Here is a 72089-nt window from a genome sequence, read left to right on the forward strand (position 1 = left end):
CAAAAAATATTCAAGGAACAGCTTTTCAGGGGCAGAGCAGTGCCCTGGTGGTTCCTCCCACAGTGACAAGCTGACACAAGCACCAGTAAGGAGATACAGGTTTGCTCCACCATGACTGGAGTTGTGTTCCAGATGGATTTGATCCGTGAGGTATTGGAACTGAGGCTGGCATAGCCCATTTACTCCACCTCACCCACAGATAGGGGGGTGGGGTGGGGAAAGCAGCTAATTTTGCTTCATGTAAACAAAACTCTACATTTGGGATGGTTTTAAATATTAGAAGTTGGAGCTTGAAGTGTTATATGCTAATTTCCTTTTTCACATTTTGAAAAGTAACATTCAGTTGTACAAATATTTTTCTTCCTCAGATTACACTAAAAGCTGGATTTCTCAATTACTTTGGTCATCTTTAAATTACTTGGGTTATTCAAACATTTGTTTGAAACTCCTTGTGAATCTTTTGCTAACATTTAATGACATTAAAAAAATTAAAAAAAGTTCTTTTACTTCCCAAGTTCTGGAAGTCTCTTTTTCTTTTCTATCTTTTATTTGATTCGCTCTTTTTAATTTTTACACATTGTACCTGCCAGCTTCATTGACAAATGTGTACATGAGCAGATATCTGTGATTTTTGGCTCAAGGAATATAGTACAACACAACATACTTAGGGCACTGAAAAACTGAGCACAGAAAATTATAGGACAACCAGTGACTTATTCACAACTTAAAAGGAACATATTTGAATGTTTAGAGCTTAAAAAAGATACCTTAGGTTGTTGGGGGGTTTTGTTAGCACTTGCTCTTCTCCATCCCTACAGTACACAAAGCTTTTTATAATTGTCATTCAAATTTATAACATGTAGATTTATGGTTTATTAGTGTTGACCTTTCCTTGCCCTTCTTAGCTATGAAATTTTGAGGCTTATAATACAAAACAATCTTCAAATGGCTTACCAAATTCTAAGAAAATACTGAGAAAAATATAGAATTCTCCCTTCTCATCTCCAAAAAAATGAAAACAATCATTGACTCTGCATGAGAATAACATAAAAACTCTTCTGAAAATCCAGGTACATTGCAGATTGATATAATTCTCAAACATGTAGTTCTCAAGACACCCTAGTATGTACTAAAAGAAATACCCTGCTTTCAATAATGTGGGAAAATAGAAAAGCATTTTCAGTTTAAAAAAGACATGCTGTAGAGAGGGATAGCAGAAGTTTAATGACAGAAGCTTTTATGGCCTCTTAGAAATGTTTTTCTGGGAAAAAAAGTAGTTACACACCAGAACTATTAAAACGGTGGGTAAGCCCTCTCTCGAATCAGTGGTTTGCCTGTGTTTTACAAGACCCTACTCAAAGCAAGGATCTGGCCTTTGTAGCCCATTGATTTACAAATTAAAGTGGAGGAGATGAACGAATTTAAGCTCTTTACTGGCATCACAACCAAATGTACAAACTTTCCTCCCCGTCCCTGCAGCAGTGCTGACTGACTGAATGTGCTGTCCGTACATGAGATGATCACAATGTAGTTGTACTTCATCAAAGATGATGACAGCCACAGGAAACAAAGGTTTTGGATGATTCATTGCTTTGGGACTAACTGGGCAGTAGCTGATGGGGATAGCTTGCCTGATGCTGAACAAAATACTTTTTGAAGAAGTATATACATTTTTTCCTTTCCTTGCTTTGTTCCTTTTGGGAACTTGTGCTCCAAAGTGCAGACCTGGGGGTGCTGGCCAACAGCTGGCTGTACACGAGCCAGCAGTGTGCCCAGGTGGCCAAGACGGCCAAAGTTGCTCCAGGGAAGGTTTAGATGGGATACTGGGAAAAATTTTGTCACTGAAATTGTGACAAAATCAGAATAGGCTGCTCAGGGATGTGACAGAATCTATATCCCTGCATATGTTCAAAAAATGTCTAGATGTAGCACACAGGGATATGGTTTAGTAGGGAACACAGTGGTGCTGGGTTACTGGTTGGACTAGAAGTTCCTAGAGGTCTTTTCAAACTTTAGTGATGTTATGATTCTAAAGCTGGCGACCTGAGCAAAGCTGTGACCTGCTAAAACAAAACTTTCAATGACTAATTTGAACAGGCATGGCAGCTAGTTGAAATCAAGTTTCACATACACTTAAAAGAACTATTTGTCTGTCTTTCAGGTTATCAAGGAAAGTCTTGAACGGTTTAGAAGCCTGTGTATTCACATCACTAAATATGCATGAAGATCCATGAACGGAGATGTATGTCCAGGTATGGTGCACGTCTAGGGAGCAGTAAGTTCATGTGGGGAGCTGTGCAGCATACAGGATGAAAAGAAAGTTGTATTGCACCTAATTGTGTGATAAACTACTGACTAAATACAAGTAGGGAGAAAAATGAATTTTTAAAAGCTACAGTTGTGATTCTGCAAAAGGACAATTTGATTCTCTCATTCAACGTTATGGATCCGGCCACTGGAAATGACCCGGCAAGGATCTCATCACAGCCTTTTCTAACTGCACCACAGCATCTCTTGACTTCTGAATGCATAAAAGAGCCACATCCACAGTAAGAACTGTTAACCGTTTCCAATGAATAATTCAACAAGCTCCAGTCATGAAACCCACAACAACCACCGCAAGGAAGATGAAGTATTTTTGCTGCCCATCATTATGTACGTTCATGCCACAGGGATTTTTCAATTATTGAACAGTGTAGAATTGCCTTTGTTTGCAGAAACTGTCAATTTGAATTGTGTGGCGTCTATACATTCATTTATGTTTGCCAAAGGCTGCTTGACATTAGCTTGGCTTTTTACTCCTTTGCCACATGAAGGTGCAGATCAAAAGTACTGAACGATTACTAATGTTTTATGAAGCATCTTAGGTTGGATTCTTTAACTGTCAAGACATTTCCAGTAATTTCTTCAGATATTTTCTTATCAGCCCTATTAATTTTGGTTTTATTTACCAACTTTAACATTATAAACAACTGCTGATGTTACAGAAGTTTGTCACAAGTAATAAGAAATGAAAGGTGAAGTAGTTAGTGTTAAATTTATAAGCTTAACTTGAAAATGTTGCTGCTTTTATTTAAGTCATGTTGAAATTGAACCCACAGCTTAAGAAGGAGCTGTCTTTTCAGTTTACAAAGGGTATGAGAACAGTGTTTTGAGCAGGCAACAATATTTTGCATGCAGATATACTGAGCTTCAGTTTGGTGATGTAAACAACTTATTTTAGCTAGTGATGACAGAAATGAAGGAGTTCCTGATGTGTGAGCTCAAAGGCAAGCATCTACCATTTCCTGGGGCATCAGCAAGAATGGAAACACACCTTGCAAATTACTGTTATGTGTACTGTGTGGCAAGAGCCATTGCTTTTAATTTATTTGTGAATTGTGGGAAGAAATTCAAGTTTGTTCTATAATTATAGTTGTGGAGTAATCAAGTCCGTGCCTGCTTGTACATCCAGTGTCTGTATGTACTTAATTCCTTGAGTTCCAGGATTTTAGCAGATTCCTGGTTAGTTTTTGCACAGAAGAATCAATTGACTGGTAAGACAAAAATGGACATGAGGGACAGTGTTGACCCCCTCCTAGTCATCATCACAGCAACATTAATGACTAACTCTCCCAGGAGCTATTCAGGAAGGAATTTTGGAAAATGCAAGATTGCCCCAGGTAGATCCCTACTATGTGTAGACCAGTGTCTGTGCTTTGGTGTGCTGCTGACCATCCTGGGTGGGGATCTGCCTGTCCCACGGACTCCCTAGACAGATCCTGCTGCATAATTGACAAAGTTCTGCATAGGTGAGACTCTTGGAAATAGTAGAAATATTTCCTGCAGGTGCAGAAATGGTCACCATCTCTTGAACAGATTGGTGCTGCGTGTTTAGATAATCAATAACCATGGATCCAGTGCTAGTACAAAGGCTCTTACAATGGAGAATCCTCTTGCCATCCAGACTACAAACAACCATCCAGTTCAAGAGATTTGAGTCCCTACACAGTCCCTTACTCAAAGGGTACTCAAATCAACCAATGTAATAAGCTTTCAAATAATTTATTTTGATTTTTTTTTTTTTTAAGCACTCTGTCCATGTGTGTATGGCCTGAGTGCTGTAAGACTGAACATACAGAACTCCTCTTGATGGTTTCTACACTGGACCACATAAAGTTTGTGCATATGCTAAAAGTCTCGTGCTAAATGGAGTATTCTATTAGTGAGACAAATCCACCTGATCGTGGAAATGGTGCTACAGTTTTATAAGAAAAGAGAACAGAGAAATGTGAAGTGACAGGTTTGTTGAACCAGAGCATCCCAGAAGGGACTCTATTTCATAACCTCTATATCATCAACATCTACAGGTGATAACTCATACTCAATAGCAAGCCACGGTCAACATGGCAATGACAAAAGCCACAAATAGAAAGTTTCCTGGAAGGTCACTCTTTTCTATTACTTTAAACTTACAAATAATCTCCATAACCTAAAATTATTCACTCAACATTAAATCAGATGCTAAACATTAGGGATCAGATCTTCATTATCAGCTTCTTGAGTAGAAGCCCACAGAGTAGCTCCTTTCAAAGACAATCCACACTTTCCAAATTTTTTACTAACTGACATGGAACAAAATGATCCCTGTAGAGCTGAACACAGTTACCTTTCTTAACTCTAAAGTAAACTTCAAGGTTCCCGAAGTGATTGAGTACCCATGGAGAAAAAGTTAATAATTAACAATGTTATGTCCCTCAGTGAGACCTGAGAGACAACTTACTGATTATGATGAAGTTTAACTGAGCAAGATAAACTCCAAAACATAAATGCAACAAACTTATTCAGAAACTAGGGCTAAATAGTTCAACAATTTTGTGTGAAAAATGATTTCTCAAATACAGAGCTATTTGTATGTGTGCTCATCCACATGCTGTTTTAGGTGGTTTTTTTTGTTTGTTTGTTTTGTTTGTTTGTTTAATTTACTCAATGCTCTCTGAATACTTCCTGCTGCAGAATAATTGGGAAAATTCAGAAAAAAATGAAGTGATATTGTTATATCTAAGGATTTCCAGAAGCTTACAGAGATTCTACTAATTAGTACTCTGCAGCAACAAAAAAGCCATTGCCCGTTAAACATCATACACCCTTTCTATTGCTAGATGTGTGTAATCATTTTGTTTTTTCCTCAGTCCTGCAGTATAAACATTAGAAATTCATAGTCACCCTAAGATTCCTGATAACCATCCATCCCTGGCTAGCTGTGATTATGGGCATCCAAATCTAATACATTTACACACCAGATGCATTCCTGAGGCAGGAACGTGTGTATCCATACACACCCATGCTCTCTGCTGACACAGCTCCCTTTTTGTGAACTGCAGCCAGAATCTCTGCTCTTCCCCTTCCCCATCTGAACTCCTTCCTTACAGAGACACCTAAGTGAGGGTTCCTCTAATAGCTGGCCCCTTGCAGACATCACCCTTGCCAAGTCCACAACAGAAACCCGAACACACAGCCAGTAAGTGAAGGGACCACAACCATCACCACAGGCTTTCCTGAGAAAGGCAGAGCACAATCTCAGATCAGCAGCCCGCGACAGAGCACCCAAAAATCCAGTAAAGCAAGCTACAACATTTAATTGGGGGCTGCTCACACAGCCCCCCACCCACATAGCCTCTGTGATAAGATCTCAGCCTTGTGTGATGGCTCTCACGCACACGCTGATGCTTTCCCTGCATGAGTGACTCTTGGCAATCCACAGCAGGCTGAAAGAACAATTATTTGATTATGTGATACAACAGTTACTCATGGGCCTCATTTCTCCTTGGAGAAATGCATTTGAATATACACTGTATCTGACACCATAACACCAATACAGGTGGAGTTATCCACCTGTGTTAGAGCTAATTTAACTTGTGGTATGATCCTCTCTAGACACCATTTCCTGCTATCTGCTTATCAGTGTATTTTTCAAAGGTACAAAAGGACCAATGGCAAAAGGATTAGTGAAGGGACTCATGATGAATACGAGGTTGTGAGCAACCACTGTGTCCTGCTCCTGACCTTTCTGATAATACATCAGTTCATAACTCAGAGATATTTATGACATCCCCATTACCTAAGCCCATTTTCCCACTTCTAATTTGCATAAATCAGATTGACTGTTACACATCTATCCTCTCCACAGACATTATGACAGTGCTTCTAAAAAATTTTAAATAAGGTAACTAACAAATAAGAAGCTCAGTCATTACCAATTTCAGCTGCAAATCATGATCTTATCTTCCATGCTTCAGAAAACAGTTTGTCCTGCCATAAGCAAGCCAGCACAGCTCTTATTCCTGTGGAAAAAAAAAAATAAAAAAATCTGGTTTTCCATGTAGCTATGAAAAGAAACACAGAGATACTTTTCAGACTCCAACTACCACAACTCTTGTTCTCAGCTTCTGCAGGCTTTTGTAAGCCTGGGGAATTAGCTTCACCTCTTTGTCCTTCAGCTCTCTACATACAAATCTGAGTCCTCTTTCTCCTCTGTTTTCCTTCAGGACAGGGTTCCCCCATCACCTACCAAGCTTAGCAGAGCTGGTTATCGCAGTCATTGATATCCCAGTGAGGCAGCTTGTTTAGATCATGCCAAGAAAAGTGCCAATTTCAAAGCCATCCTGGCTTCAAGCCAGCATTGTGACTGTGGGATCTGACACAGAGACACAGGATAATTCAGGTGGGGGGGGGACCCCAGGTGTCTCCAGTCCAGCCTGCTGCCTGAAGTGGGGTCTGGCATGGAGGGATCAAAGCCCAAATGAAAGTGAGGTAAAGGCTCCAGTGCTGCTGTGTCACCAAGTCATCAAGGATGTGTCAGGCCAGGCTGGGAAGAGGTGAGAGGAGCCACAGGCCAAGCCTGACATCTGGGGACACAGACGGGTCTAAAAGCGATGGACTGGCTTTAGTGGAACAGGAAAGTAATAACAATGGAAGCATCATTTTGGGGCTAGTACAAATAAAAGAATTCATGAATATAACAGATGAGGCAGAAAAAAAATACATGGACCTACTGCACAGGTAACATGTTTTAACAAAGTAGGTCACCACCACCTTTTACCCAGCCCCTTTTGCAGCTCTGAAACAGGACTTTACCCACATGGAGGTGCAGCTTGGAATGAAAAGGGACGCTGCCAACAGGAAATAGTGGGGACTTTGGGCTGCTAACCTGGTGAGATTTTCAGAAAGTGGCCTGACATGGTTTTGGCTTGTTTTCACCACAGTTATTCATTTGGGAATTTGTGCAACAACAGTAACAGTAACACTGTGCTTCTGTTATTGCTTGTCAACTGTTACTCTTTTATCACAAAAATACTTGTCGGCTCTACCATTCAACCTCACTTACCTTTCTCTGGCTGGTATGTGAACCTTCACTGGTGCAGAACCTGAAGGACCCTATGGCTTGCCTAAGACAACTTCTTTACTACAGAGGCCCATTATAAAGCTCATGCATTTTACTGGGTACTTATCATGTCCTCATGATATATTTCTCATTATTGTAACCTGAAATTTCATTTCTATGTCAAGGACTCTCATATCTGTCTTAGTGATGGAAAAACCATAAACTGCTTTACATTTCCTAGGTGCCTTTAGGACAAAAAAAGGCTGAATCAGTCCAGGCTTTCATTTTCAAATGTGTCCTGTAGGGGCTTCAAATGGATGCTGTGTGTTCTGAGTCTCAGTCCCTGACCACGTGTACTGGTGCTTCAAAAGTAGCACTTGAAGCCTGAGCAAAGATCATGTCTGCAGGGAGAAAGGTCATACTGAGCTGATTTTCAATTAGCTTTTTAATTAGGCAGTCCATGAAAAAGATGGGGCTATTTTTCAGAACATTGTATTTTTTCAACCAGGTCTGTTGGCAGCTTCCATAATATCAAGCCTTTGGATATGGTCATAACAACACTCATGTAGCACACCAGCTCCATGTAAAATGAACTTTTCTTTCATCAGCATCTTCACAGTACGGCATGCCAGCACTGCCATGAAAGATAGTTCAGCAGATATCATAGCGACTTTACTTGCAATAGATATGAGAATGCTAAAGGAGGAAAAAGTAATTTCAAAGGTATGGTGTTAATATGCAAAACTTTTTTAAAGGAAGAACTCTGACTCTATTTGCAGTTTCGTATCTGAGTGTAATTTGCTTATGTTATTAATGGTCTAGGTAGACACTTCTCCTGAGCCTTGACATCCATGTGTCTTAGCAACTACAACTTGCTAGATTTATGTTCTATACTTAAAAAGCTCCCTTGGGACTCTGGATAAACTCTTTCAATTTTTATTCCTGAAGTTTCTCTAACTTTTTATTTATGGTATTTTGGAATGGTTGCACTTGGGATACGCAAGAGCAAATCATGCCTATAACAAGCAAGTATCATGCACTGAAGCAAGCAGTTTGGCAAGACTGAACTAAGAGGTTCATCCAATAAATTAATAGCATTGAAGGGAAGGGAAACATGGCCCAAATCCCTCCCCCCCTTCCCTCCCCAACCCACATGTCAAATACATCTATGCCTCAGATTTTGGACTTATTTCTTGTCTTTGCATTGTTATAGATAACTAATTGCAACCCCCCTCCACCTTGGTCAGATAGGGTTGGGGAGACAAAGAACTTAACTTTGCATCAGAATAACAATAAGGTCCGGGTTAGCACAGGCTTCTGAATAGAGTTGGAGACATGTGCCAGACTCCAGGGGAGTGCCACTTTCTACTAGGAAATTTCGGTCGGTCATGCAGTGCAATGCCTCCACTGGAAAAACAGATACAACAGATTAAGTCCTAACAAAACAAATAATTAGATTAAACGTTATTGTGGACAGGTTTCCACTTATTTCTTTCCACTTATTTCTAAGGCCAGAACTGAAGTGTTGCGTCATAGCATTTGCACTACACAAGAACTCGTTGCCAATGTGGGCCAAAAGGACCAAGAAATTTTGTAGCCATGCAAAAAAAGAGTTGGTTTTTTTTAAGTCTTTGTTTTTTTACCTAAACTTATTATTAGGTCCTATAATGAAGCGGGTTTCCTTTCATCAAACACATCAAGTGAGAACGGGAGAGCCTTTCCCACTGTTGTTCTTTGCATTACATATCCATCTTAAGTCAGGAGTGTAAAGAGCCCACGTCGTTTCTAATGAAGCCATGAGCATTTTACAATGAGATAGAAAACCCTCTTGTTTAGAATCAGGATAAAATCCTTACTTATTAAAATTAGCCACTCTGGCTTTAACCTACAGAGTAAAAACTGGAATGATGCATTTTTACAAAGACAAGGATAATTATAGCAGAAATATAAGCAAACAAATCAGCAGCTTCTCATTTGAACAAGGGAAACCTCCCAAGTGTCTTAGGCCTACACAGATTAAATTTTAGAGCATAATTCGTTCCAATATTGTATTAAGATCAATTATTTATTTCATCCAGATCAACCATCCTTGCTGCCTTTGCTTGAAGAGTGGGGATCACATGGAATGCAGCTTTCTTACAGACAAAGACACTGCACAGATGGATTTTTTTAAATGCGTCAGAGATTGATTCCTAAAGCCTCACTCTTTGCTTTCTCTGCAATCAAAACTCATCACACACCTCTGAGCTGATATTCTATTTAAAATCTTGAGACTGCAAATAGCCAAAGCTCTTTTCTTGCAAGTCTTCATATGATTTTGTCCTGTTTTCCATTCTATTACATTTTAGCAAATTGCCACACTTAAACAAGTTGTTTTAACATGCTTTTGGAAGGGTTTGCATCTGCCATAAGGACAGGTTCATAAGAAGTGTGATATTAATTTTCCTCAGTCCCAGCATGCTTGAAGAAGAAAAAAAACCAAAAAGAAGCCATGTGAGTTACCAGCCTCACCACTCTTCACAAGGGCTCTTGTAAAGACAATGGACGGTAAAGCAGTCTCAGAGTCATATTGGGGTGGATGGAGAAGGGGAGAGTAACATGATCCAAAGAGACACAGATGCTCGATCGTTTCAAAAATGGGGATGCAGCTTTCAGTTTTCAAAAGACTAGCACTTGCAAGCCCGGTTACTATGAAAAGCATAGACCTTTGGTGACAGTTGAGAGACCTGTAGCACCTCCAACAAAAATATGGAGAAAATGCATCCAGCTACTAGAAAGTAATCCTGCTTTGTCAGTACATTTTAAGCAAGTCTAGTCCTTTATGTTGTGGTGCTAGAGACTTTGTGCCCTGGCCCTTGCAGAGAAGGAATGCAAACACCTAACATTTCTCTTTCTTTCAGGATCAGGAAAAGTCATCAGGTCCTGAAAAGATCTTAACAGACCAGCTCATCCACAGGTGTCTGTTTTACACTCAGAACAGCAGATGAAGGAATCAGCACGAGAGGGGGTGTTGTGGGAGGAAACAAGAAAAAAAAAAAAAAAGAAAGAAAAGAAACTAATAACATTATCAAGATATAAAACCAAGTTCATTAAGTCAGGCCAGAATTCACAACTTGTGTGTAAACTCCCTAGATAGCTACGGTCATTTTGCCACTCTTATTTTCAAGTTAAGATGTATCAGCAGCATCATCTACTTTCATCCAGAACTGGGATACATCCCAAGAACATTGCTCCAGGCCCAGATGGGTCATTTTGTCTTTGCACACCTCCATGACTCCACTTCTGAAAAAACCCAAAGCCTTCATTTTTTAGAAGATTAGTATTTTTCTCTTTATTATGCGTAGTGTTTACATTGCTAGGCAGCAGCTGCTGCAGGCAGATAAAACATAGTTTGGCCTTACAGTGTCGCATCTATCTCAGCTAAATTATTGCATTGCTATGATCTTCATAGGGCAAGGAGATTCAACAGCAGAAAGATGTTGTTGTTTATGAGACTCTAATGATGACTAGTTAAGGCTAAATCAAAAGCCAGAGAGAACACTATATTGCTAAGTCTTTGACACCATTTCCAGAGCTGCTTGATAGCTTTGAAAAAAAATGCCTTCTGTGTATGGTTAGGAGCAGAAGTAAAAGCCTTACATAATTCTGTGCTAGAGCTAAACAATACTAGATTCAAAGGTTTTGTTATCTAAAAGTTCATAACTCTTCTTCGATTCAGATCTTCTGCAGAAGCAACAAAGCTTACCCATAGCAAAACAGATCCTTACAACTTAACTCAAGCCCCAGCTATTTAAATAGTTTTTTTTAAATGAAACAAAAACCCAACAAAATATACCCCCCAAAAAACCAAAACCAACAACAAAAAAAAAAGAAAATCCAACACCCAAAACAAAACAAAAAAACAACAAACAAAAAAAATCCCAAACCCCCAAAAAACAAGAGCACCATCAGATCTATTTTGATATATTTAGGAGCCTTTTTGCATCATGTGTTGCAAGTTCAGGTCAATTTGAATATGAGCAGAAAAAGCCAGAGAGGCAACAGGCCCCAAAAGGAGTGAATATGTGTGGCCCATGTTAATCTTCCAACTTGCTTAAGGATTCAAATCCACCAGGGAGCACAAATTCCATCCACGGCTCTGCTGCAAATCCAAGGCTTGAACAGCAAACCTTGATGTGTGCAGCAAGGTGGGCATGGATATGAACCAGTATCCCTGCCTTCATTCTTGCAGCAGAACAAAAATGGGGAAAGCTGAGACTGCCCAAGACCCCGGGATCGGTGCAGTTTGTGTTCCAAACAGCCCTGTTATACCCATCAAGCCACGGTGACCTCATGAAAATATCTGCGCTGTCAAAACCAAGAAAGACTTATCTGCATCTTTTGGCATGAGCATACTGATTGTTTTGGTTGGTTGGTTTGAGGCTTGCTTTTTTTTATTTTTTTCCCCCTGTAATTCGAAATATCTTACACACCTTGCACAATAAAGGAGGCTATAGGAGCATGAATTTAATGTAAAGAAGACTATGGCATTTGAACCAGCTCTACTGCCAGGAACAGCAGTGTAACATGAAATGAGGACGATGCTAAATGTAAGCCCATGTGGCCTTCAATACACAACTTACAGCTCGTCAGCAATCCACTGCTGGCAGTCCACGAGTGGGGTTGCCTGTGCTGAGATTTGGTGACAGAAGTTAAAAAACAGTAGCTATAAAACTGTTACTTTTATCTGGGGAAAGCTGCCGTCAAAAGCTCTTTCTGACAAAAGCTATTTCTGTCAAAACAGAGACTACACAGTTCCATAGGCATTTGGACAAGGTTTTATTATTATTTCTCTTTGATGAAGTTTCATTTCACATTCATGTTCTTGGAACTGAAATCTTTCCAGTTTTCTTAGGAAAAAAAAATTAACTGTGCTCAAACAAATTAGGGATTTAAATTTGAAGAAGCAAGCTGTAGTATTGGGAAGTCTCCAGTGGGCTCACCCACCTTCTGTTTTCCTGAGTCTCTCAGTACCCTGCCAGATAGATATGTGTCATGAATACACAAAGTGTAAGGAAGTCTTATCCACTGCACATAGAAAATAATACCATGCTTGGCCAGCACAGCAAGCTGTGCTGTTGTGTTACTGTATTCATAGCATGAGAAGAGAAAAGCAAGGCACTGAATAAATGTATCAGGTGTGTCACTTCCACAGCATAGACCTCCCAGTATGTCACCATTTCTATCTCTAGAACAGAAACAAAATCAGACTACAAACCCACAAATTTCAATCCATTCATGTTCCTGAAGCTTTTTTCAGTTACCAGAAGAAAGCCCCTTTGTGAGAACAAATTTTTCTTTCATTAAGTGCATTACTGGCAGCAAGAGCTGTTCTCCTGGGTACCAGCCTTCCAACCAGCTTCTGTCCATCCATGAGAATAAACTTGCAGTCACCCACCTGTCACCTCCGTGGTTCCTGCTGGAAAGACAAGACTGCATCCAAAATCCCATCACCAGCTCCTCTCTCTGTCCCCGTGCCCCACATTCATGTCCACCTCTTGCCACCAGCCTGCTCTCCAGTGTCAGTGTGAGGATCTTTGCTGGGACTGCCGGTGAAAACGATCCACTGTTGACAGAGGACAGAAAATAGGGAACAGACTCAAACCTCAGAGAAATGCTTCAGGAGAACAAATATGACAATGGTCTGAAGGACACTCCCACCCGAATGTTGCTGTCTACCTAGTGGCTACACAGGGCCATGAATTTCACCTCAAACCGAGGCATTTCTGTCCACACTAAGGCAGGTTGAAGGGGCCACAGGAAACAGCAAAACATGAACAAAGACCGCTCCTTACACGTTCAGATTTTCCCTGTTGGCTTGCATGTCTAACCTGAGACAGGAGTCAGCCCCTGCTGAATACAGGCTGACAGCTTGGTGGGGCACATTTCCTTTGAGTAAGGTGAACTGGGACAGTAACTCAAAAACTGCCACAGTGGCAGATTGGAAGTCTGTGCAAACCACAACACGTGAATTCAGCGTGTTTCCTAATCACAGGCCAGTGTTTTCCACTCTGTGTACAAACACCCCATGGCTGTCAGTCTGTGGACAGTAGGAGCCTGCATGTGTGTTGGGCTGCATAGGGCTGGAGGTTCCCCATTCCACCAGAAGAAAGCCTGTCTGTCTCCCTGGTCCTAGTGCTGAGTTTTACCTTCCCGGCTCCAAGTGCTTTCCTGATTACATTGTATGTAATTCAGGTTTTCTTCAACTGCTTTGTGCCATGTGTGATATTTAAAATAGCAAGTCGTCCTCTTCTTTTGTCAGCTTGTGGTGTATTTCATCTCCCACTATCTCATAAAGTGACAGTTTGATTATAATGTAATTACTTTTTTTAAGTGAACCTAGTGCATAATTTTTATTTCCAGATGGGTTTATGTTCCTTATGTTTAAACTCATTATGAACAAGAAGACTGCACAGGAAAAATACAAAGTAAGCTGTCTTTTTTTTTGTGTTTTTTTTTTTTTTTTTTTTTTTAAAGGTGAACATTTTGAAAGGCCTACAAAGTGAGGGAAAAGATACCAGTGTCACATGGTAGAAAAGATTAATTTCAAACATGAGAGCACAAATGAGCTTGAGAGCCCTTCAAGGCATTTACATGGAAATTGAAAAAATAAATGTTTAATTTTCATTGCTTGGAATTTGGTAAAAGCTAACAGGCTAAATAGCTTCTGTATCCAAGAATCAAGAGCAAGGATCAGAGAGCAGCTCCAAACGACCATGGCAGGGGTTGTGCCAGTTCACAAATTGGTGAAATGCAAGTCTTTTTTATACAGTCAAGTCTCCGAGCCTCCTGTGGCTGGGTACTTGCCAAGGAGCTCGTTTGCAAGTCAAGTATTATTTGTTGATGCTAAGAAGCACAAGCTGATACATTTTGCCAAAACATGTGACAAGAAAATCCATGTAAATCAGCAGTGCTTTGCTGCAGAAACTGTGGTTCCTCCCTGAAAACTGTCTTAGTAAAATGGCACCCTGGGGTTTCCTGTTTATTGCATCCCAGTGACATCCAAATCAAACATGATCAGCTCAGATGCAAGTGATAATGATTTTTTTAACTGCTGCTTCTTCGAAAATAGAAATAAAATTGTACAGTCAAGATGTGCTTTCTGGCTCCCACACTGGCAGTGTAGATCCTACAACTGGTATTTAGTTAATAATCCTTTTTACGACTCACAATGCAGTTTGTTTTCTATCATCGTGTTTGCAGTTTATTGGCATTGTGGGAAAAAATACATTCAGAAGGGAGAAAAAAGTAATCCCAAAGCAAACACATTAACTTACCCCAAAATTTAAATTAGATCCTCATATGGGTCCATTCCTTTAGCAGGGCTTTTACATCTGCTCAAGCACATGCTGATTTATCTCTTCTGTCCAAACTGGAGGTGCAAGGCAGTGGATTATGTCTGTAGCACGTTTGCTTTTTCTGAAGTGGGAAACTGCTTATAAAAAAACTAATAGAATAGAACGTTTTACAGTGTGGGTGTAAAACAAAAGCAAGAGATAGCGTGAGTATATCCACTTCTTTCTGTCATTTTGCCACTCGCGATGCTGCAGATGTGGCTGGGTAATGGTGACATTTGAAATCTGAGACTTGTATAACTTACCAGCACTACCAACCAGGCTGCAACTTGGGAGCAAGGGACCTGCTGCTGGAAACTTTGCTCTTGCAACACCTCAGGCCTCTTTCTCTTTGACCAGAGGTTGATTCAGAATATATTTCCTGAAAATAAACAGATTATTGCTTTACAAATATATACACATACGTTCTTTTTTCTTCCAAACACATGTATATGTTTCCAAACGCACCCTTTTTTTCTAGGCTCACTTTCCCATATTTCTAAGTTTTAGGCTGCTGATAAGCAACTTAATCTGCCAGAACAAGAATATCACTTGCTTTTCATGCAGTATGTGTCCAGCAGTTCTCCTGGGACACTTTAAACTAGCATGTAAGATTTTGATATTCCAGGCACGTACTCTACCTTATTCTATTGCCTTGCCACAGACCTCAGTACACCAACTTAATTGTTCATTTGTCTGGGCCTGTCAATTCCTCCATTTCCACACTCCCACTTCAGGATGAGCCTTCTGTTAGGTGGTGGGAAAATTCAAGAGATTATCACATACCACAACATCATTTATTTACTCTATCAAACAGGAACTATTGATTGATTCAGCTTGTTCAGTAGCAAACCTGCAACATTATTTTAGCAAGAAATAGCTTAGTTCTACATAAGAATTGGACCCTAGGAATTCAGATAAAAGATGTGAAACACCGTTGCTTCACTGTTACCTCTTCAAGTGAAAAAATTAACACTGTAAGAGTAAAATCTAGACATGGTGAGAAAAGAAAAGGGGAAATCATCTGAGAGAAAAATTAGAGATAAAAACAAGTTTTATTAAAGCCTAGCAATCCCTGGGGAAAAGCTTCTGAAAAGATGAAGCATTTCTAGTAATTACAATGAATCGAACAAATACTGTCAACTTCAGGTTTGCCATAAAATATCTTTTAAAAGAAAAGGACAACTGAATTTTATTTTTTTATTATTACTGAAACCAAGTCATTGTCTCAATTGAGTGACTATGATCTGCCAAGCAGAAAATCTTTTTGTATGATATTTTCAACACTTAAGAAATAATCCCCCTCAAAATATTTTTTTTTTGCTTTTTCTTCTTTTAAACACATTCCCTATTGTACCTATTCCCTTCCTCCTCAATCAAATCAGATGAGCTACAGAGCATCAGAAAACCAGTATCATTATTGAAATTACCTTTTTTAAAAGAAAAGCAACTGGAGGAGGTCAGACAGAGTTCAAAGACTCATGCTTTTGCATATTCAAATTTCATTTTAAGGTCCACGGTAAGACTTAAAACACTGTCCCTGCAGAGACCTCCAGACTCCACTTTGTTTCTCTTTTGCCACATATTTTGGCTATTAATCAATTCTGAGGCATCAGTTTTTTTCCTACTCTTCCAGCAGAGGCCACTGAACAGCCCGGGGACATAAACACTGACAGGAGGCTGTGGCTGTAGAGTTTACACATCCACAAAACAAGGATTTTGCAGAGTAAAGCCATAGATGGGACTGGATAAGGTGGTAATAAAGTTGGGACCCTTCCCTTTATCCAATACCGCAGAGTAGCTCTTGACTTCAACTTGCCTGACTCTTTTGCCCCCTTGCCAGAAACATGAGTAATAACTGAATGTGTTACCTCGTATATTTAACTATTCCTTTGTTTGATTTCATTCCAGTCTGAAAAAGAACTGAATTAAGAATTATAGTTATGATAGAAAAAAGGACGTTTGACAGCAGCACTTACCAAAATTTTGATTTTAAAAGTGCAAAGGATGCATCTTGAATTAAGGCCACAGAATCAGTCCTTCAGGACATAATCCAAAGCAGCCTTCAGCTTCTTCATGTCAGTGTAATATGAGAAATTTTTTTCACAAGTGGCACTAGACTAGATAATTTTGCAGCTGTGTTTTCCTCAAATGTAGAATTGGTCCAGAGGTCAAAGCCTTGTCCAGCTAAGAAGCCATCAATATGGTGACAGTTCTACAGAATAAAATGCTGAAGCTTCTGTTAAAAACCAACTCCATCAAAGGAGAAAAAAAATAATGTCAAGAGTCTTACTATATGACTACATTAAGAATATTTCTTTAATCAACACATGGTATACAGTCCACATAATTCAATTTGAAAAAATTTTAACTAGATTATATCTTGGCAAGAAGACCTTTTATGTCATTTTAAACTCAATTTTCATCTGTCCAAATAATGAACTCTAGAAGGTTAAGAGATTAGCACTTCAGAGTATGTTTTAGTGCAATCAAAGCTTTCCTGAGAGGAGGCTATTGTACTGAAATTGTCAGAATCTTGTCTGGATTATCATATAGACAAGAAAAACCCCAAGAATTAATATCTTCCACTTTTCTCTGACAAGATGAAATAAGGCACAGACAAAGTGCTAAAAGAAATGCAGTCATTTCTATTAATGAAAAAACTTACCTCAAAGTGGTTGAAGGGATGCTAGGAAAAAGTAAAGTAACCATTTCCCCAAGACACAACTATAAAGTGAAGATAATATAAATCTGTAAGATGATATTTAAAATATAAGTAAATACCTTATTTTTCAAAAGTAATTTTTGGTTCTTCTTTCTTTTCAGTCATAAATGATTGCTGTCTTCCTTTGGATTTTATTCTTTTCTGTGTATGTCAAAACCACAACCCAACTTTGTGTTTTTGTTTCCATCTTTAGGGTAGACCAGCATGTGCAAATCCCGACATTTCTGTTCCCTCTGGCTTGCACTTCTACACACAGAAAGTGGGAGAGGTAAGAGAAGTAAGAGGCAGCCTGACCTGCTGCCCTGCCAGAAGGGAGGATCCCATCACTTTGACAGTCTTGTGTCACACGCACTCTTTTGAAACCACCATCAGCTGAAATGCCACCAGGTCCCCGGGCACTCTGCTTCCAAGCTTCACCATCTTTCCTCACCGAGAAGTTTTATTTTTACTTCTAGTGCAGGGAAACCCAATCTCCCTGAGGATGGGGAGAATTGAGCATTTTCTCACCCCCACAGTCATTTACCTACCGAGAGGCCACAATGTCACCTGTCTCAGTAATCTATACCAAACCGCTCACGTCCTCCAGCCCTTTCTGATGCTGTCCAGTCTCTGATTACCTCAGGAAAAGCTGCCTTGCAGAGTGCTGCCCCAGCTCTGAGACCCCATGCCCAGCGTGGGGGCCCAGGGGCACGTGCAGAAGCCGGGCTGATGGCTCCAGCGGGTGCTTTGGGTAAGGAGCAGCTGCTGCAGCAGAGCCACCCGTGCCTTGTCCTGGTGGGACACAGGGTGTCCTGGCTGTGCACTCCGTGACAACTGGGCAGTGCTGCAGCTCACGGCTCTGGCCCCAGAGGAGACTGCTGTCCTCACTGCTGCAAACTGCCCTCCTTCAACAGTCCTGCCCATCAGCCATGAGTGAAGGCTGAGGGACACACCAGCTGCTGAGGAACAGCCCCACAGGACTCCCTGGGGAGCCACAGCCCTGCAGCTTACACTCAGGCCAGCAAGAATTGCAGTCCAAGAACCTTTTACCTGTGAACTCTCTTCACCTGGCATTTGAGAAAGGCAAGCTGCTCCATGCTGGCATGCTGCACAGGAAAAGCCTATGGGAACTCGGGGAGAAGGATGGCTGTGTTCCTCTAGGGACCCTGAATGGAAATCCCAAAGACAAGAAATGGTGGTGTAATCCCTCCATACTGTGAAAACCACTACAGCCTGCATTTACTGTGAATGCTGTATCAGGCTGCAATAAAGTTCTTTTGCTAGTGCCAACAGACAGCCTGTGTGTCATCTCTGGCCATCAGCCTCATTACTGTCTCTGGAGGGTCTGTTTTCCTGCTGCCTGATACAGTTACATGTGACTTACATTCTCTATATGATGAATGGGTAACTTTGGCTATCCAGAAGAAGGGCAATTAAAAACACCACAAGGCCAACCAGACAGAGATAAGCAAATATTAAAGCATCTGGGCAGACCAGGTGCTTGAAGATATCAATGCAAAGCTCTCCAAGTAAAAAACAGAAAACAAAACCCCAACAAATTACCACCTTGACACATTATTAAATGTTTAAAGCTTCTGGCAATAAGAGCTGCTAATAAAGAAACAGAGTAAACCAGAAGACAACAGCAGCAACAGTAATTATACTGCAGAATGATTAAAAAGCACACAGCTATAATGACTCTAATCTATTTTATGAGAGAAACTCAAAGATTCAGCATTCAAAAAAATAATCAATTAGGGAGCAAGGGAGATGGGAAAAAAATCTATTTAAACTGAATTCCTACAATCAAGTGATAAATCAGTCATGAGTAATTGTAGGAATTACTGCAGCTCACCATGTTTTGATAACACTGGCTACTCCACCAGAGACTGAGGGAAAACTGCTCAGTTTCTCAGCATCCAAAGGGACTTTGCAGAGTAATCTGTGAGAAATTGTTGTGCTCAACAAATTGTGCTGCTTGGCTGGAAAAATATCCGGCATGACCAAAGTTAAGATCTTGGTTTGGAGAACTTTTCTTGTATTCATAGCAAGAGCTACTTTCAGTTCAGTGACACCTAAGAGGAAGGCTCCTTAACTCTTAAACACTTTTTTATATCTCGTCTCTTTTCCTCTCCCTGCTCTTCCTTTACGTTTTTCCTCCTCCAGGTACGAGGTGTTTACCTATCAGCCTCTCACAGTGATGCTAGCTAAGAAAGTGCTGTTCTTGGACATCTGCCATGTCCTCTTTCCTCTGCAGAAGCCAAGGAGTTCAAAGGAAGAACACGAGGAGGATGCATGGGAAAACCTGTGGTGACTCCCAGCCCTTCCTCTCACAAAGCACTCTTCCTTAGAACAGGATTTGCGCGCTTGAACGTGCTATTTCACACCCTCCTGCATGCTCATGGCCAGGCAGCAGGATCCCACCCCCCAGCACTTCCTCTCTCCTTAGCTGCTGAACTTGGATAGCTTCTGCCTTAGAGGCTGCGAGTGGCATGGAGATGAGAAGCCAGCTCTCACCCAGCCAACTGTTCCCGCTTATAGGAAATGATGCTCCCTGCTAGATAAGGGAAGAGCTTCAGGTGACATACCTCCCACCCTGATCCAGCGCAGGGTGGTCCCTGGGCAGCACAACACCAGGCTCTCTCTCCCCTTGGTTTTGCCACCCCACTCCCTTCCAATTTCCTTCCAATGCATCAGCTCCATGCCCTCGTACCTGCACCGAGGTTTGCAGTCACCTGCCACCCTGAGAAACTGCCCTCAGAAAAGAGATTGTTCTCACTGTTCTCTCACTGGGCCCTGAAACTACAGGGAATCAGCAGGAGAGACAAGGACTGGTGTGGGCAGCAGCCTGGACTTGGGTCAGACTGAGCGTGCAAAGAAAAAAAAAACTTATATTGAAAACTTTCCACACCTGAGTAAAGAATTGCATTATTCTAAAGGTAAAAATATGTTACTTTGTTTCCCTATTTGTCTCTTCCTTGCTCATTCTAGTGAGATTATTTTGTATATTAAAAAACAGGGCCTTTCTAAAGCTTTTACTTTTATTCCTATAGCTCTTTCCTCCACTGTTTCATTTGCAAAAAAAAATTTGAAACACAGAGAACCTCACACTATCAGATATCTGCGCTCCAAATATAAGAGAAAAAAACCCCAATAGCTTCCACCCCAGAAACATTCATAAGCCCATATGAAAAAGATCTTTCATATGGGCTCTCTTTAGCATGGTGGTGTTGGAGACTTGGTCTGACTGACACGTCTTGTTTGCTATTACCCCCTTCAAGACCTGTGTGTGCCAGGATGAGATCCCTGCTCCTCCACCTTGTGCAGAAGATGCTGAAATGCTTCTGAGAGCAGAGGATTGGATTGGACTGAATGCACCAGATGCAGGGATTAAGTATGAAATATAAATAGCAAGAATGTGGATCAGATCACATGAAAAAGCAAACTGTGTGTCAAGATAAAAATATAATTTCTCCTTTGATGCTTTCCTATGTAATTTATAGTTTTGTATTTTAAATATTAATATTGTGTTTGAGCACCTCAACTTTCTGCAAAGTAGTCATTAACTACCAAATATCTAAAAATTCAATTTCAGAAGAAGGGGAGAGATAAACCTACTCCGGGAAGGACTTAGCTGTGCCAAAGCTACTCTGCTTCTCAGCATCTCCCTGGAAAAACTAAGCATTGATCATTATCACCATACCATCCCTCCTGATTTGCTTACTGTTCAAATTTCACAGTGGGATGCAATTAATTAATATGGGTTTACATGTGCTATGTTTTTAGACCCAGTATCTATTGACAGCCACTTGACATTAATTATTTGTATTATTGACCTCTTTGCATCATAGAAAGCTCTCTGGAGAAGAGCTTGGGAACGTGCCAGAGGCGGAGAGGCACAGTTGCTGAAGGCAGGTAGGGAGATGCTGCAGTTGCACTTGTGCAGACTGGGAGGGCAAGTATTGCAAAACTCAGCTCAGGGTGCTTTAGTTATTGCTATTGTTTTCATCAGTGAGGCTCAAAATGGAAGAAAAGCAGCCTCAGTTGGTTTAAATCCTTGCTTCAAAGGCATAGTTTGGCCCTACTGAGGTCTGAGTTGTGCCTGTGGCACAAAAGACAGTGAGAAACTTCCCTCCCTGCACAGAGACGTGAAAAAGCAGCCCAGGCCACGCCAGCTAGGCACTCATGAGCAGGTGAGCTGAAAGTTAAACAAGATCCTGAGGTTTCCAGTAGGGATGCAATCATACAAACTTAGCAAATAAACAAGTCATATAAAAATCAGAACACTGAACTTCAGAAACACCACTCAGAGAGACAAAGTTCTAGCTGCAGGGACACAAATCGGATAAACCTGAGCACCACTGCCACAGGTGGAGCAGCGAGGCCTTCAGTGACAAAAATAGGGCAGGTATCAGTCTGAGGGCAAGGGATTTCCACAGGGATGCCGCTGGACAGCGGCCAGGAGAGCAACCTTGATGTAATTTGCATCAGTGTAAGACCTGCAGCTGAGAAGTCTCACCTCAGAGTGCGGGAAGGAAATTAGCAATGATGAAGCTTCCTTAGGCTGACCCTCAGCCAGATTAGAAAGTAAGAAAGGGAACATTAAGAGACCTTGAGGGCAGGAGTCAGCTTGAAAAAAACTAAAAAGGTACAAAAATTTGTGGCTCTAGAGAAGACATTGGAATAGGAGAGTGGTTATCAAAACCCAGCTAGAAATTCAGAAAGTTGCAGGCCTTCGAAAGTATTTGAATGTTTGGTGTCATGATTTACACTGTCGGTATTGATCCCGAACATGTTTTTCACTGATTGTTTCTCATTTACTTTTTATTTTAAAAAAGTAAATCGAAATACTTGAATCCTGATTCTATTTAACCACAGAAGTTGCACGTGTCTTTTTCTGAGAAAGTAGGCAAAACAGATGACACATATTGGATAGCAAGGAATGAAGGTATCAAACAAAAAAATTGCCCAGAGAAAATATTTCCTGCTCACCTGTAAGTGTTGAAGTTGGGGTAAGAACCCACCCAATGCTCACATGTTGCAGTGAGCTGAGGCAGGATGCTCACCTCTTTTTTTCCTTGGCCTTGTTAAGGCACTAGACCAAAGACAGGAATCAAATAAGAGAAGATGAAACCATTTCCACTCAAAGAAAAGTTCTCCCCTTAATTACATGAGCAATAATAAGAAACTCATCTTTTTCCTCTCCACATGCACTATACTGTGCACTAGATTTCAGAGAGGTGTAAACAGAGGAAACAATACCAATACGGGATGCTGCTTCCTACCCAACAGCACACAGGCAGAGAGCCACCACTGCAGGAAACACTGCTCTGCAGGTCAGAGGAAGACACACCCATGCTTTTCATATTTATGGTTTCTTCTGTGATTCTGCAGCAGAAAACAGGAGGCAACTGCAGATCATGGATCTGCTTAATGACGAAATACTGCATTAATGACCACCAGAACAGATTTAGAAGCTTCAAGCTTTAACAGCTGTCCTTAATCATTTATCAGTAACACCCCAAGAAATGCAGCAGCAGAGCCTTTGTCTCCTTCCCACTAGGTGACTCCCACTTCTTTGGGTTTTTTTCCTTATCACAGTCAGGTGCCAGCTCACTCCTCTTCCTCTCATTTTGCTTTATGTACACAATGCAACTCCCAGAGGCCTGCTGTTATCCTCCATACCCCAAACCCAACCTTGAAAGCTCCCTCTCAGACTGAAATGCACGTTTGTCTCTGGTGGCCTTGCTCCGTTTCACAGCGTGCTTCGATTGCCAGAGCAGCCAGCTGGGGCAGTAAGTTAGAGAAAGACATCGTTCCCATAGTAACTCATTTTCTCTACCCACTCATTAGATTAACACATTTTAGATCAAAGGTAGACATGAAAATATCTCAGAAATGATAGTCCAAGGCTTTACTTAAATACAAACTAAATCCACTGCGCTATCTCAAAAAGCACTGCTTAGTATCAGGGCATACATCTATAGCTGCAATGTTCATCGTGCTGTCCTGCCTCAAAGTTGTCGAAAGCATCATGGATACTTCATTGTGTTGCTAATTTACAGACAATTGCTTAAGTACAAAAACAAACAGGTACTCCCCACTATCAGATCAGAGCTGCAATCAAGCAGAGAAGTTCACCGTCTCTGTGATCAGCTCTCGGTGCACTCAACATTCAGGCAACGTTTGCAACTTCACTGCAGAAAAGGTCTGATTCACACTCCCAGTGGCAGCAAATCTCTTATCGGTTTCACCTTCCCCGAATTCAATTTTCTTACATTTTTAGTAGTCCAGCATGCATTGACTTAATGGAAGTTCAAGCCCAAGGAACAAATTCATGTGCCGACACCATGTGTCCAGAAAATACAAAAAGCCTTTGGGCTGCTTCTGCTCCATCATCACACAGCAACTCTGCCATGCACCAGAAAGAGTAAAAAAAAAAAAAAATCCTGATACTGCACGGAACCTTTGCCACTGAAGGTTTCCAATAATACTTTCTTGTAAAATAGGCAAGACACAGGGTTAAGGGATGAGAAACCTGGAGCTTTATGCAGCGTTTCTTTTTCAGTTTTGGATATTTTATTTTTTCCCTGAAGTGCAACTCTGCAGATGGAATATGAACCAGTTCTTTTGATTCCCTTTCTTGTCATTCCTCTCTCCAAAGTGATTTTATGGTTCTCAGGGGCCTTCACCCATATAAATGCACACTTACACAACACCTTCAATGTAAACTGCTTGTGCAAACTGCAGTTGGTGTAATGGGTCTTGAACACACCTGCAATGTTACCGTAATGCAAGCAGTAACCATGAGCTTGCTAAAAACACCGTCTTAATGCTTTGCTGAGATTCAAATAAAGACTACTTAAACCTAACAACATAATTCAGAGGCTGACTTGCACTGGCATTTTCATGTCAGTGTCCCTTGTCCATTTTTGTCTGAGAAACAGGATTTTCCCAATGACAGCCTGCAATTTCACCAATCTGTTAGAATTACCAGGAGTTGAACTTGGCTCTTTTTTTTTTTTTTTCTCTACACCTCTCCTTGTCAGAAATCTCATTTGTCAGCTGTGCAGCCTTGGTGCTCCAGCTCGCCCCAACAACATCTCACCTACTTTTTCCTCGGTATAGCTCCTCACAAAAGTGCAATTTGCAGGTGACAAAAAATAATTCTCATCTCAGAAAATTGCCCTAGAGTTCTGTGCAAAAATTCATACAAAATGTGTGATGTATATTAAGAACTTAGATGAGCCAATGCTGTTCAGCATTTCTGACAGCAAAGTCAGTGCAACCCTTTACCTGGTGAGGTTGGGGCAAACGTTATGTGTGTCCCAATTAAGATCTCTCACATCAGATATCGTAATGCCCTCACCTAATATCTTCACAGTATTGACTCAGTTTAATTCTTCCTTCATTTCCTTTTGTCTCATTTGGCTCCCTGATAGCCCTTCCCTTGTCTGCTTTACCCCTACAAAGAAAGGTATCACCGTACTCTTGGAAGATACCTCACATCAACTCCACAGTGCTGGATGGTGCATGACTGGGTCTTTGCTTTTGTACTGGGGATTCTCTGCTGTTTTCTGTCACCTGGGGAAACTGAAATTCAGTCCTAATTTTCAGGTAAACTGCAGATGAAAAAGACATTGCCTGCTTAGCTGTGCTGTAACCTTAGGCTAGAGCTTTAAAATATATATGATTTTGGTCATTAAAAAAACTGTAGCTTTTTCCTGTCACTTATGTTCTCTATACTTTGTGCCTCATTAGAAACAGGAGAGGAATCCAGGCACTACAACATGATGGAAATGCCAGCCAGTAGCCTGTACATTTTGAGTGTTGAAATGCACACAGTAAAATGGTAGTTGAATGAAAAGAACGAACAGGCTTGTTCTGCATTTAAACTATAGTAGTCAGAGCAAAATCACAGACTTTTAAAATGATGAAAGGAAACTAAGTGGTAAAGCTGGCCATGAATTTTATAAATTCCTGCTACTGAATAGCTGTAGCCCACTGGTTCTTCGCAAGGAAATATGTGTCAGCCATGCCACTACCCAGGCAATAATCATTCTCTGAGACTCATTTCCCTGTTTGTTTTATATTGGCAGAGGATAACTGGTTAAGCTGCCCTTTTCCTATTGGGAAAAGCTAAATGCTCTGCTCTCTCAAGGCAGGCAGGCAGCTCCTGATCCGTGTGGCCACACAGGGAGGGAAGGGACATTTCCTGCTTTAAAGTAAGCGCTGTTCCCTCAGGAAACAGTTGCTGCCTTCTCAGGGCACAGCAGAGGAGGGTCATACCTTTGATCATCGGATACCAAGGTAACATTGCCTGGTTCTTCTCTCTCTCCAGTCTGATATGTTGCTTTCACATTTTAAGTGTCCAAAAACAAGAGAAGAAAGACAACTGCTTTCCCCAAAAGAGAAATATGCAAGCACTCCTGCTTGTGTGAACTCTTTCTCTTACTTCTTTTCACAAAAGGAGATGGCCAGCAATTAGAAGGCAGGCAGCGCTTTGGGAATAATTCTGCTATTCTCTCTGTTTTTGGTTATTTCAGAAGTTTCCGCTCAGTTAAATTCCCACAAACAGCAGATGTATGTCCTTTCAAGTCTGCCTCTGGACCAGACTCAGTGTCTTTCATGCCTGTGAATAAGCGGTGCTTTCTACTTTGCAGGTAGAAAGTAACCTACTACACAGATTTTCAAGGTTAGCAGAGCTCTTCAGGGACCCTGAGATTTGACTACAGAAGGTTAAACTCTGCTACACAGTGTGTTACAGGCTAAGGAGGAGGATAACATTCCCTGGTGTTTCTGAGGTGGTCATTTTTCAGCCCTTACTCAAGGTGTTGGTGGGGCGAGCTGACCCAACCCTAAAAGAGCTCCGCCTTTCTCACAACTCCCAATCATTGCAAATACAGAAAAAACTCCAGCCACCTCCTTTTAAATCTCTCTAGTTCCCTGCCAGCCTGACCTGCGGCATGAACACCTTTCTATCCCCTGAGCCAAGGGATTTTACAGCTGGCTGGCAGGAATGGTGCTGCGTTGACCAGGATCCACTGCTTAGCCCTGGTGTCTGCACACACACACACACTTGCAAAAAGCTTATTTCAGTGTCTTAACTTGTGTCACCAATTTGCACTTACTACAGCTTTACTTCAAAGTGCTCTTGGTCCTGTCACAACCTACTCATTTGTATCTCGTGTTTAACTGCACAACTACACAGAGTTCCTAAGCGATCACAAGTATACACCCTTTTTTTGTTCTTTTGTGCAATTTTCTTTAATTTTTTTTTTTTTTTTTTTAAAGTAGACATTACCCGAGCTGCTCCCAGTAGTTAAACCTGTCTCTGATTAAAATGTCATGCTCTGGTACATGCTGTTTGTGTTCAGCCCCTGGGATCCATCCACAAAGTCAATCAATACATTGTGCAGAACACAGATTACAAGAGGTGCCACCCAGCCACCTTTGTGCATGCAGTTGCTCTCTCTCCCTCTGGCAGCTCTCCCAGCAGCCCTGCAGACGGCAGACACAGCACAAGGGAGAGCAAAAGTAGTTTACTGGCAGAGATGCACACTGTAACACAAATTGCAGACAGCTGCCTTAACACATCCTGGCAAGGAAGCTCTGATTGGGCTTGACACCTACAAGATATACAACTCTCCAACTATACAGGTCCTGAGGGAGCGCGTCGGAGACCTGCTCCCCAGGAGAGATGCAGGTTAACATGCCAGGATTTAGCCAGCACTGCTGCTCTCTTGTTAATATAAACAGCAGCAACTTGCCTTAAAGAAGGAAATACGGAGTGACCTTCACTGCCTGGCAGCCAGCGGTCTTAAATCCAGCAACAAACACAACACAATACCTTACACGTCTCAGAACTGTTTTTAAAGAGAGCTGGAACATAATAGCTGCCTCCCCCACTATATCTCAATTCGCCCTTCGACTTTGGCTATTATGTGTTCTCTTGCTAAAGCTTCTGTGGCACTTTCCCCAGCTGCCTGATGCCTGAGGGCTGTGTCGGCTGCACAGCGAGTGCCTCCGAGGCACAGGCACGCTGTGAGCTGACACTGCAGGGTGGGGCACACAGCAGCCCCCCTCGAACGAACGTGCGTCCACTGCCCAGCTGAACGCCTGCGCTTCCTGAGGTTGCCAAGTGCTACTGAGCCAAACAGCTCCTCAAACCCTTACTCTCGTAAAAGAGCAGCCAAGTTCAACACGAGGGAGCTTCCCTGCAGATCAAGCAGAAAGATGCTGGCGACTTCAGCGAGGCAAGGATTATAACAGAGCAGGTGGCACTTGTAGGAGTAAATGCCTGGCTGGAGCAGCCTGCCAGCGTGCAGAGCAGCTCACCAAGCACCTCCACAAAAGAGTGAAGCAATCCTGGATGAATAACCTCCCACCGAACTGTCAGACAGTGATTCACTCTTCTGAAACCAAAAGGCTTTACAAAGGAAGTGCTTGAATTTTAGTTACCTGTTTATTAAAAGTGGTTTGAGCAGTGGCGAGCGATTTCAGGAGGTTTCAGGTGGTTGCAGCACCCAAAGGTGTTCTGGACCTTGTCATTGCTTCCCTCCCCTCTTCTGACATCCAGTATTTCCTCTGTAATCATTGCCTGTATCCTATCAGCTGGTTTTCATCTTTGTCTCTTTGCACTAATGATGTAAGAAAACATATTCATAGGTTGTGACACTCTTCTCCAAACTGCCAAGTGCTGACCCATCCCTGCTCCTCCACAATGTTTTTGGATGAGACCAGACTTCTCGTAATGACACAGACCAGCTTTATCAGCTGATATCAGCCTTCTCAAGCAATAGATACTGATCTTTTCTTAAGCTGTAAATCTACAGTACCCGACGTGTGACAGTGACATATATTGTAATATTGTGCTAATATTGTATTAACTCTCAGAACTGCTCTCCCATCTTGGAGAAGGTGCAGTTGGCTGGTGACAAGTGTCACATTAGGAACCTCGACATTGCAGCGGACTGCAAAGCTCTGCTCTGACCATATCTCCTCAGAGGAGCCTGGTCTTTGTCTATCACAGAAAATCACAGCATCTCCACACTGTGATCCAGCTGACAGAACAGCTTCCTGCAGGGAGATACCTTAATCGTGCTTCTCAAGTTCAGTCTGACAGCTGGTAACACACACAGGCCCACTTGGCATTCACCTTCCACTTAGCGCCACGAGAAACCTGACGGATGACACAGGTGACAGGAACTACCAGCACGAACCATCAGCTGAACAGTATTTTTATTCCAAGTCACCCAAAGCACAGTACCTTATAAAAAGTCTCTGATTTAGGTCTGTATACACATACAGAAAAGCATTTCAGCCAAGTACCTCATTGGATTCCTGTTTAGTTTAATTTTGGGGTTTGGATGAATGGAGGGAAAAGGGATAGACAGGCTCATGCAAAAAGAGCATTAGGAAGCTGTCAGCTTCCCCTCGCTGTGATTCATGTGGTCCTGAGACACAAGGTAAAATTTTACATTGAAGAGCAATACAGCAAACCAAGATGTGCTGTACAAAGTCATTTATTTTTGCTCTTCTGTTGCTTCTAAAGTGACAGTCACTTAATAAAATTTTTGGGAGCTCTGTGAACAAATGCACTAAATATACAATTACATCCATGTTATTTCCAGTCCCATCACATCCATGGTATTGCTTTAAGGCCTCTCATCATAATGGGACCAAGAATTTTTGGGTGTGTGCTAATATGTTATCATTGTCTCCCTGATAAGTAAATTATGCATAGGAAGGCAGCTTTTGAGTCAGATTCTGTGTTTACAGTCATTCAACTTCAGAAGATGAAATTTCATTAACTAAAACATATTTCAAGGTAAAGCTCAGGTTGAAAAGACATAAATTATTTTGACAGTCACTTGGCCAGATCTGAAGTACATTTTTAAATAAAAGGCAGAGTACTTCTTAATCTTAACAATCTTCTTGTTTATCAATCACCAGAAAGAATGAATCTGTGACCCAAAAAGCACCTGTTTGGCCTTAACTCCATAGTTTGCCATAACTAATATTTTGTAACACATCCTGAAGAAACCACCTGGGGTATCTGGGATACATACTTTGAACGAAGGAACTCCCTGCAGCTTCATTAAATGTTTTAAATCCTGATTTTCAATTGAGAACATTTAAATGGGATTTTACCTAGATGAAACAGCAAATTTAATTCTGCCACTGAAGACTTTGGTCCTTAGAATTTTGAAGTTCTCCACTATACTATGAAACATCCAAATAAATCATGGTGGAGAACCTTACTGTTGTTGTTTGGGTTTTTTTTTTCCTCCAAAATGTGCAAACACAAACATCAAATATCCCCTTGCCCCTTAACAAAAGACAAAGAGGAACAAACCCCCTGACATTCCCCCTGTGGAAATGGAGGAGAGCCCAGCTGTGCTCCACATGGGGAGCTGCGTGTCAGCTGCGTGGCTGGGAGGCTCTGCATCTCTGTGTCACCCCTTGCTCTGCCCTGGGTGGCCAGGGACACACACTTCTTACTCAGTTTTACAAAACAGCGTGGGAGTCAATGTTCCTTACCAAAGAAGAAACTTTTGATCAGTTCACAAGGAGTCTCTGTTTCAGCACGTATGAAACAAGAGTTCATATTGCTGCTGGGCTGGTAGGTCCTGCATGGCCGCACTCTTCAAAAAAAGCCTGAGTACTTCCTTTCTAACACAAGAAAAGCCCTGCTCCAGCAGGAACTGCCTTTCCAGGACCAGCACACTGTGCTCAATAAGCCCAGCTGCCACCTTCCACTGCTGGAGTGCAGTGCTAAGCCTGTGCTTTCTCCTGTGCCCGGACTCGCCTTCTGCTGGGGAATACAGGGAAAGTTGCAATCTCGGGCTGACGCTGAAAGGTTACGGAGTTGTCATTGCTCCAAATCAACTCTTGCCCCATCTGCTTCCCTAGCATCTGTTCCCATTGCAGTTCCTGACTCCCCCCAGTGAAGGAAATTGATCTGCTGCACACTGTCGGTACGGAAAGGATGGGAAAGGAGGAAGCAGAACTGGCGCTGTACCAAGCTCATAAGTATTGTGCAGGCCTGTTGAACAAATCTGTTCTGCACAGGGCACAAATCACTGGCAATGATGAAATTTTTACCTACCTCAGAGATCCCTGTGGAAGTGCCAAGCACGTGTTTCACTCTTCTGCTTCCTGGACAGAGTAGCAGTGATACGCGACTGCACTGGGAGGAATTGTCACCTAAAGTCATTTGTGAATACAGTAACATGTGACTTACTAAAGAGCTTGAGACATTTTGATTAGGCCTAATAACCTCACGCCTTAACAGACGCCATAAGTATGTTTACAGGGAAAAAGAGCAGAAATGTAGGGATGCACATGAACAGCAGTAAAGGGCAGGGAAACGTAGGAAGAAGCAACTAATTTATTAGTAGTTGATATTAAGGAAATATGGAATAATTTGAAATACAAAATTAAACAATCTGATTGCAGTCAGGAACCAGATCATGTTTTAAAAAGGTACGTGAACTTCCAAATGCAGACAGATAATAGTGTCAAGATTGCACAATGAAAACGACAAGAAAGGGCAAAACAAAGCCAAGGTCCCCCACTTCGATTTTGCTCACCAGAGTAAATATAATGTCCTGGCACTCAGCAGCAAGCTGTGGTGACTGGGATCCTGTTTTATGCCTTTGTAAAGTCAGGGGATCAACTGCGACGTTCTGAGCGCTCGCAGCAGCAGCAACAAGTTCAAACATCTGAACAAACCCTTCTTTCTTCCACGTCTGCTAAAGATCTGGACCTGCAATACCCCAAATTGTCATTAAATAATTTAGTCTTTCCTTTCAATTCTCAACCGGGAGAACAGGCACCGCATTTAATTAGTGTCTCAATTATCATTTAAATGTTTGCTCATCAAGTTCAATAAAGATCAAGCCGCTGAATTTTGAGACAAGTGGCTGTGTCATCAGTGATCTCCCAAGGGGTGACTTATTTGAAGGTTAGAAATTCATGCAATGAGTTCTAAAAAAGCACTTAATCAGTATAAATTCTTTTGGCTGCAGACCTTGCCCTTGTGAGCAAGTGTCCAGTCCATCTGACCTTAACGGATTAGGATGTATTTCATGTGTCACAGGAACAGACTGGTCGTAAGCTACACTCACGAGCTTCCGAGAGGTCATGTCTCTCTAAAAATATTTTCTACCATGCAATTGTACTGTAGAAAATTAGCAAGTGATTCACTAAAATAACCTAACTACACCAGCTGAAATAAAGACAGAGAAAGGTGTGCAGCTGCAGCTTCAAATAGGTGTTCTAGTGGCTAGAAATCTGCTTCTCAAAAGAAACAGCCTTAGATTTGCTTGATCTCTGTCCAACCACCAGTCATCAGCCTATTCTATGAAATGTTTGTCTCTAATCACTGGAGGGAAAGGAAGACAGCAATGAAAAATCCCCAAACTTATCACACCTTTTTGAATGATGATGCATCATTTGCTTTTATCTCTGGGCCGCCTACAAAGTCTGGTACTTGCAGAAATGTACAAATTTTCCTTCAGCTTAGGCATTTGCAGCAGTTTGGAAATGAAGAGAGCAGAGTTCTTGAATTTCACAGGCAAGATACATAAGGAATTCTTCCCACAAAGCGGGCACATTATTTAAAAAAATCAACTCAGTACAGGAAGACCAATGCCAAGACATTCCAAAATGTTGCCTAGAACTGGAATATGTAACCATTATCTGCTCTCTCCTTCCCCAACAAACACCCATACAATAGTGACAGTTCGGTGAGCAAACACACTTTTCCAGAACACTTTTCCGTGTGAAGAGGGGAAAAGGAAACCAGAATCTTGTCAGTCCCTAAGACTGAATTGTTGGAGGTCAGAGGCAAAGGCAGGATATGGCATAGGGCCAGCAATGACAAAAAGCTGAGTAGACCAAACACACCCACCTGATCCCAACACAGCATACATACCACTCTGCAGAAGGAATCAATAACCCCAAAGATCATTGCCAGGGCACCCGAGCAGGAAGTCCCTCCATCGCCCTGGCCTTTTGGTCTGATGCAGACTCTAAGCAGACACACAACTGCAGAACTGAAAGGAAGGGATGCTCTGCCACTTGAAGCCACCATTTTTCCCTACAGCATCCCATCTCCAGCCCCAGCCAATGCATACTGTTTCAGGAGAAGGTCTACATAAGGGAATTAACTCCTGAAGGCAAGCACTTGAAACCCTGAGCCTGGGTGACCTGACCCTTACATTAACAAAGTGATTCAACAGGTAAAGGCATGCCCAAGGGCAATACATCAAACCTGTTTCACTTGGAGCCATGAAGCAAATGGACCTTCAGCCACTGGATTTTGGTGCATTCTCATACCAGGCCTCTCACCTTCTTCCAATGACAGCACTGAAGGACTTGCCAAGTCTCATTGTAAAGCTTTTCATGTCACCCTAAATTACCTAGAGCACTGTTGTGCTGTTCAGCACAACTGGAACACAGGCAGGAGAGCTAGCTGGGCAGTCTTCAAGTGAAGGCAGAACCATCTCCCATGATGTTTCACTTTTCCTCTGTTTCAAAATCCTGCTGGCCTCTAGTTGCCCCAGGCATTACCTGAGAGCTCCAGCTAAAGACAGGACTTCCCAAGCTACCTCGATTGTATTCTAGCCTACTGCTTTCCAAGTTACGCAGACCCTTGTGCTCAGTTCCCACATAAACATATGACCTCACTGTTGGCTAAGTCAACAGGCACATCACCAAAACAGTCATACAAGTGGACAGTCTTGACTAGTGCCTCAGAAGCCTCATATTTAATGTTTGTTAGTCAGTGATTTGCAAGGTATACATTGCCTCAGATTTCAAATCATTGGCAAAATAGCAGAAACATTCAGCAATGGTGAATCAGGAAAAATCAATTGCCAGGAACTCACAAACAACCTCCCATCAACAGGTATGTTGAGGTATGCCAGCAAGCAGACCAGTTCTGAATTTATCCATTTTTTCATAACACCTTGTGTTATCTAGGTAAGGCATTTTTGTTTTGGAGTTTTTGTCCAAAGCCAAAAATCAGATGTCATATGGCATTTATAGCCAGATGTCTCGGAGAAATCCCAGCAAACCATACCAATTCAATTTCTTTTGTTCATCAGATATGTAATCCTACAAGGCAAAAAACCTAATTTCACCAAGGCTATCAATGCAGGATTCAGATTTACCTCGATAGTCCAAGCCTTGTGGACAGAGTTCTAAATCAACTGTTTCTTTAAACTATTCAGCTGCTGAACTAGCCAATCCACAGTTCCCACTCACCATTTCATATTTATTTACTACCACAAGCTTTACCTGATTCAAAGAAGAGATTTTTTTTAGCTGTCTGCAACCAATTATATGTATTGCAAGCTTCTGTCATAGGCTTTTTCCTCAGAATATTGCCATTCACAAAAGAGGCTTAAAGATCAGCAATCAAACTCCAAACTAATATGGCCAAGGTTACAATCTGTGCTAATGATATTGAACAAAAACAGGTTGGCACCAACTGCAACAATGACACGAAATAGGGGTATGCAAATAATTGATTTCTCAGATTAGTTGCTAACTTAATATTTTCCCCCAATTAGAGGGATTGTACCTTTGTCTTTAAAAAACCCAATAAATTAGGACAAGTAAGTTAGTTTTGTCGGTGCTGAAACAAACTGCAGTTTTCATGTTGATGATTTTAACCCAAACAATGCAATTGAAACACCACAAGCATTATTCACCAAAGGAAGGACAGTTTTGTTACCCCAGTGCTTTGTGGCATTGTCTGCTCTAACTTCTAGGACACTCAGTTAGGGATCAATAACCTCTGAACTAGATGAAGGACCGTAAGGTGCTGGGCTATGGCACCTCTCCAGCTCAGGCAATTACCAGCTGGCATAGGTGTGTACAGGGGAGGAGAGAAAGACTTTCCAAGGTGAAAAGCAGCACACCAAGGATTTTACAAACATCTCACAGAGAAGTCTGCACCTCTAACTCTTTTATTTGGTGTTGATTCATTCAGTGATTTAAGAGTTATAGATCCATGAGTCAGTTCCCAAACATCTCAGGTCGAGGTTATCATTGAATCATAGCCTTTGTGAAATGCCCTGTCTCACTTTTCATGCAGCATTTTTCTTTCCTACCGTTGTTTGTACTGTTGCCTGAGCACTGCAATCAAGCCTCTCAATACAAGAACAGCGTAACTTTCCCACCTCTCACTGCACAGAAATAATTTTGCCTTCTTTCATCCCCGTGCTTGGTGATTAACGTAGAGCTCATTCAAGACTGTCAGCTTCTCATTTCTAAGCAGGAAGTACTGCAGAGATGGTGGAAATGTATAGTGGTCTATTTAGGAGACAAGAAATACAGGCAGCTAACCCCTGCTAGACAAATATTTGAGCATTGCAATCCTCAATGTTGTCTTAGATAGCGTTTGAAAATTAAATAAAAAAACTGTGGGAAGAAAACAGGCTGACACATTCTTCCCATCTTCCCCGTGCTACAGCTTACCCCTCAGCCTACCGCTTAAAAATGCTCTTACCCAAGCAGAAATACCACAAAGAAACTTCCCAAAGCCAAGATCAATCTTCAGTCTGAGGCAGGGCAGAAAGGGAGTGCCCTCTTCGGGTGCAGCCTGGCTCCTGTGCCTCCTGAAAGGGTCTGTGCACAGGGTGTTTTTGGTTTGCATCTGGGTAATTAAGCCTGTTACCTCCTAGTAATGATGCAGGAGTAGGTATGTAAACCATCCAATGCCTCTTTAGCAAGAGAACAGGCTTACCTCTGCTGCATTTGCTCTAAGGGCAGGCAACACAGTTTCAGTTGTTGCCAGGAATAGGTATTTCCATCTCATCCTGGCACAATTCAGGGTTCAATCCTTAAACACGCTTACAGAAGGGAGAAAATAAACAGTGCAACATCCTCAACACTCTGTAATTCAACTGCTGTGTGAATTTGTGTGCTTAGGAACTGAACTCACCGTCAGGAAGACTGAGTTGCTGTGAGACTTTTAACACAGAGTACAAACATTTTGGGATAACAGGTATAAAGCTCCCAAAGGAAAAGGCAAAGTGCACCATGCCAGCCCACCTGTTCATTCAAAACTGCTTTTGAACAGAAAGCTGGCTGCCGCAAAAATCTCACCCTAAATCAGGAGAAAAATAATTATCTTGATTAGACACACATATTAAGGGTGAAAACTCATCTCTTGCTTAATGCATCCTCCCTGTCACTGTTCTGCACTACTGAAATTTTTTTGGAGCTCTCTCTTTTATAGGTCCATGTCTTACTGATGAAAACCTCTGAGACCAGCACATTTCCTTCGGTAGAGCTCAAAATATTTGATCAAATGAGGCTGGTTTCAATATTCTTATTTTATGTGTAAGAAAACAGAGGCAGAAAGAAGTGATCTCTCAGCTTGAAAGAGGGCTCAGGGTCACTCAGCTCTGCCTCAGCACTTCAAGGAGGCCAACCCAGCACTGTCTCAGCCCCCAGGCTGGAAAACGACACTTCTGTCTTTCCCCGTGGGCTACAGCAGAGTCTCTTTCCAGGCTCACACCAACCTTACCTATCAGCAGCCGCCCATAGCTGAAAAATCCAAATATTAGTCCTTGGAAGCAATATCTTTTAAAGGGTAGAGAGAACAGATGTCCATGTGTTACAGTTCTAATATAAATATCAAGCCCATTGCTTCTGTTGCCAGGCATTCTGGTTGTGGCTTCAGTTTTCCCACAAAGAGAGAGCAGAAGCAAGGCACAGATGGGAAAATATTAGTTAAACCACCAAAAAGAAAAATATTGCTTTTTTTCTGCGAAGGGAATGGCATTTTTAGAAAACACAAATGTATTTCCAAGCTAAGTGGTTAATATCTTTTGTAAAATTCAAATGGAGTGGCACATCAAATTTGTAATTAGGATTTAAAGGATGCAAAGTCAAGACAGCAATCCTTCTGGCTTTTTCTATGGTAATTGCTTTCAGAAAAATCAATATATGTTTTAATATTCATGAAATATGAGGCAAATCCTAGAATAAGGGTTGAATCTGTTCCTGCTTCTCTAAAAAGTTATCACATGGAGGAATCACTCTGATGAAATCTAAAAATCAAAAAAATATAGATTTTTTTCTAACCCCTTGAAAGAAATGACAACTATTTTCTAAAAGCACTCAAGAGCAAAAATAGGATTTTTCTGGGTACTTTTTAATTTTTATTTTTTTTTACATGAGGTTAAGTTCACTCGAATTTTCAGTCTTCAAGGTGATCTATGCATGGTTAGAAGTCTTCTGAAAATATATAGTCACATAGAAAAATTTTAAAGGTGCACCCCACGGAGTTTGTGAGAATAAAAATTTTCTCTAGTCTCAAGAAAACCACTGGACGGTCATATCCAAAGATTAAACCCTAGGAGGGACTGAGAGACACATTCTAAAGGAAAAAAAAATAGGGCAAGCAGCAACACTGGCAAAGAAGCGGCTTTGATAAGTATAACCAAGACATGCTACTTATTTGCAGACTCCAGATGTTCAAGTTCTGCTGCCTGTACATGGAAAAAATATGTTTTACAGTTTCTGTTACCCTATGGCCTTCACCTCACAGGACAACAAATTCCCAGCAAAACGAAGGAATTTTGAAGTTACAAGACTGCAGCCTCAAAGAACAAGTGGAATCAGCAATCAAACAAAAGGCTAGGAGTGTAAGCAGAAAAAGAAAATTAAAAGTTAGGACCTAAACTGGAAAATTATCATCAGCAGGTGTGTCAGAATTTGGAAGAAATTTGTCAATATTTGTCAACAGGAGGCAGTGAGTGCAAACTGGAATACAGCAGATTACACTCAAAACAGAAAAAATAAAATTGCTTTACAGTGAGGGTGGTCAAACACTGGAACATGTTGCCCAGAGGAGTTGTGGAGTCTCCCTCCTTGGAGTCTCAGTCCTGGACAACCTTCTGCCTGAGCAGGGAGGGGACTAAATGGTCTCCAGAGCAATTTCCAACCTTAACTTTTCTCTGTGGAAATTTGTTTAATGGGTAAGATCACACCCATGAGGCAGCCCTGTGCAGTCTACCTGCCTTAGTGCAGTGACTCTTGTCCAAAGAATAGACACCTACTGCTTCCAAAGCTCATTTGAACTGCACTGACTCCACCTCATCCCTTGAGAAAGCAGCAAAATAAAGTAACTTTTTTCCTCTCAGATTGTTTAGTGAGGTCCTAGGCTGACTGCCAAACTCCCTAATTTCTTTTCAGAAAGTGAATCAAACAGATTTGTAACTCTAACCCTTCCCAAGTCTGGGGCAGCAAGCTGTCATCAGTGTGACGAGTAGGTTTACATCACTGGTCACTAAGTCTTTGTCTACTCTGTGAGATTGCTCAGAAGGCAGTTTGGTATCAAAAACATGACTATGTTAAAGAGTCTTCACATCACTCTTTAAGAACTCAGCTGGGGCTAAAACAGATCACAGGAGTTGAGCAGTAATTACTGTCTTTTTCTGTTGAGTTGAGCTAGTTTTGGGTCACTGACCAACTTGCCATGTTTTCCTTTTATAAGAAAAAAAAAAAGAAACATATGAAATTAAAGGAATCAGTCTAAAGGTGAAGATAGATCCTGTAAGCTAAGTTTATTGGGCTGTGAAAGATCAGACACTAGCAGCACATTTTATATGTAGATTTGCTTCAAAACCCGCCCTCTATCTAAACACATCCCCGATAACCTCGAGAAATCAACTGATAACATTGACTGTCTCAGTGGGGAAAAAAACAATGGAAAGAAAAGAAAATGTACCTCTTCTAATTATTAATTATCAAAGCCTACAAAGTCACACAAGTTGTCTCTTTTCAGATGTCCAGGAGATAAAATGTTCCTTGTTTCTTTTTCTGAGAAAAGCTTAATGACTGTGATTTCAAAACAAATACTAATGCTCTTATTGCTAGTTTATTTCTAAGTATGAATCACCAGCAGAAAGGCAGCTTGAGAGATTTTAAGGGTAGGAGCTGAAGGCAATGACAGCCCAGCGTGTGCAAATGGGAGGACTGGAAATCAAAGCCTTTGCCCTCTGCTTCATGGCTTGATTGACTTGGCAATTACACAGGCCATTGCCCTGAGCTGCTACAAACTTTCTTCCACAGCACTGAGTCTTAATTTTTTAAGGGTTTGGATTCCTGATCAGAGTTGTTTTTTTTTTCAATAAGCACCCCTTTTCATCAAGGAATGCCTGACATATAGAGAGGGAGGTAGAAGCAAGGGAAGAGAAATTATGGAGGAGCAAATTATAAGTGTCCAAGAGCAAATCAACAGTGCTTGTTCAGGTGGAAGAAAATCATATTAAACACTCACCGTGTTCCAGAACATCACAGGGTGACACATTGCCGTGTTTTATTAAGGTATTGCATCTTTTCTCAAACCAAACAAACTCATTGACTTTCCATTGTTCACAAACTCATCAGCCACATGAAGGCCATCAGTTTGGATTTAAAAGCCAGTGAATTGTTTCTGCTCCCTCTGTACATGGTCTGGTCTTGCCTTTTAAGATACAGCTTCTGTACAGAAATTGGAGGTCACATATTCAAATGACTGTGCTGCAAGTGAAAAAAAAAGATACACAGATGCTTTAGCACCCCAGGTATTGAAAATGAGGAGAAGAAATGCATTTTTATTCCACGAGTGTCACTAGGGGGAAAAAAAGGTTTCTGAGATTCTCCAGTACAATTTTGCTACAAAAATACTCCAACATTCTAAAACTGACTACAAAGGAACACACATTTATTAATCAATCATACTCCTTCACAGCTAAAATGAGTGCCATAGGCTGATGTGCTTATCCACAATTGAAACAACAGCAGTACCAAGAATAGATAACTTTCATCTTCCCTTGTGGTCCATTTTGAAGCAATTAGACATTAATGCCTTCTAATGGCACCCACAATCTCTGTGCTGCTCTTGCATGCTTTGACAGCTTGGGATAGGCAGAGTTGAATTTTTTTCCTCATTGAGTGAATAAGGAATGTTTTAACTTCTATGAATGAGATGCAAACTCTTATTTTAAAGAATAGAGCAGAATTTAAATTCTGCTCACAGGCAGTAGAAAAATTACATACTGTACTTTCCTGATTCCACTGAGAAGGGAGGACAGATGCTTCTCCTTTCCAACAAAATGAAGGAATTTGCTTTGGGCAGGCCGCTGGCTAGACCAGGGCTCTCTGTGTCCTGATTAACCACTGGCTGCATCAGTCTGGATATTATTTTAGAGGCCAGAGCCAGGGGTGCGAGGGTGTCCTGCTGCCAGGTGCTGACAAGGTGCAGCCTCTCCAGCCTCTGGTGGCCACAGAACTCACAGCAGTGGTGAGGGCATGGAAGGGCTTAACTACAGACAAGGCTTAACCTATAGACTCTTATGTCCCTCCTCCCTGTATTCTGCCTACTGTGATAACCATCACACAAGGCAAGCAAGAAGGGCAGGAATGGGGAACAATCATCCTTGTTTAAAACAAAACCACAACACACGTGTCCCAAGCCAGACCCAAAACAGTACCTACTGATTCAAAGGCTGTGACAGTCAACCCATGCCCAAGAAGACTGCAGACTGGCAGGGACATAAGGATGAGCACGAAGCTCCTGAGAGCTCCAGAGACCCCCCAGCCTACAGCTCCAGTCTCTCTGGCTCAGCTGCCCTCACACCCACCCTCAACTGCAGCAGCAGCTGTCTGGCACAGCAGCATCAGTCTTTGGCATACACCTCTCCTTGTACTTTTTTATGCATAACTATGTCCTGGAATTGGCTTCTTGCAATCACTTGGGTGTTAATCCACACCAGGGGAAAAGCAGAGGAAGAGCTATCCTCAGAAAAATGGAAGACAACGTACTTGGTAGCTGTCGGTCACATTTACCACTAAAAGACTGACCACCTTTTAATTCTTCCTGACACAAGGGAGGGGCAATCCTGCCAGGTCTGAGTTGCAATGACAGCCATTAATTTTTGTGACCACCAGCCTTTTCTCCCTACCCTGGCTCCCTCCAGCCCACCTCTGTCTTCAGGCCCAAGGACACCCTTTTGGCTTGGCCAAGCCCCTGGTGCCCTGCTGTCCCAGCCAGGTCCCCTGGGCATCACTTTGGTGCCCCTGATGGAGCCCACTGCTGTGCCCAGCTTAGGACCCGCCTCACACTGGGGCAGCCCTGCTCCTCCTGCACCCTCAGAGCAAGGTCACCACTGCCTTCCAGCAGGCCACTGCACCAGGAGCAGACCATCAGTGAAAGGGAGACAGCTGCTGTTAGACTTACTGCTTTGGTAAGCTCACCCCTTCAACCTTAGGATCATCATCACCCCTCAGTGTGGATGACTTACCTACTGAAATGGGCAGCCTACCCATGGAAAAATACTTTTTGCTTTGCTGTGCCATGAGCCACCACTGATAGAGCTCTCAGCACATGGCTTCGTTCTGCTTCCAAAATATTCCCAACCGCCTGTCATTTCACACTCTCCTGCCTTCGTCTTCCTCATCCTCCCTATTATTTCTTTGGCATTTGACACCTTGTCTTCTTCTTCTACAAAGAAGTACAGCCAAATTGCACAAGCCTGTTGCATAAATCCCAGCTGCAAACCCCAAGATGCCTGTCATGATGCCTTGTTTCTGGTATTCTCTTCCCTCAACACCCCTCCATCCGCCCCCGACCCCCTGATGTTCTCTAGCTTTCTAAATCTTCAGACGAGCTATCTTACTATCATTTTTCCCCTGATATAATGCCAAAGGCCAACTACCTTGCCAGGTTATTAATGGCAATTATTACAATTACAAATTCAAGAAGAATTATTTTGCAACCAAATGAAACATCTAAAGTAAGGGCAAGTACATGTGACGAATACCTAAGAGCTGTCAAATCTCTGCAATTAGTACTCTGTTCAGAGCTAAAGGAAAAGCCTCTGAAGCAGCACTGAATTACAGGTCTTTGTGGTTCTTTTATTACAATTTTTCATTGTGGAATTGGAGAGGATATATAGCACACAAGAATGACCAGTTCCAAGGCTTCTGTGTGCATTCACTACACAAAATCTGAAACTTCAAAAAACTTATGGCATGTTTACCAACCCCATTAGAAAACAACAGCCTTCATTTCCATTTTGATCAATTTCTGTAAAAAATCAAGGTAATAAAAACAAACAACTCTGCTGCAATCAAACCTACTTTATTTTTTCCATTCTCTGTTCCCTTCGCCTTGTTTAAAGCAAGAACAAAAGGCTTTCAGCCAGGGCTTCAGTATGCATGCCCAATCATGAAAGACAAATACTTCTTTTATCAGCAATGTATTGATGAGTAGACAAAGCTACTATTTTATTTCCCCCGCTAAGGTGGAGTTAAAGCAGTGTATCCATCAGAACTGCATACAACCTCTAAACTAGCCAGGCAGTGGGATCAAAACAAGAAACAGACATGACTCTCCATCTTATGGCATTTGTTCAAAGCCACACTTTTTCTTCCTCCACAGAGCACTCTGTAAAAACACGTTTCAGAGGCTGCTGAAGATGCAGCGTGACAAATAAACCGAGTACCAAGGAAGCTCCATGGGCAAAGTCATTCATGCTAAGCAACCTTTACTCCCCTGTTTGACAGTTAAGGATGTGGAGCTGCACCAGATGGGATAGAAATTTCCCCCCTGGGATCAGAGGCATTTGTTCATCAGACATTTGTGCCAGCACAGAGGAAGCCGTGCCAGGAGAAGACATCATGAGCATTTGATTCGAGCTGCAGCGCTTGTCTCAAGTGCAGGCAGCATTTCTTTTCCCTCCTGTAAGTGCTGTTTCAGCAGCACTGTAAGGACTTGCAAATTAGACAAGTAGTTCCTGCTAAAAGTTGTCTTAATTTTCATCTTCATCTTTCTGAGCTGGAATCTCAAGCAGCGAAAGAACATTTAAGGATAGTAGCTGTGAGGTCAGTTTTTAAGTGTCCTCCTTGTTATTGACCTTTCTATATAAACAGTGGAATCATAGAATATCTCAGGTTGGGAGGGACCCAAAAAGACCACTGAATCCAGCTAACTACATTTGATATATGCATTGGATGGATTCAGGTCAATCAGGTGATACATGCATTAGTACACAAAAGTTAGGCACGCAATAAAATAAACCATCTAAATGATTTTCAGTCTGCAGGGAACACCTCTGGCTAGACAGAGTTGGCTGGAGTTGGGAAACCCACATGCCAGGAAGAAAACAAACAAGTGTATTCAATTAAGAGCAATCTTAAAAGCATAGCTTTTATAATTAAGGTATTATAAAAGAAAACCAAGTTCTTCAGAGATATAAGAAATACTTAGAATTCCAGTGCTGTTTGTCTGCCAGTCAATTCTCAATAGAGAATTTTCCTGTCAGCCAAGTTTAAAGGCCTGGGCTCCAGACAAATTGACTGCTCATAAAAAGAATATCCATTACATCAGAATTTTTTGCTGTACGCTGAGCTTTGACAGGCTGGAGAATGATGTCCCTGCAGAGTCAAACCATGTGTAAGAACAGAGCCCATATGGCTGCGTTGCATTGTTCTTCTTTCTCTCATCTCTCTCAACAGATAGTTTCCGAGCTCAAATTTGCTAAGATCGCTAAACAGAAAGAAATCCTGCAAAACTTGCCTTCTCCAGCCCTACTTAAGTTCCTCAAAGAGCGAATTGATACTTGGACTCAAAAGACTTCTTTCAGGTCATAGCTTTTTAAGGAAAACGAGGCTTTCTGCAAAAATAACTGTACTCCATCTCGCACTTTTTACCTGGTTATTATTCAGGCTTGTTAGCATGAGGACTTCCTACAGGCTTTTATAGCCTGCTAAAACTCCCAATATGCATTACGGCCTTCACACATTAGAGCTGCACAGTACTATTAATAACAGAACATGCAAGGGTAATTTACTGACAAATTACTATAATTGAATACACACAATTCACTAACCATGTTTTAAGAGAAAAATACATTACATATAAGAGCGAAATATCGTTTTGTGTTATAAGAAGGGACTGAAGTCAGTAAGGCAGAGATAACTACACCTATTAATTATAGCTGTTCTAGACAGACTCCTTCCTGGCTTGTTTTTAACTTTCATTAATGTAGACTCCACAGCTATGCCACTTTCACTGAGGCTTTGCTGCCTTTATCATTAGCAAGCTTTACTGAAGTCCTGTGTTGCAAGCTTTACCTCCTGTGTTGCAGTATATGCTGTGCACCAAGGACATGAAGGAAAAAAGTAAAATTCCTTTATACTGGAAATATCCTTTTAGGTATTTGAAGGCTACTATTACATCAATCCCTCTGACTGATCTTTCTCTTTCTGAAAGTGTGGTGCTCAGATCTTTATACAGTATTTTATGTTGCAAAATTGAGACATGAGCTAACAGTAAACATCTTTATAGATAATACTTCCAGTTACACTACTGACTATTACATCTTTTCTGCAATTAGTGTGAGCGAGAACACAACAGGTCTGTGTAGCCGGAAATCAGATCTTGTGGTATAAATTAAATTTAAAAGCTCTTAGCCTCACGCTTGAAAAGGACTCTCAGTATTACAGCAGGATGATTCATTAATGCTCTCTCTTTGTGTTGGAGAGAGATGACTTCCAACAGTAAAGACTTCCCAAATTTTTTGCCACTGGTTGTCACACTATTGGGATGGAATTAAAAGATGTACATCTGATTTTTTTTTATACTGAGTTCAGCAACTATTATGAAAGGAAAATCCATGTCTTCAAGGATGTTTCTGATCAAACGCATCCCCAGAGGTCTCCAAGAATCATGGATATTGCTTACTTGGCACCTTTACCTTCAGAAAATGAGGTGGGAAAGAGAAGCAGCCCCAGAGCTGTTAAGCTAAGTGGATTCTCTTACAACACAACACAGTGTTAACAGGAGGCACAGCAATGGAACTGTGGATAACCAAACTACCCAGGTACCACAGACCAGAAAGAATGAATCACAAAAAATGGAGGTAGAGCAAAACAGATCCAGCTTCTCAGCAAAAGACCAGGAAGAATAATAAAATATCAAAACTACTTCTATAAAGAACAATGAAAGCATTTCTGTTAATCTATTCCCAACCACCCACCCCCTAGTTACAGATTTCTCAGGTTTCTTGGAGAATTGGCTACTGAAATCAAACAGATGACACAGTTTCACAGTGATTACAGTGGCACAGTGTGCCAGTTTCCCTCTGTCCCTTCACTGACGCGCCCAGTAACTGTCATCTCTTGGAATTTAAAGCCAAGGGTCACTCACAGAGTGGAATGCACTTCATGTCTTTCAAGACATCATTAGGACATAATCACTCATCATTTCCAAATAAATCAATCATACCTCCAAGGCTGAAGACTTAATGCTATACTTTATGCCTAACCACCTCCCTCTAAAATAGACTCTCTCTCCAAGAAACTGTCTGAGGGAGGAATATATATCTATGTCAGACCAGCTTCCAAGTAGTACTGAGTTCATTAATTCCTGTTAAATTTTCCTTCATATTTTTCATAAGTGTTTCTCCACTCCTTCCCTTTGCTCAAATTCACTAGGTAGATTATCATGACCCAAAACTCTAGCATATAACCCCTGGAATCATTATGAGAATATATATTGACTTTTCACTTTGGAGCAGAGGCATGTTTTTTTATTTCTTGTTTTTTATGTTTGTTTCCATCTTTCATCTCATCTGGGTACAGAAAAATCATTTAAGGCCTACCTACAAATTCTAAAAAAAACTGTGAATAATTCATGCAATGGAGGAGAACAAATTACCACCCACCTGCACCTATGGATGTCAAGAGATTAATAATCATTAATAAGCTTCCTTTTCTCTTAAACTGCATTACTGTAGCACCAAATAATACACTCGATCACTGTTGCTGTAAACTTTGGAAAGCAAAACAGATGCATCACTGGAAGGCAAATGTTCTTTTCTAGATTAAAGAAAACTCATGAGAAGGGCACACTGTGGATCTCCTCACACCAGACTTTGAGGTCAGCAACTCATTTCACAGGAGAAGAGCATCATGTACTTATCTCACAGCTTCAACCTGGGAGTCCATCTTTGCATTAGGAGAAAAAAACAAACAGGTGAAAAATACAACCCCTATGTCATGGAGCATAAAAAGAAATCAGCATTTTCTTTTCTGTTACCAGTCAGTGAAGCAGGACTGTCTGACCTTCTTCCACACACACTGAACCAAGATTTTTGCTGTTCAGCTCAAGAACGCACCAACTCCTGCTGCTAGATCAGATCAGTTTCCCCCTGCCTGCTTTGTAGACAAAGAGAAACAATTTATAACCTAGCAGCCCTCCTGCTCCGAGAATGGAGCCTGAAGTGTTGTCTCCATTGTGACAGTGGAGCTCAGGTCTCCCCAGCAAACAGGCTCCCTGGTGCTATGTGATGCAGAGCTCTGTCACAGCACAAGGGTCTTTGCCAGGTTTTTGTACTAATCGCTGTGAATTCTCTAAGCCTCACCTATGCAAATGGTACATTTGATCCAGAGTTGCTCTCTTTTGGAGATTCAGCACACCAGGAGCACCTCCTGCCTCGGGCTCAGCCTGCCACACGTTCTGAAGCCAAGCCACGGAGGGCTGCCCTGGGCTCAGTCCCAGCTGTACGTGCTGCATGTCCAAGGGCAGCGCTCGGGCACCTCATGCCTTGCCCAGTGTTCTGCTCAACCACTGACACCCTGAGCATGAGCCTCCCAGGTCAGCACCAAATTTACCCTTTCCACTTACCTCAAATACATTGTCCATAGTCTTCAGCTGTTTATATTTGCCCTGTTTGGGGTTTGTTGGCTTTGTTTGTTTGTTTGTGGGTTTTTTTGTGTGTGTTTTGTTTTGGTTTGGTATTTTTGGTTTTTTGGGGGTTTGGGAGGAAGGGGAGGGAGGAGTGTTATGGGGTTTTGGGGTTTGTTTTCTTTAGGTTTCTATCCTATGGATAAAATACTCCCCGAATTCAAAATGAGATATTGAGAATATAAGGAATAATTAGTTTCCAAATATTTGCAAGGTAAACAAGGAACATTTCACTCTCCGCAGCCTTGAGTAACAACCCTCAGTTTCCACCAAGTGTCTCAGTGAAAGCTGGTAGAGCATTAAAGCATTGAAGTAGCTTCTCTGAGAAGCCTAAGACATGGTATTAAATCCAAATAAACACATCAGGTTTTGATTGCTCCTTAGGAATAGTCACAATATGTAGCTCTAAATTACTTAACAAAATTGTTTACTCAGTAATTTCAGGTGCCAGCACCAGGTAAAGACAGATGTGCAGGACCTAAATCATCTGAAAATATCACAGCTACTGGAAGCTATTTACAATAGTGCTGTTATGTGAAAGATGCATGCTCTGGAGTGGAGTTCTTCTCAAGGAGGTCAGAATCAGCACGGACAGTGCTGTGTCCTTCACATCTTCTTACTTGCTGCCTTATTGCAGTGTTGTACCTAATCAGTCAGTTGGCGTTGAGGAAATTTGTGGCTGGTTGTAGTTGATGCCAACTTCATGTCAATCTCCCAGTTCTATCACACGGCTGAAATTACCCATCTGGAAAAAAAACCTTAGACTATACTAGGAACATCTAGTGCTTCCCCTCCCTGCAAATGGGATGAAGCCAATCAACTGTGAACTAAACTAAGAGCAGAAATTGGCATGAATTATGCAAGCTATCTCAACTGAACATTTTTTTCCCCCTCACCATATCCCTTCTTTACCTAAGGCAGAAAAATTCTTTCAGACAGCTGTTATTTTTTTTGGCTTCTTTCATACATCACCAGGAACACCTCCCACTGGGTTGCTCAGGAGATTGCTAAAATAACATAAGTAATACAGCACAAGTATTCTATCATTAGTCATAGGGCTGAAGATCATTCTGGCTTTGTCTACTTCTCTCCGTGATTTCTTTTGCTGCATCAGTACAGCCCTTTGTTCTCTGTGAACACACTCATCATTCTTCCATCCTCATAGTACCCACGTGACAAGTTATTGCTCTCAAAGCCTTGTTATGGGCAAAAGGGGAAACAACTCATTTGGGAAGCCAAGAATTCTACGTTAGACTAATTAAAATCTCAACAGCCTAACTAAAATACACTAAGCTGTTATTACAGTGCAGTTACAATGATATCAACCTTTGGAGTCCCAGTTATCTAAACAATACCATGAACATCTCAGTAATACAGTTAAAGATTGTTATACAAAAGTGTTCTTTGATATTATGCTCTCTGGCTATCAAGTGGGACAGTAAGTTAGCCTCAAAGATCAGCTTGGGGAGAAGCACAGGGTTTTAAATATCTTGTTAACATCCCCAAGTTTGAAATAATTTGTTAACATCCCCAGTCCTTTGCCAGAAGGAGCATCATATCCATGATGGGGTTTCTTCCTCTCCTTTTCTGAAGAGTATGCCATCAATGGTTTTTACCTCCTCCTTCCAGGGCCCACATTTGAGTAATTTAATACATTTTCTAGGATAATTGTACACTTAAATGTGTTTTCACTGATGTGCAAGTTGCTATTGCATTCACATTTGCTATAGGTAAGAAACTCTCTCCATAAATTGAACAGCTCTTCCCTTTCTCTTTGTTACCACTAAAACTGGTTTTGTCCAGCTCTACAGTTCTTTAACTGAGCATGGCTGAGCCATCAATAACCTTAAGTTTCCGGTATTATTCTTTGCCCCTTTCATTATCATCCCATGTCTCTACTCCTCTACACCACATCCTCTGACTTTTTTTGTGGCCTCTACTGTCATACCACACCTACATTATCCCATGTGACTTTATGCTACACCCCAGATCCAGTTATAAATAGATGCCAATGCACCAGGCTCTTTAATTAGCAACCCTTGCTCCAGACAGTCTCTGGTTTGCTTTTGCTTCTATAAGTATAGATCAAATTGAGAGGGATGGAGAGCATGGCTTTAGCAGCTGGAAAGGTGGAAATTGTACATCTCCCCAACAGAAGGTGTCCTACACACACCAAGTACCAGTCAGTCAATTCGATGCTATTCCTGGCTGGGTACCTATCACACTTGTTAGTCAGCCAATTATGGTTTTTCTTTCCTGCTGGATTCAAGATCTTGAAAGTTTATTGACGTGTTTATCATTTGTGCTCATTAGGACAGAGGTTTCATCTACGAAAGTTGTCACTTTGCTGTGGTTATGGCCTCACTTGACAAAAGTTCACCATCAAATTTCAGTCAAAATTGTCATCAGTTCTCCTGAGATACACCAGGTGAAAACAAACTGCAGCTTTAGCAGAGCACAGAACAGTGACTTTTCCAGCGTCCCCTCAACATCCATCTCCAGCTAGGAGTGGGAGGGGAAGCTGTTGGTCCACTTTCGTCTCCTGAACAGTGTTTCATGGACAACATCTGAAGTCTGTAAAGTATTTGCAGATCTTCCTCTCATTTGCCTAGACTAGCTGGCTTCCACAGAGACTAAATATAGTGGATCTTAACGTACAAGGCTGTGAAAAAGTCAGTCAAGTCCTGACAGCATAAACCAAAAAAAAAAAAAAAAGGCTTTTTTTCCACCACAAGTATAATGTAGTTTAGAAAAGCAGATGTTACCACCTTATGGCAGAGAAAAAAAGGCCACATTTTCAGGCAAAACAGCCCCTTCATACATACTGAAAAAAGCCTGCACAGTGGAATACTTGGTGCAATCCAGAAAAGTCCAATTTGTGAAAGCCGGTAATTGCCTACAGCTATCTTTTGAGACCTTGAAGGAAAGAAGAAAGCCACTGAAGAACATACCCTTCTATGCTCAGCAGGGTCTGAAGTGCTACATCCTCATTATGCCAGGCACCACACAGAGTGCAGCTTGTAGAAGACTGAAGACTGTGAGGAGATCCTCTACTGTTACATATATTTACAAAATCAGAACAGTCGCTCCATTTTGAGCTAAGCCTATTCACTTTAATCCAATTTATACTTGAATGAAGCTGTCTTTATTCCAGCTTTCATGTCAGACCAATCCAACTCTGCTTTTGTAGAATTGTTGAGGGGGGAAGGAGACCGACCCTTGAGATCTTCCAGTTCAACCCCTGCTCAAGCAGAGCCAGTTGGAGTGGGTTGCAAAGGACTGTGTCCAGTCAGGCTTTGAATACCTCCAAGAACGGTGACTCCAAAACCTCTCTGGATCATCTGTGCCAGTGCTCAATCACCCATGTAGTAAAAAAGTGTTTTCTTATGGAATTGGATGGAATTTTCTGTGTTGCAGTTGTGCCCACTGCCTCTTGTCCTGCCACTAGGCACTACTGAGAATAGTTTGGCTCTGTTTTCTTGAGCCTCCCATCAGATATTTCTACACATTTATAAGATCACAAGCTTCCTCTTCTCCTGGCTGATGAGTCAAAGCTCTCTCACTGCCTTTTCTCATGTGAAAATGCTCTGTCCCCTTAGTCATCCCTGTGACCCTTTGATGGACTCTCTCCAGCATGTCCCTGCCTCTTGTCTGCTGGAAAGCCCAGCCCTGGACACATCTCTCCAGATGCAGCTTTGCCAGCTGAGCAGCAGGGAGGGATTACTTCCCTCAGCCTGCTGGCAGCTCTCCTGCTAATGCAGCCCAGGATGCTGACGGCTGCCTTTGTCATGAGGGTGCACTGCTGGCTGGCCATCAGCCGGACTCCCAGGTCCTTGTCTGCAGAACCCCATGATCTGTGATTTGAGCCTATAAACACACACAAGTGCAGGAGAGAGTCCTTGTTTCCTGCAGTGAACACCTGTGCCCAGAAGATGTGCACATGCCATGTCAGGATAACGGCACTAGGTGGCTGGACCAGCCAGTGTCCTGTGCAGGCATTCATTCATCGCCCTCGAGATATTTGGCATGTTTTACTCTCCTCTGAAGAATGGCAGGGAGCAGGTGGGAAGCTTTTCAACACAACTAACTGGCTGATCCTCCCTTAAAGCTCAGATACTATTCCCATAGTCTTCTGTATAAACTACTGTTTCCAGTGGGTCTGAGAACACCTGGCTGTCCACATGGTTGTTTTATGTGCAGTAACATGAGCTCTTGATCCAGAAGCTGAGAACATGTCGTGAAATTTCCAACAGCAATTGGAACCAACTATAGTCTAAACCTGGGAATCCTTAAAGGATGCATTTAAGCCAAAAACTTCCCTGGCTGGTATGGCATCATGCCTACACTGTGTTTATTTCCTGTGCTTCAGACTCAGATTCAGCATCAGGCTGAAAACATCCCTTGCTGACAAAGGACAAAAAGCAGGATTAGTCACATTTGAGCATCCGCTTCCATACCTTCTTCAACCTTAAGAGCCTTTGAGTACTTGCCAAGTTGTTTTCCCTTTCATCTTTGTACAAATCACTGCTGATTCAGAGAGGTATAAGAGGAAAACAATGAGGGAAGCGCACATGTTGCAATGCTAAAAAGGAGATATTAGTGTAAACAGCCCAGCTGGAAAAAGAAAACAACAGAAACATAATGAAACAGTTTGATCTTATGTTTCCAGTCGAGCTTTGTGGATGCTCCCACACACTCAGAAAACTCACCCTCCAGGATTGTTTGCAACCAAGTTGCAGCCCGCCACATGCCCCGAGGACCTGAGTCTGCTCTGCATGACCCATGTGCACAAAACTCAACAGAGCAGTCCTTTCTTTCAGTTTATCTGAGAGAAAAATCTGTGGTTTCTCTGCATTCTAGTTCTGCTGAGCCAGGGACAAACAAGGTGGAGCATTTTGGAGTGGCTTCCTGCTAATGAGCTAAGATTTCCAAAGTGGGCTCAGGCAGATGCAGCTATGAAAGTACTGTAATTCTAATTCACTGGCCTCTAGTGGAAATGAAGCAATGAATAAGACAGCTGCTTAAGAGTTATCCAAGAAGGAAAACTATGATTAACGTTTCTCTTATTGCCTTAACATCTTCCTTTTTTCTTTATACAAGGCAACATGTGTGTACAAAGCGACGTTCAAAGAAAATATTTCATTACTTATTTTTCTTTTGTCCCCAAAGCTAAATATCATCTTCATCAAACAAATGTATTTCTGACCTATTGAGGCATGTGGATATGTAATGAGCATGTTTCCTCTCCCTTCAGTTTAGCTCTGGTGCTGAAATGATCACACTTTCCACCCACAAGTCCTCCGAACATTTAACTTCATATGACATCCAAAGTAATTCCTGCATGATCTAAACCAAGTTTGTAAAAGCTGTCATCATTTCTCATCCCCCTCATATAACCCAGTTGTTTGATCAACATGCCATGAAACAGCTACAACAAACCATCGACCCACTTGGCACGTAACAGTGGGCTGAGCAAGGAAACCTCCCATTGCTTTAGTGCCAAGGGACGTGCTTCATCTGCTGTTTACAGTATAATACAGCATTTTTTTTCAATACATCAGTCATAATCTCTACTGAGGCCACAAGTTTTTCAGAGAATCATCTCTTCCTTTCACAAGCAGCAACCTCTGAGCACCAGCCAGCTCATGGCACTCTGTATCCTCTTGCATTCACGTAACTGAGTCAGACTCCTGTGCAGCAGTCAAGGCACAGAAGAGACACACCTTTTCTGGACACAGGCTCATGTGAGCCCTCTGATTCCTCTGGGATCCTGCCTGAATTCTTCAGCTGCTATAGCTGAGGGAAGATAGGCATGGAAACACCACTCCCCAGCAGTAAAAATGGAGCCTCAAATTCAGGCAAGTCCCATTCTCTAAATGAAGCTGAGACTGTGCAACCCTTTCTTCTAAAACAATAGCTGCTCTGTCAAACACTTAGCTTTTTTTCTTAAGGCAGAGAGGCTTCTTTGAGCCCTCTGAGACAAGTTGCATAAATCCCTGGCACATGCTAGATAACCTGAGTTAACATGTGCTCACAGCAGAGCTTTTACATATTTCTCTTGCAGCCATATAAACAAAAGTGTGAGGCTACTGTTTGGCAATGTTTTTACTTGCCAGGACAGTTTCAGATATAAACTCTAAACAGGACATATTTTGCAAAGTTTTTTAATATTTTCTCTCCTGCACTGGCATCAATGGTGATGACATCCACAAACCCCCTCCACTTAAAATATCAGGAGATAAAGCTAAGTGAATAGATGCAACATTTTTACATATATACAGTCCCCTAACATTTGGCTAGGTGCTTTTGTTAGAGGAAGCCGTGCACGTCCATGTTCCAGCCTCTTGCACCCACAAGTATGTCTTTATCACCAGTTACAGTCCTTCCAGACTCTCCCTCCCCTCTGTATTTGCCAGCTGGCCCGGCAGCTCACCTGCTCCTTCTCTCTTAACCACGTTACATTTGGATTTTGTTTCTTCCATGCTTCTCGCTTGAATTTTTGCAGCTGGCACTTCTTCCTTCATCTGTCAGTAGAGGCTATCAGGTGGTGTGTGCCTGATCCTTCAGCACCCTCCGTGATCTCGCTGTGACCTACAAGAGCTGACTAAGACATCTGTATGCCTGGGCCACGTCCTCTGCTCCTCCAGAGAGCTGTTGTCCAGTTGCAGTCCCTCTTTTGAACATCTAAACAAAGACAAAGAATCCTCATACAAACTGCTCATGGCTCTACACCAGATTTCATGTTACATGGTCTGAGAATGAAAAGTCTCATGATTAAGTCTTCATGCCCTATTCTACTAATAGAAAAATTAAATGGAAAGAGGAAATGGAAATGAAATGAAAAGGGGGAAAGGAGAAATGGAAATGAAATGGAAAGGGGAACATGGCAAATTTTGAAGAACCCAATCTGATCACCATCAGCAAAAATTAAACTTCATGTGCAAGAAATACCCTGGCACCAGTGGGCACTGCACAGGTAAAGGCTTGCTTGAATTAGAAGTTTCTGAGTTATTTGTCGGATCAATGCCTGTAAGAGGCAACAACAGGCTTTTACTGACATTTTCATATTGCAAACAATTTTTATTATATTCCCTCACGTATTTCAACAGCTGTGTTAGCAATGCCCTTGGTAATAGACTTCAGACTCTCCAGTTTGTTTGTATCTGCTATATTTAGGTTTGTTGTTCAAACCTCTTGATCTGAATATTGGCATGACTCATCAATTGTTGGCAGCATATTATTATAACTAATCAGCATCTTACAATTAGAGACAATGGCTTCTGAATAAAATTAGTTGACTGGAATCCTTTTTGAGCCAGTCAGCAGTAGCCATTAGAGAAAAAGCTTTATCATTTGTAATTTTGTGTTATTGATCCCAAAATGCTAGAGATAAAACACCACTGGAAAACTTCCTGGAGATTATGTCAATACACACTGAGTATTAATACAATAATTTTTAACAAGCCAGACACAATGAGTCATCCCTTTTAACACATTCCTGGACTTTGGAATTACCTGTTATGGTTTCCGTAACATTATTTACACTAACTGAAAAGCTTACCTTTCTCCCAAAATATTTATTTTAGGGTTTCCCAGGAAAATTCATCTTAGCCTGAGTAGCAACAGTTCTCTGAGTAGTTTCTTTAAGTGTCCAGATCCATTTGACTTTGCAACCACATGGGCAACTGCACATATGAGCTCCACAATCAGCACTTTTGGCAAGTCCTCCTCCCCTGCAATTTGTTCTCGATATAACTTCACAACAGAGATCAGTCAGTGCAATCTTGGGACTTTACTGCCTCCGGCATGTCTGCCCAGCACAGCCTATGAGAAGAGTGGAGTGACACACTACACTGGTGGAAGCTGTGGCATTTGGGGAGAGGCAGAATCCTCCAGCTTTGGGCACGCTCTGAAGTTGGGTTATCCAAGAGCCTTGCCTTCTTTTAGGGATAACACACTGCTTGTCGGCTGCTGGGTGGCATTTTGCCACCAAGAGGCAATCTTCCAGCTTCCAGTGCTGTTTACAGGCATGTTTCACCTACAGTTTGGCAAGACAAATTGTTTTCTGGCATGTCAAAAAGGTTGTTGACTTCAGGTAGAAGCTATTTTAAAATGCTTTTATGTCAGTATAATTTTTCCTCATTTCCATTTCTACCAGGGCATAATTTTAAAGCTCAATGGAAAGAAAAATATATCACCCTACTATCTTTCCAGAACAATTTAAATGGCAATTAAACCAGCATCCTAACAAATACATCTTTGTTTGCAAGCCCAGCATACCAAGCAGCACCTTCAGAGTGCCAGTGAAGTTTAATTGATGGCAGTGCCTTCCCCAACAAGGCAGAAAACCTCCCAAAAAAGCTATAGAAATTCTGAAATATATAATTTTTCAGTATTTCACACTTGACAGCATGGGTTATTCATGACTTTAACTCATATACAGAATTTGCTGTTTGTCAGCTCAACATGGTACTAACTTCATCTACAAGTATCCCTGGGATACCATAACAAGCCAGGACCACGTACAGGCTTCACATCACTGTGGGTCCTCTGCCTGCAGATCAGCCTCCCCAGGCCAGTGTCCTGAGCCCACGTGAGTTTTAAACGCCATCAATCATCACTCATGCTCAAATGACAGCGCAAAAACCCTAACACAGAGCCTGGTGGTTTTTCTTCCTTTTTTTTTTTTTTTTCCCCCCCCCCCCCCCCCCCCCTTTAAACAATGCCATTTAAGCAGTAGGGTGATGAAAAAGAGGACCTACCTTGCTGCAAAACGCAGGAGTACAGATTATGACACACTACTCGCTAGACCATCAGGGCATCTTCCTGAGGGCCTCACATTGCGATGTCGCTCCTGTGAGAGTCTGAACAACTTATTTTGAGACACACCCTGTCCTTTGGGACATATCTATACACTATGGAAAATTTATCCCTCCTTCCCACACACTGATTTAGGGACATGAAACAGAATGGACGTGGTTGATGTGCAGGGAAAATACATCATATTTGTTTTCACAAATGACGGATTCTGGAACAGACACTTGGGCTATTAAGATAGTGTCTAAAAGAACAAATAAAAACACAGCCAGAATGGCAGTAAATGGACTTATATCAAATCATAAGAAAGCAGAAAAGGACTAAGCAGGTTCAGACTTCAGTCCAAAAATTGTTGGGACAAACTCACAGTAATACAACACTGGACAGCAGGATTCACAACAGCAGCATTAATTTTACCATGAAAAGCTTTCCTGTAACACATTTACCATCACTGTCAGCCAAACCCCAGAGATGATTTCAAGTGTGACATAAGAGTGAGTTTTCATGTGCCAGACTTCATCTTTCGTAGATGTTCCTCTCTTGACGTTCCTACACAACCATCATAACCATGTTCTGAGAACACTGACACACATGGATTCACCAGTTCCTCAGCCTTTTGCAGGATCCAGTGCTTGTACAATTGTGATTTCCATTCTGAGCCCAAATCCATCATTTTTCCACACAATATTTTCCTACTGCTTTACTCATAAGTTCCAAAGGAGGTGGGAAGGAGGAAGAGCACCTCTTCCAAAACACCCTTTTTCCAGGGGAGAGTAAGCAGTTTGAATATGGGCTGCCTGAGCATGTTCCTGAGGCTGAACAGTTTCCTTGATGTATACATGGCAGCACAGGATTTCAAATGAGCAACTAAGTGCTGGAAGTGAATAAATAATTCAGTAAGAGAGACGGCAAGTATGCCATTCAGTAAGATTAATGTTATTATGAAAGAAAAACGTTCACTGGAGATTGTGGGAAAACTTATTTGGGGGCAGGTTTTCTACCAGCCAATGATTTGTGCAAGGACTGCATTGGTTGACTCGTGTTTTAGAGCTGTTGACAAGAAGGGGCTCTTTAATGTGCATGTTCACATTTCTAAAATGCTGCACTGCTGCCATGAGCACCACTCATGGAGTCCACCGTGCCCTGAACAGCATCAATCACATACCAGGTTGCCTTGAGCTCAGAGATCATTTTGCTAAGCTTTAGGAGAGATAATAGCAGTTACAGATTCAAACCTAAACAAATCAAGTTAATAGATTTGTTTCCTTAGTTTGGGGGAGGGAGATTTTAAATCAAATTTTTACAGGTAGCAAGCTTATGTTCAAACCCAACATCTACGCAGCAGAATACATCACCTCGTGACACTATTGTCCTTTAAAGAGCTTTTCTGTAATTTCCAGTGAGCTTTAATATCTTCATGGGGAATAAATCTCAGCCATCAAAACATGCTTAACTTTTCTGCCACTGGTCCCTGTGAGAAAATGGAGCAGAATTTCTGACGGGGTTCAGAACTGCCCATGGAAAAATTCCTTTTTCTTTCCATTTCATAGTCTTATTTCCACCTGTCTGTGCATTGTGTAGTTTCTTCTGATTGCACCTGGCACAAGGCATATCCTGGCCGGATTCTCATCTTGGGTACAGCAACACAAACCCAAACAAACCACTATATCAGTGAAGTCTATTTACTTTGAGAAGCAGTTCCTCTTTTAACCCTCTAAAGAATTACTGGAGTATTTTCAGATTCTAGCAGAAATAGATTAGGACCTGAAAGTTTAACTAGATTCAAGTTTAACTAGACTAACTCTGTAGAGTTACTGCTCAAGCCTATATTCTGTATACAAAAAAAACCCCAAAACCAAAAACTGCAGGGCTTTTAAAATGAAAAAAATAGAAACTTCTGTATCACACAGTCAAATGAGATGAGAGTATCTTGCCATAAATAAGCAGAATTTGGAAACAGGGATAGCTATATTAATAGTGAGCACCAGAACTCAGAAACCACCACTTCATCACAGAAACAAATAGCCCAGTGTTTCAGATTCAAGCTTATTCACACACCACTTGAGTATTTTTTTCCTCTCTATAGAGAAAGATTTTTTTTTTTTTTAATTGCTTTTCATGAAAAGGAGTGAGGAGAGGTTGATCATAACTGAATTAAGGATGATACTTGACTATGAAAATATGCCAAGAAGCAAAAGAAATCTCCTGTTAACAGGGGAAACCCCCCCACATCTGTACCTTAACATCTTTTTGATTCCAGCTGTTCCTGTGAAGAATTTCTTTCTGCTAAGACAAAGTAGACCAGGACTCTCTTCAGGTTTTCTTGCCTGCTGGTACAAATCTACTCTGTGCAGAGAACAGTCTTTGAAAAACTTATACGATGCAAGGCCAGATCTAAAGCATGCTGGAGGTCTTTCGATTTTTTTATCTTTCAGATTTTTATGAGCCTGCCACCTGCCTTGGCCGCTTTGAGACATGGTTTGACACGGGTAAGGAGGGGGAAGGTCTCCAGGAGACTCCTCTGGTGTGCAGCAAGGCAGTGGTGAACTTGTTTTAGCCTCCAGAAGTCAGTGTGATGCAAACCTCTCCGTCTTAACTGGGCAGGACAACAGCAGTGACTGTTACCTCCCCTTGTTACTGTATTACCATGTGACACTGTATGACTTTTGAATTCAGCGTTTCTACTGCTGTTCTCTATAAGGAGCTCACCTTGGGCAGCTAATTCCCGGCTTTTAATCCAACAGAGCTATTCTGGCAGCACAAAGGCTGTATTAGCCTCTGGGTAAGTGCTTTCCAACACAACCTTAGTTGGAACTCCTTTTTATTTCAGTCCATAGAAACACTGTATCCTACCAGTTCAGTTCAGTGCAGGTGCAACTTTAATTTCCTCATTTCCTTGTATCCACGTGTTCCTATTTCTATGCTAATTTGACTTTTCACTGTTCCTTAGCCACAAGCAGCAGCCTCTCACAAATCTCTTGTTCTGTTATTTACTCATCTGCATTCGACTGTTGCCGTGTGACCAAAACACCCTCAAAGTGTTTCAGTGACTCTACTAATTTTTCCATTCATTTCCAAGCACTACCCTTCTCAGAGTTCTACCAAGAAATGTATACTCTAATATCTGAGCTCATTGCTACAGAAAATAAGAAAAAGGAATCCTATGTAAATGCACTTCAATCCGCAATGTTCCACTCAGCACCACTGCAATAACTGCTCTTTTTTTTTCAGTCTAAAAGCAATTTATTATAAATCAGATGACCTACAAATAGGAAGGTCTGCTGCTCTGCAAACGCCTGCTCCCTTCACGTGTCCTCTTAGCCCTACTTCACTTCAAATTGACTAGTTTTTCAAGCACTGGTATGACAATACATCTTGAGAAAGCAGCATTTGCTTCACTAGTTCAAACTATTGGTTAATCCGGCCCAGTAACTTCACTGCAACGACAGCCAGGTCTTCTCAGTGCCAGATACATGCAGAAGCAGCACAGGTTTGCCACCTGATGTCAGCCAGCCCACGTGCACTCAGTCCTGGGCTCACAGCTGCACACAGTGGAATTGCCTTCCCTGCTGAATAGATTTCCCCCAAATCAATAGTCTCATCAAGGCACCTACCAGAGCTGTTAGCCAGGAGAACATCCTATGCCCTACAGTTCAAGGTCTACCCACAGCACCTTCCCCACCACATGCCTTTAGCAAACACCAAGCCACAGCACCCAGCACCCCTCTGTTCCTGGTCAGGGAGTCCACTAATTATGGAAGGAGGGGGGCAGGAAGCACAGCCAAGCCCCCTCATTAGTGCACTGCTTTCCCCCTTACAGCCATCAGAGAACTGAGACAGGCCAGCACTGTTTGTAACAGCACACACAGCTGGAGATCAGAGAGACCTCATTAGGCTTTGACAAATCCGCCTTTAGAACCCAAAGTGAAGCTCAAACACTAAAGCAGCTGCAGAAATGCATCTTCAGCCAGGCTGGGCAAATTCTCAATTTACCCAGCACTTGAAAGAGCCTTACAAGCATCCTGCTCAACATGCCATGGCACTGTGAAGGATTTCTCACAGGCCTTCTGACGAGTTGAAATTTTCTTCATTATTCACTAACAGGTCTAGATGATTGCTTTCCAGATTCTTCCACGCTGCTGATTTGGGCTCCCCTGTAACTACAGATTGCCATTGCTTCCTGAGGTGCAGGAGTAGATGTGCAGGGGGTCTAACCAGACCTGGACAAGAACAACATGTGCCACTTTAGATTTATATCCACAAAGGATTAACCCTGCATCCTTCTAAAAAAGCCCAGGCCTTCACTTCAAAAGCATTTCTGAATATTAGGTAAAGGAATGCTCTCTGCCCTTTTCTGCAGTGGCTGAGGAGCCTATATGGTCTGAGCTGAAGAGTACATTGAAAGGGCATCCCAGCTCCCTTCTGACACACTAGCCCTTATGCTGTTTGTGCTGTCTCCCTTTTTCCTCTTCCTTCAATCATTGTAGAGTAAGGCAGGTTGTCTCCCATGCCCAACTGCTTTCCTTAACGATTAAAAATTCCTTTTCAAGATGCAAGCAACTTGATCTTTTACTTCTTTCTTCAGCCTTCTGGCATTTTTGATGTGACTTTGATGAGATTGATGAACGTCTTCATGTTACCAAAATTTAAAATCCTTAGAATTCAGTCTCATAAACTAATTTAATGTCATGTATTTTGTCAACTATCTATTTTTCAACATTTCTAGTAAAGTAATACTTCTACTTAAAAATGTAACATTCTGCTCCATAATAATGCTCTTCAGCAAGCACCTCTAGGACAGGAAGACAGGACTAAGGACTTTCCCAGACAAAACCAAAAAGGGTAAACAAGAAAAGAAAGAGGGACAACAGTCATATAGAAATCCCATGGCAATCAGCAAGTTCCTTTCATCAGAGTATCATGTTTAGACCAATAATAAAACGACCAAGAAAAAAAAAATCTTTACATATCTTCAGTTTGTGATCCAAGCATTTACATGTCTCTGGGCATTCTTTCATTTTCCTATACCCCCATTTATGCAAAAGAAGGCAGAAATTAGATGTGTCTGTTCACTCATAAGTAGTTGAGCATCCACATCCTTGCTTACGCACCCATGGGTGTCTAAATTTTCATATCATAGTTGATTAGCCAGCACTACATTATATTGAAGGAAGTACTGCTTCCCTGAAAATGGCCATTTGAATTTAATGGTAACTGTTTTATATCCCAGGGGTATTATCACCACTGCAGTCAGATTTCTACATTTAATTAGTTCATCGTCTGCCCTTGATGATTAGGTGGCGCTTCTCCATGGCAACATTGATTTGCCAAGTTTAGTTTCAGAAAGAGGAGAAAGGCACAAACCCCCAGATCTCAGCATAGCTGGCTGTGCCACGAGCGGGAGCGCTCAGGCTGCAAATCCTACGAGACAGGAGCTGTTTATCCAACTTGTGCTGTGCTTCAGCAACTGGCAGGCTGAGCACTGCCCAGTGCCTCCCTGGCCCTCTGCTGTGGGGCTTGCAGCTGATTACTCATGTGTTGACTCAGTATTTCAGACTCATTATTGTCCAGAAAACCAACCAAAACCAAGGGTTATAACACTTCAGGTTCCATCCTCATCTAAACAGAGCCAGGCTACTGGGGAAATGCCATTTATTTCTTGCCATGTAACAGAAGAACTTGTTTTAAAATTTTCCCTTTGCCTGGTTTGACCATGCCTCTGACACCTACTATTTTGCCCTAATAATAAGAAATAGCAACTAGGCTTTAGACTGTTTTCTATGCTGGAAAATCCCAAGACAGTCTGTACATTTGGTGAAGCACACTCAAGACATCTAATAACTTGCCCAGCAGTGAAATCCTCTGAGTTGCAGAACAATACATGCTTAGCCAACATCAAAGCTGCCACAAAGCATTAAACTCACATAGCAAAATCAGGCAGAATTACCATGACTCTACGTGGGCTGTAAAGAGTTACTGATGTTGAAAAAGCTTTAAGTAGCCAGTATTTCCTCATTCTTCAAGGAACTGGCAACCTATTGCTGTTTTCTAAGAAGACACAAAACCTCACAAGAACTAATAAGTAATATGAGAATACCTACTATGGAGTCAAAAAAGCCAACCCCAAATTTTCATCTTCAAGCATCTTTAGCCTCCATTGTACAGTGTTGCTAAACATGAGGATTAAGTAATGGCTACTCAGTCTGTTCTAGTCTGGCTCTGAATATCCCCCACTGAAGATTTGCCGTTTTGAAAAATTAACTGGAGCCGTTTCTGCCCACCATGTAGCTTAATGAGAGTGGTTAGGTTCTCTTGCCTGTACAGCAAACACCTCATTATTTGTCCAAAATAACACATCCCCACCAGAAGAAACCTTCCCATTTCAGTGGTCCTTGTGGTTCCTCTCCTGACCCTGCCAGGGGGAGCCACAGGAGCCCCACAGTCCCTCCAAGCGCAGGTTGACCCCTGGCTCTCCACCGGATGTAGCTCCACTGTGCAAAATGCTTGGGGTTTGGGGTGAGTCATTTAGACCCCCTGTGCACTGTTAACAGCAGAACTATCTAAAGGTGCTACAGTAAAACAACAAGGTTTCAGTTTCTGCTGCACGCTGTTGAAGTAAAGTCTCCTCCAGGAACAGCATTGCTGTTAGAACCACCACCTTCCCACTCTGTTTTTAGTGGACAAAGTATCTATTTGACCTGTGATCTATTTCAAATTAAAAAAAAAAAAATTAAAAAAAAAAATCACGCTTTAAAAGCAGCACAAATCGTTGATTGAGCCCCCAGCAGCAGGTCCCTCGCAGGCCACAGAAGAATGTTGGGTGGGAGCAAACAGACAATTACAGTTCCAGCTATGCCTGACTTACTTAAGGTGCTCTATTGAACCAGCAGCTTAACCGGCCAGTGACATGAGCAATGCCCAAAGAGCTCATGGTACTAATTGGTAGGATTTTCAAGCGCACTAGAAGGCTGCTCTACAGGACTTCCTGGCCACTCTAATGGAATTAATTTCATCCTAATGCCTCATTGTTCGTATTATGTATCCTCCTCCTCCAAATATAGTATTTCAAATAATTAAAGCCAGGTTAATTACTCTGTCAGCCACTGGGAACACTTACAATGCCACCACATGTGGCAAAGGAACCACATGCAGCTAAAGAACCCCATGCTGTTTCCCATGTGCTTGGATAGCAAAAAAAATCCCCCACTCCTCTGCATTTCAATAAATAATACTATTAACTGAAATACAGATGTGTGAAATTAGATGGTGTATTGGACATGAGATTTGAAAGTTGGATTTACAAGTGCTCACAACAAAGCAGGCCATCTGAAGGTTCAGGAATTATCTGTCTCTTAGGGGGTTACATCCAATAGTCTGGCATTACCAACAGAGAGCTCAACTTCCTTAACCCAGCCAGGTGAAGGGCAAGGGGAAAATACAGGTGTTGGGTATGTAGGCACTAAGGGGCCACACCAGAAAGGCAAAACTCAAACTGAATACAATTCACTGTAAGAGTAAAGAGAATGGATTTACCAGATCCACCTGTAAGCTGGAAATCAGGATGTCCCCAGCCAGCACAGACATGGCCTGTTTAACCTTCCACAAAACAACAGCTTTACAGATGAAGTAATGACAGTCAGGGAAAGTGAATATAAGAGCAACCACAAGTGACAGTGGGGAAGCTTACTTTCATAGCCTGAAATATCCTTCTAGTCTTACATTTAAGACCTCCAGTACTCCATATGTCCCAGCAGATTTATTGGGACATTTTTCACACACTCACCTCCCCCAGATACCACTGTCTCAGAGCTCAAGAGTTTAACAACAGGGAAACAGTTCACCCTCTAGACTTTTGATCTACCCACCATCTAAAACAGGCAGATGAAAGTATTTCAGCTCTCTGGGAAGCAGGGCCATTACTCATTTAGGTTTTTTACAGATAAAATATCCGGAACTACACAAAAAATTTCAAACTTATAGTATGTGCTTAATAAGATTGGAGAGGTACATAGTGCAAGATCTGTTACACTTAAAGCAACGAGTAGCCCATGTTCTCTCTGATTTCTTTTACAGCTTGGGTAATTCAGCAGCCAGGATTTCATTTGCTGCTGGAAATTCAGACAGCATTTGTCCCCAGGTTCATAAATGTTACCTAAGTGAGTTTCCAACAGAAGTCTGCTTGGACATTAGGATGTTTAACTAGCAATCTAAAACTAATCCTTGTCCCTCTTTCACTGCTCATCACATCATTCACAAGCTTGTTTGCCCTGTCAGTTTTCAGGCAGCCTTAGTAAAGTCTGGGAACAGTCATCTTTACACTGCTAGCATTACAGATGGGAGGGAAACCTCTTCTTAGACTGAGCCGCTAACCCCAAGGAGCAAATTGCACTTTTTACTCTTTCCTTGCTGGCCAAATCTTATGTTTTCAGAAAGTGTAGAGTGGATCAACAGTTAAGAACAGAAAAAAAAGCAGAGTATAAAATTACACGGTTCTGTAGTGGACCATAGTGTGTGTCGTCCCCCTCCTCCCCCCCCTCGCCAACACCTTGACTTAATAACTTATGAAGCCAAATAATAAACAATTTGTTCCCAAACCTCACCATGCTGTTCCAGGGTTGTTTTCTGGGAGCTGGGGTTGCAGTGTGTATACAGTGCATTGCTGCTATTTTTGGGTTTGTTTTTTTTGTTGCCTAGATTTGACACGCACATGGAGGTACATCAGTCTTTATTCTGATGAATAGCAAGTCATGCCCTTTTTCACTCATAATCCTTGACCCTCAACAGGACTTCTTTTTCCATAATGTCTGAATCTGGGTGCTCCAGCAACTCCAAGAGCAAAACCCACGCGTGCCTTAACCTAAACCAGATTACATTCAGGTTCTGCCAACAGGGAAGGACACCTGCAGGACAGCAGAGTTCACTGTGTCAGGCTGTTTTTTCCTTTCAAGGACTTCCACCTTCCAGATCTGAAAACAATAATCAAGTAGATTCAAGGACAGCAGTGTGAAAGAGGATTTTGTTGTACCAGGAATTTAATACACCTACCAAGTTAGAGACAGCTTCATAAAAATTGGGGAAAGCTCTGCAAAGAGTCTCAGTTAAATAATAATTACCCAAAACGTAAGAAAGGTAAAAAACTAGCTAGATTCTTCAGTAGATATATTTACTAGAAGTTATCCTCTTAGGAAGCTACCTCCTACAATGTGCCAAATTATGTGATCACTCGCTACAGTGATTCTCTCCTTACAACACAATTTATGAAGAAACAGGGGCAATAAATGGCAGCATCACTGCTCCTTTTTCTACCCACAAATAATTAATTTTTAATTTTTTTTTTTTTAAATACAATATTTTAGCTGGAGCAGGTCTCTGGAGATGATTAAGTAGTATTAAAGGCACTATTAAGAGACTAAGCTTGTAGTGCAGCTGCACCTTCCATAACTGTTTGTTTTGCTGATAACCTTTGATTTATAACCATGGCAGCAAAGAGTGAAAAATGCCCCTGCAGTGTGAAAACAATTAGAGCACAAACCCACAGCGTGGCCAAACACACAAAGCAGATTTTCACTTCAGAAACACAGAGCCAACACATTTATCAAGGCCAAAGCTTAGTGACCATTGCCCATCGTAACTACACGCACAGCACACGCAGGTATCAAACCAAGTACATAAATAGCAGGATTCAACTCCTCAGTCACAGAAGCTCCACTTGAGCCACATGGGAAACAAATGCAGGAACCGAGAAAGCAGTTGGGCTCTGCAGAAAAGTGCCTGGGTGCCCTGGGGGACACCAGCCTGCAGCAGCACACCCTCACAGCTATGAGGGCCGGCTGCCTACCGGGCTGTCCCAGTAAGAGCACGGCCAGAGGGCCAAGGGGAACAAACGGTCAGATGCTCTCCCTGTTTGTGAAGCCCCATGTGGACCTCTCTGATTATCTCGGCCCTTCCAGTACAGGACAGCAGTTGCCAAGTCTCTTGCAGTGACTAAGGGTGACAAAAATTCCAGAATTCCAAAATGAAGCAAGCGTACAGTTGCAACTAAAGTAGGACACTTTTTTTTTTTTTCAGAGAACTTTCTCCTCATTTGTAAATTGAGACCATCAGTTCATCTCCAGGGGCTATTCTGACACCATATATAATTCTATCTGAGAAAAGCACCCCAGTAGTTTTTCCTGTGTTCACTAAGATATCTTCATTATATTTTAAGCAATTCCTTAAGTACTTAGGGCTTTTTTAGTCACTTGGAGCTGCAAGGAACTGCAAAAGAAGTAGTCCTTTAATTTCACTCACACCCCATATGGTTAGCTTCAGAGGCACAGGAGCAGCCTGACAGGACTGACAGCCCATCTCGGTGCTCAGCAGGGACTTGTGGGATGCACAGTCTGCACTCAGTACGGCTCACACTGGGTGACACACTAACCAAAATCACCTGCTAAGCCATCAGCTCCATACAGAGACACTTGGTGTGCTGTCTCACAGCCACTATACCTGTGACAGACTACACCACACGGATGTTTAATGCACAGAGACCCTTGCAATACTATTTTCAGCTGCTGAAGGTGTGCCATCCTGATGTTAAAGGATTTTCTTTCCTCAGCTCGCTCTCTTGTCCTAAGTTGCACCTACATAAATGGAGAGAAAAGGCATTATCAACAAATATATACTTAAAGGGAGATCTATACTCTGGCTAGACTGTAATTTTCATTTATGAGAAAAAAAAAATCCATGGGAAATTTCAGAAAAAGAGAATTCGGAATTATTAGGAAATACCACAGCTGAAAAAATTTCTGAGACACGGCTACGAGGGGCAAAGACGTGAGTGACAGAGGATACTGATGGAAAATGCAAATTGACACAGTACAGAAATGAAATGCAACTTATTCCTCTTGCAGGGTGTTTTTTTCCTTTCAATCTGGTATGCAGAATTTGTGCAGGACCCCGAAATGCAACTAGGTTTTATGTCACAATAAAACTATGTAACTTCAGATTTCATAAAGGCTAAAAGGAAGCCTAGGTTCCCTTGAAAAATTTTAGCATCATCTCAAATCAGAATTTCATCTGTGTTTTTTTCAAGGTTTGCCATTTGGGAAACAAAAGAGTGTTTCAGTTTGGTCCAAGCAACTTCACTAAACATGCAGTGTTCTCTCAAATAGGCAAAAGGAAGAAAAAGCCACAGTCCAAGAAAGAAAATTCAATAGAAGGGGAACAGCAGCATTGCATCATGAGGATCAGATCATTTTATATTGCTCTGTATCATACAACTGACTGCACAAATGTTAAACTGAGCATCAGTTACATCAGGCAATCCCAGACCTAATGAGGGTAGCAGCATTGACCACGTACCTAGCAGTAACCATCAGCCTTCTTTTATTTCCTGTACAGGCCTAAGGGAAAAGACACCACCACTTTGCTCTGATATTTATTGTTTTAATTGAAGAGAAATAAAACCCATTACAGGTAGTCACAGCAACTAGCCCCATGTGGTCACTAGACCTATTTTTTTGAATAATCAGCATTTCAATAACAGCAAAGCAATTCATTGAGGGAAATATGTAAAAAGGTACCTTCAATACTTTTGGCATAAATAAAAGACCTGATCTTGGGGACTAACCCAAGGCAGGGGAAATCCAAACAGCAGAGCAAACAGCTCACCTGTATTAATGTACCAATTGCTCAGAGTTAAACAGATTGTACACATACAAAAAGATTTCATCTTTATCCTTTCACCAGCTGACTTCAAATTGTGACTTTCTGGAATTTCATTGACTTTCTGGAATTTCAGCCTTACAGAAGGCCTTGCTGGCCTATTAGTCTGTAAATATCCCAAACTTTTCAGTCTTCTTCTTTTACAAAACTAGGGTGTGCTCATGCTGGCATTAGAGACAAATGTGCATGAAAATAAAGTATCTGATAGACCATATTATTCTGTTACTTTATTTATAGGAACATTCAGTATTGAAGACACTTATTTGACAGTTTTCAAAGGATTCAAGAACATTTCTAATGAAGAGAGCCAGATCATATTTTAATTACTTCCTGGTACTAATCAGGGTGAGACACAATTTCTTTAATACAGCGGCAGCTATCTTGAGATAGGGTGACTGCTATCCAGCTGCACAGTCGTCCTCAACAATCACTATTCCCTTTAGTCTCATTTGTTTAGTGCTCCAGTAAACAAGTGGGACTTCAGAGGCAGTCTTTAAAATGGACTTTTGACACTTGGGTGGAAGCACATACCAGCATCCAATTTGGTAATTTTTTTGGTGTGGTTCCCCCTACCCCCTCTTTTCACTTTCATCTTCAAGATTATCAGGTGTGCTAGTAAGTCTAAATCAACTGTAATAAAAAAAAAAATACACTTGTTAAATGCACAGACATACAGAAAACTCAAAACTCAGTAAAAATACGTCAGACTCTAAGTCACAATGGGAAGGGGAGGGGTTATTAAAAAGCCCTTAATAAAGGGCTCGTTTAGAACTTGTTAATTACTGTCAGTCAAGCATGGACAACAATGATCCAATCTTTCAAAGTGAAATTTCCATCTCCAAGCAAAGAAAATAATGCTTAGTTAAATCCAGAGGAGCAGCAAGCCTATCTTTTTGTAAGAGGAAGTAGTAAATAGGCTTCAGAAGAAATATGAAAAATATTTAGATTTCCTCGAGGATTTCAAAATTCCAGTTACAAAAGCCAGAAAACATTTGCTGTTAGAGTGCTGTTTAATTGATACAATTAAACTTAGGAGAAATGCCAAGATGGAGTTTGTGACAGGGAACAGACGGTTTCCTGAACTACATCAACCAACGTGCATCTTGTCATATGTGTATCGTGTGTAGGAAGCTTACAAGAAATATTTTTATTTGCATTAGCAGCAACTTGGCCAACTCGAGTTAGGACAACTTCAAGGTATGTAATGTAATAAAGTGTCCTCCCACTTTTTTGCAAACTTTGGCATCTCTATACCTGGGCACATAATGGTAAGTACCCAGTTTCCCATACTTTGTCTAAAATATCCCAAGTGTAATAGAGTCAAGTTCCCACATAAACTGCACTAAGCATAGCCTTTAATGTGGTAATTTCAGATTCAAATTTACTTGCATATCACTTAAGTGTTGTTTGGGGTTTTTTTTTGTTTGTTTTTGTTTTTGTTTTGTTGTTGTTTGTTTTTTCCCCCCTCTTTATCAAATGTCTTCTCAGGAACCAGAAGACATGAGTTATATGTATTCAAATAAAGATGCTATCTGCCTATTAACATTATGCTGTGAGCTCTAATAAAACATCAACAGCAGAAAGAAAGCACTACCAACTCTATGACTCTGTGTGGTTTCATAAGGAAGCCCTTCCTTTTAATGCACGTCAGGACTGTTTCAGACAGCACTTGTCAAATGGTGCTGGAGTCGGTCCAAAGCAGCTCCAAACACTTTCAGGGCACCCATTAGCCTGCTAATAGATAACCATCCTGTGGTCTGCCATAAGTTCTTTAAATCAACATTTCAGAAATGCACTGACATCGAGTCCTTTAACTCTAGAACATTAACATTTAAAAAAAGTTCCCAAAATACTGCTAAAAGTCTCGGCAGAGGGGATGGGGTGGGGAAAGGGGCAAGGGGACAGGCAGAAAGAAGTCCAGAGTTAAATCTGGTACCAGCTCCAGCTGCCGATGTCGAGACAAGCTGAACTGCAGCAGAAGCCCTCCTGCTGAGGTTCCCAGGCAGAGAGGGACAGCTCAGTAAGGGCAGAAAGTCAAAGGTGCAGTGAGCATCTGCAGCATTCAGTCATCTCCACCGTGCTTTGTCATTCAACACAAAAGCCTGACAGTTGTTTCAAGCAAAGGCTTGCAAAGTTCTGAATTGTCTTCAGGTAAGCTCGTTTGTATTCTTGCAAAAGAAAGACTTACCTGAAAGCTGAAGCTTGCATTACAAGAAAAGACAAAGTCACCTCTTGCTGGGGCTATTCAATTGTAGTCGACTTTGTTTTCTACTTGAAGCTGCCACTTTGTGTCTTGACAGCAGCTTCTTCCAACCCCCCTCCCTCAGTCCTCTTAAAAAGAACAGATTTTCCTAGTTAATTCAAAATGACTGAATTATTTCTCAATATAGTAACTCAAACTACTTACTGTATAATCAATGCTTTTAGATAAAAGTATCCACTGGGCATTTTATTTCACATAGATATCCATGGGGTCAATTACACTTGCTGTGCAAATCATGCGCTCGAGCCTGATCAGTGACACTAGAAATTCAATTATCTATGGCTTTCTAGATCAATCTTTTGATAGACTAGGGCACAGCTATGCAGCTATTTAATTTAATAAAGCTATTTAGATCCAACGCTAAGCAGATGGTGAAACTTGGATGTGGTTACATAGTAACACATTTGAAAGTGACAAGTCTAAATCTCTCACTTCGTCTGGAAACTGGCTTTGGGATAACCTACGACAATCAGCTAAGTAGCATCAACATCCAAATTAACCAGATTCTTCCTGCTATTAGGATATATCTGAAGGCAATAGGCAAGTAGTCTAAATATTGCCTTCTGGTATAAGCAGGACCATTTCCTCCAAGCACCGTTCCGTGTTTGCCTTTTTTCTTGCTTGCTCTGTGTCATGTATCACTTGCAAGTAAGGTGGTTTAACCATCTGCAGTGCTGCATCACTGTAGTTTTTCCAGCTATAAGAAGGATAGTTGATGTTGATAAGTTACCCATTCTCCACTTGGAAAACTCCTCAGAGTTAAACATACACGCACACTCCACATCCCTCATGCCTTTAGACAACATGAAAGCGGAGGAAAAAAAAATTATGCAACACTGAATCTCAAACATTTCCATACTGAGTTGAAAATTAATTAACACTGTCCTGAGAAGCCAGAGCAGAGAGAGACAAAACAATATTTTAGTAGCCAATTTTAAAACTGCTTGAAGAGCCAACACAAAATACAACTGAACAGGTGAGACTTTTTGCCTTAACCAGTATTTGGTGTTTTGTTACTAATCCAGGGCTTCTAGCAAAACTCCTGGCCACGGGAAACAGATCCAGCTGACAGTAAGCATCACACCTAGTCATCACAAGCATTAGTAAGAAAGTAGCATACTCTGAAACAGTGTGTGTCTTCCTCCAGCCACCTTAAGCCTTTTGCTCATTTGCTTGGCCTACCTGGGTAAACCGATCTCCAACTGACTCTATCCATCAATCTGGATTTTAAAGCTAATACAAAGGCACTTTATTTGCCCATAGCCATTTCTCTCTTTCCTCTCAATTCATGTCAAAGGAGGAAAGAACTTTGTTAGCTGTGGGATTAAAGTCAGGCTGCTTCAGTTTTTACACATAATAGGAGCAGTCACAGCTGAAGTCTGGTTTTAAAAGAGCCAGTTTATTAAAAAGATAGAAATACTCTATGTTTTATCTATCCCACTTGACAAGGAATTCAGCTTTTGCCACTAATAGTGCCTGAAAATAATTACTCCCAAATTACTATAGAGCAGTTCAGGAAAGTTAGAGATCTGTGGACTCTTTTTCTTGTGAGTACAGTACAATGGTGGTAGCAGAGACCAGGCTTGGACAGGTGTCTGTCTCTCCCCTGACCAGACAGCAGATAGGTCTGAAGGGCCGAAGCATGTTTTGTGGGTCCACTGCTGCATTGCACATGACCTAATAATGCATACAGCCATAAATCACCAGGATAAACTTCATTTTCTGGAGTTTGCTACAAGCTGAATTGTGTAAACAAATACTGGCCCAAAATACTTTGCTGTCAAGAAAAGGAGCTGTTCAAGCACAGATTATCTGAAGTCATACAGAGGACTATAACACACTTCTTAATGAGACAGGCAAGATGAAGTATTAGGGAGACTGAAACTGCAGGGACACATCCCTAGGGACAGGATCTAATGCAGCAAGATCACCAGGAACAAGAATGGTTTCATTGGGAAAGGGACAAAGGGAAAAAAAACAGACAGTGGAATATTTTATAACATGTCCTAAATACTTCACTTGCAATCCTTAACCAATACAGCTAGATCATGGTTTTCTCACAGATGCAAAATGAAGTTACTTTCCAGTATTGATATTAAAGTCACATGGCACTGGAGTGGAACCAGAAGCAAAAGTGGCAGGCAAGGATTTAGTCAGAGACATCAGATTTACTGAGTTACAGTAAGAGATTTACCAAGTTACCTGATATATGGTCCCAGGCATCAAAAAAAACTCAGAACCCACTGAAGTTTTACTAGAACAGGAACAAATTCAAGTGTGGTGCAATGGCAAAGATTCAAACTTCTTCCTCTAGCAGTCAGTATTTAAAAAGTTATTTCCTGTAAATCTCTGTTGGATTATAATTCTAATTTAACCTAGTGGAAGAGTACATTTCAAGTTGGAATATAATAAATCTGTGGCTAACCTCAGTCAAATGGAAAGGAGTTTTTAATATATTTCACATACACTGTGCATTCTGTGTGCAGCCCTGCACAGAAATTCAAACTCTTCTCAGCTGTTGAGGAAGCTGGAGTCTACTTGGTTTCCAAATTGGTCCCAAAATTGTGAGGTAAATTCCGATTTACAGTCTTGATTACTACTCATACAAAGGGTAAAAGAGTCACAGCTTGGCTTGTAGGCTCACAAACAGAATTAATCTTTTACTGGCAATTGAAGGATCTAGATTTAGATATAGCATAAAATCAAGTCAAGTTAAGGTCACAAAATAAGACTAGAAGAAGTTTCACTGAGGGGTTCTCAGTGCTGATTAAAATGCCTAACACATCTCTACTTGGATTTCACATTGTTTGAATAATTATTACTAAGACTCACAACCTATTTTTTGTGCATTTTCATTCAGTATAATTCAGCTAAAGGTACTAAGCTAATTACAAAGAACAATTTCTAGAAGCTGCCTAAACTTTAAAAATCAAAGTTCTTTCAGAAAGCACTCTCCACAATTAGGTCCTTTCACACACTGGTTTATTAGCAAAGACACTCCTACCTAGCAGTTCTTCATTGCTTACAAATATTTTCAAAGTATATCATCTCAGTTACACATCAAGACACACAAAGACAACAAAAAAAATGAATGAATGAATGCT

At 41.5% G+C, this 72089-nt stretch overlaps 2 long non-coding RNA genes across 2 annotated transcripts; both read right to left on the reverse strand.

The window, feature by feature from the left end:
• Window positions 1-26679: 26679 nt before the first annotated feature.
• LOC114069927 lies at window positions 26680-32006 on the reverse strand. Its single transcript, XR_003573843.1, has 3 exons — window positions 31036-32006; window positions 30552-30649; window positions 26680-28080 (listed from the first exon to the last, which is right to left on the reverse strand). It is a non-coding gene; the product is annotated as an uncharacterized LOC114069927 (long non-coding RNA).
• A 4619-nt stretch (window positions 32007-36625) lies between these two features.
• On the reverse strand, window positions 36626-45944 carry LOC114069926. The gene is made up of 3 exons (XR_003573842.1): window positions 45552-45944; window positions 45380-45460; window positions 36626-36700 (listed from the first exon to the last, which is right to left on the reverse strand). It is a non-coding gene; the product is annotated as an uncharacterized LOC114069926 (long non-coding RNA).
• Window positions 45945-72089: the final 26145 nt, after the last annotated feature.

The sequence above is a fragment of the Empidonax traillii genome, unplaced genomic scaffold (genome assembly GCF_003031625.1).
Source record: "Empidonax traillii isolate 1590-97213 ecotype Southwest subspecies unplaced genomic scaffold, ASM303162v1 scaffold1396:size119595, whole genome shotgun sequence".
NCBI classification, from domain to species: Eukaryota; Metazoa; Chordata; class Aves; order Passeriformes; family Tyrannidae; genus Empidonax; species Empidonax traillii.